At 39.7% G+C, this 60,948-nt stretch overlaps 1 protein-coding gene and 2 pseudogenes across 1 annotated transcript; 2 read left to right on the forward strand and 1 right to left on the reverse strand.

Annotated features, from left to right (window-relative positions):
* Window positions 1-25,262: 25,262 nt before the first annotated feature.
* LOC146916977 (uncharacterized) lies at window positions 25,263-28,226 on the forward strand. The gene is made up of 4 exons (XM_085721786.1): window positions 25,263-25,605; window positions 25,684-26,317; window positions 26,393-26,491; window positions 26,576-28,226. Exons 1-4 carry the CDS (start codon window positions 25,263-25,265, stop codon window positions 28,224-28,226), a joined length of 2,727 nt encoding a protein of 908 aa, XP_085577912.1.
* Window positions 28,227-34,224: 5,998 nt separating this feature from the next.
* Window positions 34,225-53,723, reverse strand: LOC146916978 (uncharacterized; annotated as a pseudogene).
* A 778-nt stretch (window positions 53,724-54,501) lies between these two features.
* On the forward strand, window positions 54,502-59,171 carry LOC146916979 (uncharacterized; annotated as a pseudogene).
* The last annotated feature ends 1,777 nt before the right edge of the window (window positions 59,172-60,948 follow it).

Raw genomic sequence — 60,948 nt, forward strand, 5'->3', positions numbered from 1 at the left:
GCTCCCGTGAGCGCATGGAGCAATATTTTACACATCAAGAAGAGTATGGGCTGCGCATGAGGAGGGAAATTACTGATGATTTCAATGCCACCGAGCAAGATCAAGGGGATGGCATCTTTGAAGGATTAAGGACACCGGGGGCTGGACACTCGGATGATGATGTGAACATGGGCTGATCTACTGATGGATTAGCATTTTCTGCTTTGTATTTTACTTTCAGTCATTTTTCTTTTGATGTATTTTCTTTATTTTCTTTTTAATGTCGAAGTCCATTGAACTTATTTCCCTATTGTAATTGCTCCTGCACTTGTTTTATTAATGAATTTGTTTTGTTTCATGTGACCCATTCCAGTTTAGTAACAGTTGTTTGATGAAACGGTATTCCAAAAGTTCTAAAGGAGGGGTGACTTGATTCAAAGGCGAAGTGTACGGCGTTGCTAGGTAGTCACATACTCCCAGAAATCTCAGCCATAAGGTTCATTGCCAAATTTGTTTTTCAATTTACTTATATTTAGATTAGTTTTCCATGCAACTACATTTCTAGAACTTGCATTGTTTCTCTATTATTGATTGGTCTTTGTCAATTACACACTGAGGCAAAAGTGCTTGGTCCTGTGAGCCTTTTTGAAGCCTACCCTGTTTTAATTTGTTGAATTTATCCTTTCTTAAACAATTGTGAGCCGGTAGGATTAGAACTTTTTGTTCGGTGACAAACTACATTACAAGCCTAGAGACTTTTAGGACTTGTCCCTTAATGTATTTTCTGAGTTAAGGCATTGTAGAATGTTGCTAAAGATTAAGTTTGGGGTTGCTATTGGAATTTGCAACCAACTAAGTTTGGGGTGGGGGTACTAGAGAATTAGAGAACAAAAATGAAAGAATTATGAAATTGTCATGCAAAATATACACATAAAAATGGTGTATCAAAAAAAAAAAAAAAAGAAATTCAATGATGAAAAAGGGACAAAACATTGAAAATCCGAGTAACTTCAAACTCGATTGTCCCTAAATGTTAAAAATATTCTCTAGTACCTTTGTATTGATTGTATTTCCACAAGGTGAATGATCGAAGGATTGAATTTTGTGCTTTAATTTCCGTAGGAATGCCTAACTCAAATTTTGTGTAGCCTACTTATCCAAATATATCCCACCTTTCACCTAAGCCCCGTTATAACCCTAAAGACCTCAAAAGTGTGTAATGATATTGACTTTGATTGATGTTTAGAAACTTTTCAAGCGTATGGTAATATGTAGACCTGCATGTCGACTGGTAGAACCCTGTTTCAATTTGATGCGAGGAGTTGTGAATTGGTGGATGCGAACAAGTCAAACTAGCTCATCTTTAGCTAGAAGGAGAATGAACTTTTGGGTACTATCGTTTTGTCAGGTAACTGTTATTTTGCTGTCGTTTGTCACTGTTGCAAGCAAATTCCTTGAGGACAAGGAATGGTTCAAGTTTGGGGTTGTGATGACATCCTGTTATTACGTAATATTAGGGACTTATTGTGACATTTTGATAGAGTTCTGATGCAATTTAAGCTGTTTTGGAGTGCAAAATGATGAAAAACTGGTGTAATGCCAAGAAGAATCGCGCTGCTCCAATTTACAGCCTTGCTGCGATTTTTGTTGAAAAATTCACTATGTTCTGTAAAGGCAAAATCGTGGCGCGGCTAAAAAGTGGCGCGTCGCGATTTTGTGCTGGCAGTTTGTTATTTGCCTATAAATACTGCACTCAAGTTGAAGAACAAGGGTTACGATTTTGGAGAACGAAAGTGCGATTTTAACACCCAGAAGGCTGCAGCGGAGAGGATTTCATCATCTCTAACCCAGTTTATGTATGTTTTAATTCTTTCATTGATTATGCTATTTGTAAACTCAATTATGAGTAGCTAAATCTCTTAGAGATTAGATCCGAGATGAATCTTTGTAACCCTAATTGACACATGTTGCTGTGAAACTCTATTTTGTTTATGAATTCAATTCTAGTTTATTCAATTCAATTGTTCTTAATGCTTTTTATATCTTGATCACATATAACTTGATTTCGTGAGAATGAATGACCACTGACCATGGCTTTCAACTTAGACCTAATTGAATTGTTCTAATAAACAGGGTTAGTCTAGGAATAGATAATCGTTTGTTAGTGATAATAGGTTAACGTTCGGTAAAACCTTCAAGAATTATTAGACCACCTAAGGAATTAGGGGATGTAGTTTAAGAAGAGGGTCCTAACTCAAGGGATTGATTAGGGCTATTTTGTTAATCATCGTAAATTAGAAAAGGATTCATAACAAATAGGTGCAGTAGACCAATTAGGGGAACTTAGAGGATTCGACGGATCTGATCTCATCTTTCTCTCATATTTTCGTAATCAAATCTTTATTTTCTGTTACTTGATTTAATTAAAATCAAACCAAATCTACTGCCTAGTGGCAAAACAAAATAAACTTTTATACATCCTATTTTTATAACGCGATTGAATTATTGAAGTTAAAAACAGTCCTCGTGGGATCGATATTTTTACTACTTCGATAGTATTTGGTGCACTTGCCAAACGTCTATCAAGTTTTTGGCGCCGTTGCCGGGGACTGTTGAATTATTTCAACAAGGCAATTACGTTATTATTTAGGATTTCTGTCTTTTATATTTTTGTATATATATTTATAAAAAAAATAAAAAAATATTATGCTCTTTGTTTTCTTCTCATTGTACTGTGCTACTGAAAAGTTTATCCAAGTTTTGCAGTTATGATAGACAGGGTACTCCTCTACGACACAGAAGAGATTGCTAAGTTGCAGTATGAAAAATATATGCTATCTTTTAAGATCAAAATTTTGGACAACAAAATCTCGAGTTGTGGTCATTATGAGGCGAATCAACCAGGTAGTGATGGTGAAGGGAAGAAAGAGGTGATCAACATCTATTACAATACTCAACTTCAGAATATTTTAGATGACTTCTTGGTGTCAAATCTAGTTTCATTTGAGAAGTTTGATGTTCAGTGTGGTGATCTTGTTGAGAAAGCACATGAGTCTCAGAGGAAGCTGGTTCAGATGAAGAGTGAGTGTCACAAGGTTGAGGTGGAAGAAAAACCCAAAGTGAGGAGTGTTGATATTTTCCCGAAGTCTGAACCAACGGAGGTTGAGGAAATCACTCGTGTGCAGATGGATGCACGTCCTTCTCTATGGTGGGAGAGCTTAAACTCTAAAGGTTTAACAGTGAGAGCATCGGAGCATCTACTTCTTTGCTACAAATTCATGGAATTCCTACCAAACAAGAGGAAGAAGAAGAATGATATATTCTTTCTGACATATTTGCCACCCTAACAGTGGTTGAAGCGTCAAGCTCAATGACGTAAAAGAAAGCGCTGGGTGGGAGGCAACCCACTGTTTAATTTTCAGGTATGATTTTATTGCTTTCAAAAACAAAAACACACAAATATTTTTCTTTTCTTTTAATACAAGGCAGGAAAGTCTAAAAATTTGTTCAAGTATACCTCCTGCCAAGAAAATCATGCAAGGTACTGATGTCTTGCATGATTCTCTCCTCAAAAGTTTTTCAGAAATTAAAGGAACTCAGGCATTTTTCAAGAAAACAAAATTTTTGGCCTGAGGAAGCAAAACATGCTCCCTGTTTGACCAATATCGCGCCGCGCCTGTATATGGCCGCAGCGCGATTTTCACAAGCAAAGAACCAAACTCCCTGTTTTGAGGAAATCGCGGCACGCCTGATATTAGTCGCGGCGCGATTTTCCTCCTCAGCCTATAAAAACCTCACTGTTCATCATCATTTTCATTCCATTCTTCGTACTTTTCTTTACCAAACTTTCCCTAGACTTCCCATTCACGAATCTCTTCCATCTTCATCTACTTTATCACTTCCTAAACATCATCAAACCACAATCCAACCACAAATTCATCAATCCAAACCATTATCATTCACAGTCCTTCACAATTTTCCCAAACTTCACAAAACTTTCCTTTCACCATCTTCCTTAACCACAAATGGCCTCCAACCCACGAAACACCCGCTCAAAGAAACCCACCAACCCCAAGCTATCCACAAGCAAAGCCAAACGCCCTCGTGCCGCATCCGAACCACCCGAAAACGCCATTCATTTCATCAATGACCAAGCCCAAGAGTTCCACCAATCAATGAAAAGTTTTGAAGTTGTGGGGGAGAGAAAGTTTGACTTCACAAGGCTTGTTAAGTATCCATTCTTTGAGGCTGAATTACGAAGGAGAGGGTGGACGAAGTTGAATGAGATGATCGGTGAAGCGAACAACAAAACCGTGATCGTCGAATTCTTTGCAAATGCACGGGTTTCTGATACACCCTTTCAATCTTTTGTTTGGGGAAAGATAATTGATTTTAGCCCTGAAGCCCTTAATGAATGGCTGAATGTTCAACCGCTGGAGGAGTGTTGGGTTGAGAAACTGAGGAGGGAGAGATTTGGTATGACAGAGACTTCGGACCAGCTGTGGGTGAACCGTCCTAGGTTCTCAGCTGCGTTTGCTGCGGAGGCTCAATTGAATATGGGTCCGATTAGTGGGTCCTATGAGAGGTTTGGAGGCTCCCGTGAGCGCATGGAGCAATATTTTACACATCAAGAAGAGTATGAGCTGCGCATGAGGAGGGAAATTACTGATGATTTCAATGCCACCGAGCAAGATCAAGGGGATGGCATCTTTGAAGGATTAAGGACACCGGGGGCTGGACACTCGGATGATGATGTGAACATGGGCTGATCTACTGATGGATTAGCATTTTCTGCTTTGTATTTTACTTTCAGTCATTTTTCTTTTGATGTATTTTCTTTATTTTCTTTTTAATGTCGAAGTCCATTGAACTTATTTCCCTATTGTAATTGCTCCTGCACTTGTTTTATTAATGAATTTGTTTTGTTTCATGTGACCCATTCCAGTTTAGTAACAGTTGTTTGATGAAACGGTATTCCAAAAGTTCTAAAGGAGGGGTGACTTGATTCAAAGGCGAAGTGTACGGCGTTGCTAGGTAGTCACATACTCCCAGAAATCTCAGCCATAAGGTTCATTGCCAAATTTGTTTTTCAATTTACTTATATTTAGATTAGTTTTCCATGCAACTACATTTCTAGAACTTGCATTGTTTCTCTATTATTGATTGGTCTTTGTCAATTACACACTGAGGCAAAAGTGCTTGGTCCTGTGAGCCTTTTTGAAGCCTACCCTGTTTTAATTTGTTGAATTTATCCTTTCTTAAACAATTGTGAGCCGGTAGGATTAGAACTTTTTGTTCGGTGACAAACTACATTACAAGCCTAGAGACTTTTAGGACTTGTCCCTTAATGTATTTTCTGAGTTAAGGCATTGTAGAATGTTGCTAAAGATTAAGTTTGGGGTTGCTATTGGAATTTGCAACCAACTAAGTTTGGGGTGGGGGTACTAGAGAATTAGAGAACAAAAATGAAAGAATTATGAAATTGTCATGCAAAATATACACATAAAAATGGTGTATCAAAAAAAAAAAAAAAAAGAAATTCAATGATGAAAAAGGGACAAAACATTGAAAATCCGAGTAACTTCAAACTCGATTGTCCCTAAATGTTAAAAATATTCTCTAGTACCTTTGTATTGATTGTATTTCCACAAGGTGAATGATCGAAGGATTGAATTTTGTGCTTTAATTTCCGTAGGAATGCCTAACTCAAATTTTGTGTAGCCTACTTATCCAAATATATCCCACCTTTCACCTAAGCCCCGTTATAACCCTAAAGACCTCAAAAGTGTGTAATGATATTGACTTTGATTGATGTTTAGAAACTTTTCAAGCGTATGGTAATATGTAGACCTGCATGTCGACTGGTAGAACCCTGTTTCAATTTGATGCGAGGAGTTGTGAATTGGTGGATGCGAACAAGTCAAACTAGCTCATATTTAGCTAGAAGGAGAATGAACTTTTGGGTACTATCGTTTTGTCAGGTAACTGTTATTTTGCTGTCGTTTGTCACTGTTGCAAGCAAATTCCTTGAGGACAAGGAATGGTTCAAGTTTGGGGTTGTGATGACATCCTGTTATTACGTAATATTAGGGACTTATTGTGACATTTTGATAGAGTTCTGATGCAATTTAAGCTGTTTTGGAGTGCAAAATGATGAAAAACTGGTGTAATGCCAAGAAGAATCGCGCTGCTCCAATTTACAGCCTTGCTGCTATTTTTGTTGAAAAATTCACTATGTTCTGTAAAGGCAAAATCGTGGCGCGGCTAAAAAGTGGCGCGTCGCGATTTTGTGCTGGCAGTTTGTTATTTGCCTATAAATACTGCACTCAAGTTGAAGAACAAGGGTTACGATTTTGGAGAACGAAAGTGCGATTTTAACACCCAGAAGGCTGCAGCGGAGAGGATTTCATCATCTCTAACCCAGTTTATGTATGTTTTAATTCTTTCATTGATTATGCTATTTGTAAACTCAATTATGAGTAGCTAAATCTCTTAGAGATTAGATCCGAGATGAATCTTTGTAACCCTAATTGACACATGTTGCTGTGAAACTCTATTTTGTTTATGAATTCAATTCTAGTTTATTCAATTCAATTGTTCTTAATGCTTTTTATATCTTGATCACATATAACTTGATTTCGTGAGAATGAATGACCACTGACCATGGCTTTCAACTTAGACCTAATTGAATTGTTCTAATAAACAGGGTTAGTCTAGGAATAGATAATCGTTTGTTAGTGATAATAGGTTAACGTTCGGTAAAACCTTCAAGAATTATTAGACCACCTAAGGAATTAGGGGCTGTAGTTTAAGAAGAGGGTCCTAACTCAAGGGATTGATTAGGGCTATTTTGTTAATCATCGTAAATTAGAAAAGGATTCATAACAAATAGGTGCAGTAGACCAATTAGGGGAACTTAGAGGATTCGACGGATCTGATCTCATCTTTCTCTCATATTTTCGTAATCAAATCTTTATTTTCTGTTACTTGATTTAATTAAAATCAAACCAAATCTACTGCCTAGTGGCAAAACAAAATAAACTTTTATACATCCTATTTTTATAACGCGATTGAATTATTGAAGTTAAAAACAGTCCTCGTGGGATCGATATTTTTACTACTTCGATAGTATTTGGTGCACTTGCCAAACGTCTATCAAGTTTTTGGCGCCGTTGCCGGGGACTGTTGAATTATTTCAACAAGGCAATTACGTTATTATTTAGGATTTCTGTCTTTTATATTTTTGTATATATATTTATAAAAAAAATAAAAAAATATTATGCTCTTTGTTTTCTTCTCATTGTACTGTGCTACTGAAAAGTTTATCCAAGTTTTGCAGTTATGATAGACAGGGTACTCCTCTACGACACAGAAGAGATTGCTAAGTTGCAGTATGAAAAATATATGCTATCTTTTAAGATCAAAATTTTGGACAACAAAATCTCGAGTTGTGGTCATTATGAGGCGAATCAACCAGGTAGTGATGGTGAAGGGAAGAAAGAGGTGATCAACATCTATTACAATACTCAACTTCAGAATATTTTAGATGACTTCTTGGTGTCAAATCTAGTTTTATTTGAGAAGTTTGATGTTCAGTGTGGTGATCTTGTTGAGAAAGCACATGAGTCTCAGAGGAAGCTGGTTCAGATGAAGAGTGAGTGTCACAAGGTTGAGGTGGAAGAAAAACCCAAAGTGAGGAGTGTTGATATTTTCCCGAAGTCTGAACCAACGGAGGTTGAGGAAATCACTCGTGTGCAGATGGATGCACGTCCTTCTCTATGGTGGGAGAGCTTAAACTCTAAAGGTTTAACAGTGAGAGCATGGGAGCATCTACTTCTTTGCTACAAATTCATGGAATTCCTACCAAACAAGAGGAAGAAGAAGAATGATATATTCTTTCTGACATATTTGCCACCCTAACAGTGGTTGAAGCGTCAAGCTCAATGACGTAAAAGAAAGCGCTGGGTGGGAGGCAACCCACTGTTTAATTTTCAGGTATGATTTTATTGCTTTCAAAAACAAAAACACACAAATATTTTTCTTTTCTTTTAATACAAGGCAGGAAAGTCTAAAAATTTGTTCAAGTATACCTCCTGCCAAGAAAATCATGCAAGGTACTGATGTCTTGCATGATTCTCTCCTCAAAAGTTTTTCAGAAATTAAAGGAACTCAGGCATTTTTCAAGAAAACAAAATTTTTGGCCTGAGGAAGCAAAACATGCTCCCTGTTTGACCAATATCGCGCCGCGCCTGTATATGGCCGCAGCGCGATTTTCACAAGCAAAGAACCAAACTCCCTGTTTTGAGGAAATCGCGGCACGCCTGATATTAGTCGCGGCGTGATTTTCCTCCTCAGCCTATAAAAACCTCACTGTTCATCATCATTTTCATTCCATTCTTCGTACTTTTCTTTACCAAACTTTCCCTAGACTTCCCATTCACGAATCTCTTCCTTCTTCATCTACTTTATCACTTCCTAAACATCATCAAACCACAATCCAACCACAAATTCATCAATCCAAACCATTATCATTCACAGTCCTTCACAATTTTCCCAAACTTCACAAAACTTTCCTTTCACCATCTTCCTTAACCACAAATGGCCTCCAACCCACGAAACACCCGCTCAAAGAAAGCCACCAACCCCAAGCCATCCACAAGCAAAGCCAAACGCCCTCGTGCCGCATCCAAACCACCCGAAAACGCCATTCATTTCATCAATGACTCCTCGTTTTATTGGACCTTTTGAGATTGTTGAGAAGGTTGGGGTTGTAGCGTATCGGATTGCGTTACCGCCATCTTTATCGAATCTTCATGATGTGTCTCATGTATCTCAGTTGCGGAAATATGTGTATGATGCGTCTCATGTGATTCAAGTGGATGATTTGGAAGTTAGAGATAATTTGACTGTTGAGACTTGACCAGTTAGGATTGAGGATCGTGAAGTGAAGCGTCTGCGTGGCAAGGAGATCATTTTGGTTAAAGTGATTTGGGTTGGACAGACGGGTGAGAGTACCACTTGGGAATCAGAGAGTAGGATGAGGGTTGCGTATCCAGAGATGTTTTCTTCAGGTAATTTTCGAGGGCGAAAATTCTTTTTAGTGGGGGAGAGTTGTAACAGCCCGATTTTCGCTAGTTTTATTTTATTATTTATTTATGTGTGTTATATGTGCTCTTATGTGATTAGTTGCCTCTGTGTGTATTTTTGGTTGGGATTCGTAGAATTCGGTGTAGAAGGGTATTTTAGTCATTTTGGACTTAGGGGCATTTTGGTCATTTTGAGGGCAGTGGCAATTTTGTAATTTTGCAGAAAGTTATTTTTTTTAGTGTTTAGTGGAAGTTGTTATTTTACCAGGTTACTAGAGAGGGTGTAGTAATTATTTTAATTACCGTTAAGTGACCGTTAGTGTTGTATTTTACCGGTAAGTGAGTAGTAACATTTTTGAGGTTGAATTAGAAATGGGTTAGGCCCATTAAGGTTTGTGAGATAAGCCCATTAAGTGAGCCTTTATAAACTAATGTTAGTGAGAAGAGATAGGGTTACAACATTTTCATTTCATTTCATTGGAGAAGAGAAGAGATAGAAACTAGAGGGAAGAGCAAGAACAAGGGTTAGAGGCAAGAGGGAGATTCACCATCTAGGAGCTAAATTGAAGCTTGATTTAAGGATTCTTGGTGTTAGAGGTAAGGGGGTTAGTCTTTACTCATAATCACTTAGTTGTAGCTTCTACCCTAATTCTTTACTTGAGTGCTTATTTGAATAATTGATTATGGTGGAATTAATTGGTAAATTCGTGCTTAAGTTGTGATGCAATGTTTGAGTATGTAAATTGAATGTTAATTGAGTTGTTGATGATGAAATTGCAAGCTTAAACCATGTACATATGTATGCTTTGTGTTTTGCCCAAAAATTGATGACATGAGATGTTGTTGTTGATGAATTGTGATGAACCCATGATTGATTGTTGTTGTTGTTGTTGAGAGATGTTGTTGTTGATGAATTATTGATGAATTTATGATTGGTTGTGTTGTTGAATGATGGTGAGATCATGATTATATGATGTAGTTGTTGTTGTGCTACGATGTTCTCATCAATTTATGCTTTGGGTGTTGGTGAAAGTATTGTTGTGATTGAATTGTAGTGATTTTACAACTTTTGTAAAAATGGGTTGATAATGAAGGAGTTTGATTTTGATGATGTTGAATGAATTAAGAAGATTGTTAGAATGGTTAGAATGGTATGATTTTCTGTTTTAATCACTTGGTTTTGGAGAGAAATCATTTTGGGAAGAAAATGAGTTTTTGAGTAAAAGTCATTTTAAGAGCTTTTACAAAATAAGTCATTTTGGGATGAGTTGATTAAGTTGTTTTAATGTTGAAATGTCAAGTTTCCAAGTGTGGTTTGTATGGTTTAAGTGTTAGGAATGCATTGGCAAAAACGGAACTAAAATCGGATTCGAAAACAAGATTTTATGCCCGAAAACGTAAAATTGCATTTTTGCTGTACTGGTGGAATGACACGACCGTGTGTCTGGAGTACACGACCGTGTCAGAGTCCCCTGTAAGGGACCACACGACCGTGTGTCCTGACCACGCGACCGTGTCAGTTCTGCAGAATCCCAAAACCTTGTTTTTTTGTATTTTTGCGTACTTTTAAGCATACCAATGGATTCCAAACACCTAACCTTACTCAATCAGTTTATAATTAAGCTTCTAAGAGTATCATAGCTTGGGTCTAACTTGGTTTTGTTTTGGGAATTGAATTGGTTTTGCAAAATGATGCCAAGAGACGAACTTCGTGATTTTTGGGAATTCTTCATGTGTGGCCGATGAAATGCTTTTGTAACCTCTACTGCACACATAAGTGACTTATGAGAATACATGGCATAGGCAATTGAGCTTGTAGAATTGGTTTTGGTTCATAACTTCTATTATTTTTAAATGGTGACTTTTGGAGACGAACTTAGTAGAAATGAACCTTGATGAACTAAAGTCTTATGAATCTTTTGTGAATGGTCACATATGACTAGATAATTGTGTTTGAATGATTGTGGAAGGTTGAGAATGATGTTTATCATAAATTGTTGTGTTATTCCATTTTACTTGATTTATGTGATGTAAATGGAAATGAATTGTAAAAGGATGTTGATGAATGTTGATGAATTTTATGTGAGATGTGATTGTTGAATGTATGGGCATGATTCTTGATAATGCAATGTTGTTGAGTTGTTGAAATGTAAAAGGAGGTGTACTTTTACATTGTTTTGATAGTTGTTATGTTGGAGTTGTGCATTATCGAGTCATTGCTATATGCCCATGCATCATACCATGTTATTGTTGTTGTTGAAATGTAAAAGGAGGTGTACTTTTACATAGTAAGAGGAGGTGTACTCTTACTTAGATGTTCAGTTGGCATCTATTGTTGTTGATCTGGTACCACATGCATATATGTGTCAAGTCTAGGCGCATTGCATAACTTTAATTGTCAAATGGTTACGTTTGTGATTGTTAATGATGGGTGGTAAGTGTGAACTTGTATTGCTTATATGATTGAAAGTTGATGTTGGACATGTATGTAAATATCTATGAACTCTTTTATATTTGTACATCTGTCCATTATGATTTGATTATGATTAATGTAATACTTACCCCCAGTGGTTTCGACCGCCTACCTGTCTGTATGGATGGGTAGACGTTGTGCAGGACTAGACGCTTGGTGAGTTTGCTTGTTGGATGTTTGGACGACGGGAGCTTTCTCCGTTGTCGTGTCAGTGTCGTAGTATCTAGGCTCTGATTAGGCTTATGTTATTGCTATTGTCCACTTGTCAGATTTGAAGTATTGTCATATGAGGATATATTTGACCATGGCATGTATATGTTGAAGTTTATGATTTGAATTCCGCTGTGACCGTTGAAATATTATATATATGCATGACATTAGTTGGTTTGTTTGTGAGACGTAGCATCTATTTCTAGAATATTTCTGATGTATTCGCGCGTTTTACCGCTTAATAGAAATAGGATGTTACGGGTGTTAGAGGTAAGAGGGTTAGAATTCAACCATAATTCATAACTTTTCATTTCTACCCATTTTATGAAATTGATGAATTGAATCTAATTGTTGTAAATTCGTGCATGCTTATTGTTGTTATGTTTGAGAACATGATTTGTATGATAATTGCATGTTAGTATGTGAATTAACATGTCCAAATGCATAGTTGTTGGTACTTTGTGTTCTTGAGCCAATTTGATGAAAAATGAAGTTGTAGTGATGATTTGTGCATGAATTTGTGTTCATTAGTTGTTGTTGATGATTGTTGAACTGTTGGAACCAAATTATTATGACTGGAATTGTTGTTTATGGACTTGGGAAGAGATTTGTGGTTGTGTTGGTGTTTTGAGAAAATTTCATGATGTTGGTGAAATGAGTCAAATTGTTGTTTCTAATGCATGATTCGTGTTTGTTTAAGTGTATTGAACCTATTTTGACCCATAAACATTTTCTGGTACGTGTTTTGGGAGTCGGGGATTTGAAAAATGGGATTTTGGGTGAAAAAGGTGTGAAAATCCGTAACTGCTGAAGAAATTCGCCAGAATTTCGCTAATAGCGAAACTGTCTGGAGTTTTTTCGTTAATAGCGAAAATTGAGCTAATAGCGCAGTGAGTTAATAGCAAAAATTGAGCTAATAGCGCAGATTTCGCTAATAGCGAAATTGCCCAGAAACAACTTTTCTGTTTTGTTCGTTTTGAGCTTTTGGGGACCAATCCAATACTTCTAAAATGTTTCTTTGGACTTAATTAACCTCTGTTTACACCTTTAATCCTTCTGGAACATGATTTGATTTGGTTTGGACTCGAACTTGTGAAATTGTCTAACTTTGGTAAAAACGGTCCAAACGTCGATCTTTCCGTAAACTCGTTTTCTCTCGGAGATTGAAGTAGGATTAGAGTTGTATAAAGTTTATATGATTTCTAAAAATGGTTATGATTGGTTCCATCAAGTTTGAACTTGTTTTGCTTTGACAATGAGAGTTTTTGTGAAAAGTGATAAGGTGAGACGAAATTTGAGTTTTTCATGAATTCATCGTATTTGGCCGATGAAATGCTTATGTAACCTCTACTGCATATATATGTGACTTGTGAGAATACGTGGCATAGACAATTGAGCTTGTCTACTTGGTTTTGACTTAAATGCTCAATTACTTGAATTATTTTGACTTCGAGAGACGAATTGATTAAAAATGATCTTTGAGAGCCTTTTCCATATAAACCTTTTTATGAATGGATTAATATGATTATGAGAGGATGTATGAATGGTTTTGAGTAAGGAATATGATGTTTGTGATCATATGTTGTATTTGTTCCTTTATTTGATTTGTGAGGGATTATGTGGAAATGTGGCAACTATATGTTGATTTATGTGAAGGTGATTGTTGGTGTATTTATGTGACAACTACATGTTGCTTGTGAATGTGTTGGTGATAGTATATATGTTATGTGGTGGATTGTTGTTGATTGCATATATACAAGTATTATTGATGTTGAGGTGAATTGTTTGTGTGAACATATGCATTGTAGTTGAGTCACATGTTCATGCATACATGACTGATGGTTGTGGATTTTATATCCAATTGAGGTGATTACGATGTTTTTGTTGCATCGAAGGTGACGACCTGGAGGTGTTTTGGTACCACATGCATCTAGATGAGTCTAGAGTCATTGCATAAATTGTTGGTGAATTGAATTGTATTGAGATGTGCTTGATGGTTGCATTTCTAATTGTAATGGTGAATTGAATTGTTAATTGTTAATTGTCAAGGTGAATTTGTAATATGTGTATGATATACTTATTAATATGAACTTGGAATGATGGTAATGAATGATATGAATGTTGTGAATACTTGTGAGTATGTGTATAATTTGTTAATCTTCATACTTGAATGTATCTTTCATTTACAATGTTCTTATTATTTCTTTTTGGGTTATGATGATGTAATGCTAACCCTTAGTGGTTTACCATCTACCTTTCTGTATGGACGGGTAGATGGAGTGCAGGATGCTTAGTTTGTTTGCTTGATGATGCCGAGGAGCAGAGTTCCTCTTTATATGCAAGTGTCTAGATTAGAGCTCTGATCTAGGGTAGTTCTTGCATGTTGGTTTTTATTTTTGGACTATGTATTTTGGAGTTGAGTTGGTACTTGTTATTTGAGATTTGGAGAATACATTGTATTATGTTGAGATTTGATGATGTTTAAGAATTATATGTATGTTCCGCTGCTATGTTATGTAACATGATCTTTATGCATGTATGTTTGAATTCGAAGACGTAGCATCTATTTCTAGAATATGTTTGTATATTCGCGCGTTTTACTGCTATTAGAAATAGGGTGTTACAAGTTGGTATCAGAGCCTGGTTAGTCTTGTCCAGACTAGTAGACTAGTGTTTGTTGATACTCCCTGTTAGTATACGAATGGTAATGAGTTACCTTCGGTACTTGTTCTTATGTTGTTCTACTGTCGTTCTTATCTGTTGGTTGGTTTTGTGTAGAAGTGAGATGGCCGGTGGTAGAGATGATGGAGCAATTGCTCAGGCTTTGACTTCGATGGCTCAGGTTTTGGCTCAGGTTAATGAGCAGGCGGCGGTTGGTCATCGTGATCCTGGTGAGGCGGAGGAGCGGAGGTTGGATCGTTTCTTGCGAAACAGTCCGCCAATGTTCAAGGGTAGGTATGACCCGGATGGAGCTCAGAGTTGGATACAAGCCATGGAGAGGATCTTTCGTGCTATGGTGACTAGTGAGGATCAGAAGGTCAGGTTGGCTACTCATATGCTTGCTGAGGAGGCCGAGTATTGGTGGACTAATGCTAAGGGAAGGCTTGAGACTGGTGGAGCTGTGACTTGGGCTAGGTTCAAGACTGAGTTTTTGAGGAAGTACTTTCCCGAGGATTTGAGGACCAAGAAGGAAGTGGAATTCTTGAACTTGAAGCAAGATAACCGTTCAATGGCTGAGTATGCGGCAAAGTTTGAGGAGCTTTCGAGGTTTTGTCCGTACATCAATGCGGAGGATGCTATGGTTTCCAAGTGTGTGAAGTTTGAAAGCGGTTTGAGGCCCGACATCTACCAGTATATGTGTATTCAGGAGATCCGAGACTTTGATACTTTGGTGCATAAGTGTCGTATGTTTGATGATGCTGGAAGGGCTAAGGTTAATCACTACAAGGCTCAGAATGAGAAGAAAGGAAAGGGGCATGGATTTGGGAAGCCGTACAACAAGGACAAAGGCAAGAAGAGAGAATCTGGTGGAGGCTCTAAGGTGAACGTTGCTGAGGTGAGGTGCTACAAGTGTGGCACATTGGGTCATTTTGCTAATGATTGCAAGAGTGGTGAGAAATGCTACAAGTGTGGAGAAGCAGGTCACAAGGCTTTTGAGTGCAAGAAGGAAATCACTTGCTACAATTGTGGTGAGAAGGGGCATATCAGTACTAAGTGTACCAAGCCGAAGAAGGCGGCAGGGAAGGTGTTTGCATTGAATGCGGAGGAAGTGGAGCATCAGGATAATCTCATCTGAGGTATGTGTTTTATCAATAGTACTCATTTGATTGCAATTATTGATACTGGTGCTACTCATTCTTTTATCGCGGTTAGTTGTGTTGAGCGTTTGGGTTTGGTTGTGACTCCGTTGTCTCGAGGGATGGTTATCGATACCCCGGCTAGTGGTTCTGTGACTACTTCCTTTGTGTGTGCTAAGTGTCCTGTTAGTTTTGGCAATGTAGATTTTGAGTTGGATCTTGTGTGTCTTCCGTTGAAGCATATGGACGTGATTTTTGGTATGGATTGGATGTTGACTTTTGGTGTTAACATTAATTGTTTGACCAAGAGTATAACGTTTTCTAAGCCGGTAGCTGAAGAAGGTGGAAGGTTCCTAACCGCGGAGCAAGTGAAGAAGTCTTTGGATGGTGAAGCTAGTGTGTTCATGATGTTTGCTTCCTTGAAGGAGAGTAGTGAGAAAGGAGTTGGTGATTTGCCGGTAGTGCAAGAGTTTCCAGAAGTTTTTCCGGACGACATTACCGAGTTACTGCCAGAGCGAGAAGTTGAGTTTGCAATCGATTTGGTGCCAGGAACGAGTCCTATTTTGATTGCGCCGTATCGGATGTCTGCATTAGAGTTGGGAGAATTGAAGAAGCAGTTAGAAGAGTTGCTTGAGAAGCAGTTCATCAAGCCGAGTGTTTCTCCGTGGGGTGCTCCAGTATTGTTAGTTAAGAAGAAGGATGGAAGCATGAGGTTGTGTGTGGATTATCGGCAGTTGAACAAGGTGACAATCAAGAATCGGTATCCGCTTCCGAGGATTGATGATTTGATGGATCAGTTGGTTGGTGCATAAGTGTTCAGCAAGATTGATTTGAGATCAGGATATCATCAAATTAGAGTAAAGGCGGAAGATATATCCAAAACTGCGTTCAGAACGAGGTATGGACACTATGAGTATTCTGTGATGCCATTTGGAGTATCTAATGCGCCAGGTGTTTTCATGGAGTACATGAATATAATATTTCATCCTTTTCTGGACCGTTTTGTGGTGGTGTTCATAGATGATATTTTGGTGTATTCGAAGTCTGAAGAAGAGCATGCCGAGCATTTAAGGATTGTGTTGGGAGTGTTGAAAGAGAAGAAGTTGTTTGCTAAGTTGTCGAAGTGTTAGTTTTGGTTGCGGGAAGTGAGTTTCCTTGGTCATGTAATTTCTAAAGGTGGCATTGCGGTGGACCCGTCGAAAGTTGATGCGGTTTTGCAGTGGGAATAGCCTAAGTCTGTTTTTGAAGTTAGAAGCTTTCTTGGTTTGGCCGGTTATTATCGGAGGTTCATAGAGGGATTCTCTAAATTGGCGTTGCCATTGACGCAGTTGACTCGGAAAGGACAAGCTTATGTTTGTGATGCTAAGTGCGAGAAGAGTTTCGAAGAGTTGAAGAAGAGGTTGACGTCAGCTCCAGTGTTGATTTTTCCGAACCCGAAGGAATCGTTTGTTGTGTATTGTGATGCTTCTAAGATGGGTCTTGGTGGTGTGCTCATGCAGAATCGTCAGGTTGTGGCTTATGCTTCAAGGCAGTTGAAAGTGCATGAGAAGAATTATCCGACTCATGACTTGGAATTAGCAGCCGTTGTGTATGTGTTGAAGATTTGGAGGCATTATCTGTATGGTTCTAAGTTTGAAGTGTTCAGTGATCATAAGAGTTTGAAGTATCTGTTTGACCAGAAGGAGTTTAATATGAGACAGAGGAGATGGTTGGAATATCTTAAGGATTTTGACTTTCAATTGAGTTATCACCTTGGGAAGGCGAATGTTGTTGCTGATGCTTTGAGCAGGAAGTTGTTGCATATGTCTGCTTTGATGGTGAAAGAGTTGGAGTTGGTTGAGCAGTTCCGAGATTTGAGTTTGGTTAGTGAGTTAACACCGGAGGGTGTGAGATTGGGAATGTTGAAGCTGACAAGTAATATATTGGAAGAGATTAAGAATGGCCAGAAGGAAGATTTGGAGTTGGTTGATCGTGTGGTGTTGGTTAACCAAGGTAAGGGAGGAGACTTCAGATTGGGTGAGAACGGTGTTTTGATGTTTCGTGATCGTGATTGTGAGAAGGTCATAGAAGTAGTTTGAGTATTCATCCAGGAGCGACTAAGATGTATCAGGATTTGAAGAGGTTGTTTTGGTGGCCTGAAATGAAGAAGGATATTGTAGAGTTTGTGTATGCTTGTTTGGTTTGTGAGAAGTCTAAGATTGAACATCAGAGACCGTCAGGTTTGATGCAACCGTTGTTTGAGCCAGAGTGGAAGTGAGATTGTATATCAATGGACTTTGTGGGAGCGTTGCCGAAGACTGCTAAAGGTTTTGATTCGATTTGGGTGATTGTTGATCGGTTGACGAAGTCGGCGCATTTTGTTCCTATCAAGACCGGTATGTCTGTGGCGAAGTTGGCTGAGATCTACATTAAGCAGATTGTTAGATTGCATGGTATTCCTTCTAGTATTGTGTCAGATCAGGATCCGAGGTTTACTTCTAAGTTTTGGGAGAGTTTGCAAGTTGCTTTGGGGACTAAGTTGAGGTTGAGTTCTGCTTATCATCCCCAGACTGATGGTCAGACAGAGTGGACTATTCAAAGTTTGGAAGATTTGTTGAGGGCTTGTGTGTTGGAGCAAGGTGTCAGTTGGGTCGAATGTTTACCATTGATTGAGTTTACTTACAACAACAGTTTTCATTCTAGTATCGGAATGGCGCCGTTTGAAGCTTTGTATGGTCGAAGGTGTAGGACTCCGTTATGTTGATATGAGTCAGGTGAAAGTGCTTTGTTAGGACCGAAAGTTGTGCAAGAGACGATCGAGAAGGTTAAGATGATCCAAGAGAAGATGAGAGCGTCTCAGAGTAGGCAGAAGAGTTATTATGATAAGAGGAGGAAAGACCTTGAGTTTCAGGTTGGTGATCATGTGTTTTTGAGAGTGAATCCTGTAACTGGCGTTGGTCGTGCTTTGAAGTGTCGGAAGTTGACTCCTCGTTTTGTTGGACCCTTTGAGATTGTTGAGAAGGTTGGGGTTGTAGTGTATCGGATTGCGTTACCACCATCTTTGTTGAATCTTCATGATGTGTTTCATGTGTCTCAGCTGCGGAAGTATGTGTATGATGCGTCTCATGTGATCCAAGTGGATGAGTTGGAAGTGAGGGATAATTTGACCGTTGAGACTTGACCAGTTAGGATTGAGGATCGTGAAGTGAAACGTTTGCGTGGCAAGGAGGTCGTTTTGGTTAAAGTGATTTGGGTTGGACCGACTGGTGAGAGTGCCACTTGGGAATCAGAGAGTAGGATGAGGGTTTCGTATCCAGAGTTGTTTCCTTCAGGTAATTTTCGAGGGCGAAAATTCGTTTTAGTGGGGGAGAGTTGTAACAGCCCGATTTTCGCTAGTTTTATTTTATTATTTATTTGTGTGTGTTATATGTGTTTATATGTGATTATTTGCTTTTGTGTGTATTTTGGTTGGGATTCGTAGAATTCGGTGTTAGAAGGGTGTTTTAGTCATTTTGGACTTGGGGGCATTTTGGTCATTTTGAGAGTAGGGGTAATCTTGTAATTTAGTTGAGGATTATTTGTAGTACTTAGTGAGAGTTATTATTTCACCAAGTTACTAGAGAGTGTAGTAATTATTTTATTTACCGATAAGTTACCGTTAGTGAAGTAAGTCACAGTTAGTGATATATTATACCGTTAAGTGAGTAGTAACATTTCTTGAGGTTAGAATAGAAATGGGATAGGCCCATTAAGGTTTGTGAGATAAACCAAATTAGATAGAGCATATATAAACTCTAGTTGTTGGTAAAGATGAGGTTTTACAAACATTTATCATTTCATTTCATTTGAGAAGTGAAGAGATAGAGGCTAGAGAGAAGAACAAGAACAAGGGTTAGAGGCAAGAGGGGATTCATCATCTAGGAGCTAAATTGAGGCTTGGGTTAGAGAATCTTGGTGTTAGAGGTAAGAGGGTTAGAATTCAACCATAATTCATAACTTTTCATCTCTACCCATTTTATGATATTGATGAATTGAATCTAATTGTTGTAAATTCGTGCATGATTATTGTTGTTATGTTTGAGAACATGATTTGTATGATAATTGCATGTTAGTATGTGAATTAACATGTCCAAATGCATAGTTGTTGGTGCTTTGTGTTCTTGAGCCAATTTGATGAAAAATGAAGTTGTAGTGATGATTTGTGCATGAATTTGTGTTCATTAGTTGTTGTTGATGATTGTTGTACTGTTGGAACCAAATTATTATGACTGGAATTGTTGTTTATGGACTTGGGAAGAGATTTGTGGTTGTGTTGGTGTTTTGAGAAAATTTCATGATTTTGGTGAAATGAGTCAAATTGTTGTTTCTAATGCATGATTCATGTTTGTTTAAGTGTATTGAACCTATTTTGACCCATAAACATTTTCTGGAACGTGTTTTGGGAGTTGGGGATTTGAAAAATGGAATTTTGGGTGAAAAAGGTGTGAAAATCCGTAACTGCTGAAGAAATTCGCCAGAATTTCGCTAATAGCGCAGTGAGTTAATAGCGAAAATTGAGCTAATAGCAAAATTTCGCTAATAGCGCAGATTTCGCTAATAGCGAAATTGCCCAGAAACAACTTTTCTGTTTTGTTCGTTTTGAGCTTTTGGGGACCAATCCAATACTTCTAAAATGTTTCTTTGGACTTAATTAACCTCTGTTTACACCTTTAATCCTACTGAAACATGATTTGATTTGGTTTGGACTCGAATTTGTGAAATTGTCTAACTTTGGTAAAAACGGTCCAAACGTCGATCTTTCCGTAAACTCGTTTTCTCTCGGAGATTGAAGTAGGATTAGAGTTGTATAATGTTTATATGATTTCTAAAAATGGTTACGATTGGTTCCATCAAGTTTGAACTTGTTTTGCTTTGACAATGAGAGTTTTTTTGAAAAGTGATAAGGTGTGACGAAATTTGAGTTTTTCATGAATTCATCGTATTTGGCCGATGAAATGCTTAGGCTTAATTGCATGTTTGGTCCCTTATGTTTATTTTAGTTTTCAAGTTGGTCCCTTATGTTTTGAAAGTTTCAAGTTGGTCCCTTACGTTTTAAAAGTTTTCAAGTTGGTCCCTTACATTTTGAAAGTTTCAAGTTAGTCCCTTATGTTTATTTTAGTTTTCAAGTCGGTCCAAAGCATAAGGGACCAACTTGAAAACTAAAATAAACATAAGGGACCAACTTGAAAACTAAAATAAACATAAGGGACTAACTTATTCCAACATGAGCAACGTTTTGGACCAACTTGAAACTTTTAAAACGTAAGGGACCAACTTGAAACTTTCAAAACGTAAGGGACCAACTTGAAAACTAAAATAAACATAAGGGACCAAACATGCAATTTATGTAACCTCTACTGCATATATATGTGACTTGTGAGAATACGTGGCATAGACAATTGAGCTTGTCTACTTGGTTTTGACTTAAATGCTCAATTACTTGAATTATTTTGACTTCGAGAGACGAATTGATTAAAAATGATTTTTGAGAGCCTTTTCCTTATCAACCTTTTTATGAATGGATTAATATGATTATGAAAGGATGTATGAATGGTTTTGAGTAAGGAATATGATGTTTGTGACCATATGTTGTATTTGTTCCTTTATTTGATTTGTGAGGGATTATGTGGAAATGTGGCAACTATATGTTGATTTATGTGAAGGTGATTGTTGGTGTATTTATGTGACAACTACATGTTGCTTGTGAATGTGTTGGTGATAGTATATATGTTATGTGGTGGATTGTTGTTGATTGCATATATACAAGTATTATTGATGTTGAGGTGAATTGTTTGTGTGAACATATGCATTGTAGTTGAGTCATATGTTCATGCATACATGACTGATGGTTGTGGATTTTATATCCAATTGAGGTGATTACGATGTTTTTGTTGCATCGAAGGTGACGACCTGGAGGTGTTTTGGTACCACATGCATCTAGATGAGTCTAGAGCCATTGCATAAATTGTTGGTGAATTGAATTGTATTGAGATGTGCTTGATGGTTGCATTTCTAATTGTAATGGTGAATTGAATTGTTAATTGTTAATTGTCAAGGTGAATTTGTAATATGTGTATGATACACTTATTAATATGAACTTGGAATGATGGTAATGAATGATATGAATGTTGTGAATACTTGTGAGTATGTGTATAATTTGTAAATCTTCATACTTGAATGTATCTTTCATTTCCAATGTTCTTATTATTTCTTTTTGGATTATGATGATGTAATGCTAACCCTTAGTGGTTTACCACCTACCTTTCTGTATGGACGGGTAGATGGAGTGCAGGATGCTTAGTTTGTTTGCTTGATGATGCCGAGGAGCGGAGTTCCTCTTTATATGCAAGCGTCTAGATTAGGGCTCTGATCTAGGGTAGTTCTTGCATGTTGGTTTTTATTTTTGGACTATGTATTTTGGAGTTGAGTTGGTACTTGTTATTTGAGATTTGGAGAATGCATTGTATTATGTTGAGATTTGATGATGTTTAAGAATTATATGTATGTTCCGCTGCTATGTTATGTAACATGATCTTTATGCATGTATGTTTGAATTCGAAGACGCAGCATCTATTTCTAGAATATGTTTGTATATTCGCGCATTTTACCGCTATTAGAAATACGGTGTTACAGTTCCTCTCCAGCAAAGACCTCTGCAGGGTCCCATGCGCCCTACAGAGACACCTGAAGATGCTACACCATTCGGTGTACTCATTGGCAACCTGATCTGCACGGTTCAACGGCAGACGTCGTTAATCGAGGAACAGAACCGACGCCTAATAGATCTGGAGCAAACGCGCCCATCAGTTCGAGCCAAGGAGGAGGGAGCCCCCGTACGTAGCAGAGGAGGGAGCCCTCGTCGATCACGCTCCAGATCCCCACGACACTCGGTGAGCATCAGATCTCCAAGTTACACCGAAATATCAACCAAAAGGAGATCCCCCCGGCGATCTCCACCCAGGCGATCCCATCCCAGGCGGACTCCACCTAAGAGATCTCCGCCACGCCAAACTCCCCCAGGAAGATCATCGCCCAGACGCAAGGGGTGCTCTTGGTCATCCTCCAGTTCAGAGGACTCTCGGGATACCCGAACCGATCATAACGCTTACGGTCCGTTCACACGGCGTATCCGGGAAGCTCTTATTCCCCGTGGACTGGAGAAGCCTCCACAAATGGACTCGTACGACGGGACAACCGACCCGGACGAGCATATCGAGAACATAGAGGCGGTTCTCACCTACCGGTCGATGCAAGGCGCCGTCAAATGCAAGCTTTTCGTCACTACCCTGAGGCGAGGAGCTGTTACGTGGTTTAAGAACTTGCGGAGAAACTCCATCAACTCATGGAGCGACCTCTGTCACAAGTCCACAACCCATTTCACCGCGTCTAGGACGCAACCAAAAATGGTGGCTACCCTCGAAGCCATCATCCAAGGAAGAAACAAACCCCTCAGATACTACATCGAGAGGTTCAACAAAGAAGCCGTTCAAGTACGGGGTGAAGGGACTTAAAGAGGGGTTTTTGAAAATTTTAATCCTCTTTGCGGAAGAAATCCCATTGAAACGGATCTTGATTAGATCATTAATCACAAATCAAACAGAAACTTAAAATTCATGTGTTTACCTCTTGAAGAGCAGAACCTTTGTAGCAGAAATCTTTCTCATCACGTGCAAAGCAAAGCAGCGATGCCTCTACTCAGTCCACACGAACAGAACTTCTCTGATGACCGGTGCTAGCCAATTCCAACGGAGATTCAGAGAGAATAGGTTTATATAGTGGCGGCTAGGGTTTCTAACTTTTAGAAATATGTTAAGTGTTTCAACAAAAAAAGTTCTCTAATGCTTCAACACAAGGGTTCTATTTATAGAACCACTTGTGTGGTCAGCAAGTCAAGCACTCAAGTACACTGTACCTTACGGTGCACCGTATCTCACTTAAACACACCGTACCTTACGGTGGACCGCGTTTCTCTATTTTTCGTAAATTAAATAATAAAGTCATATTTAATTATTTAATTACTAATAAGTCTTACTTATTATTTTATAAATAAGTCTCACTTATTTATTTTATAAATAAGTCTTACTTATTTATTTCTCTCATCTATCTGTCCTTTGTGTGTGACCCTATAGGTTCTCATAACGTTGGCAATAATATTAAATCACATATTTAATATTATAAACAGTGAGCGGTATCTAGCAACACATCACTGCTACCCAAGTGACGAGAATGTCATGTGATCTGACGAAACCTTTCTGTGATAATGATCATGTATATAATTACCCTTTTGCCCTCATGTCTATATTGAACACAAGGCATAGACCGTGTCATCCTTGTCTAGTTCAATATTGGGCCCGTAGACATTTCTCCTGTTATGTAGGAGGGGCAAATTCCATCTAGGTCACTCATGTCCCTCAGCATGATTCATGGAGTACCCATCAACCAACTTTATAGTCATCCTGTTACGGACAACGTTTGAATGGTGACAAAGCACTCGACTCCAACATCTAGGGTACATAGTGGTTTCAGGTCGAAGGGTGGAATACACCACTATCACTATGAGAATATCTTATGACACTTTTCATAACTTTTACTATGTAGTATTCTCATGGCGGGTCAATCCAATATAAATATTACTCCTAATATTTATATCTATGTGAAGACTTGATAACTTTTTATCCATGATTTGTGAGATGTGATCATCAGTCTACCCACATAATAGTCTCTATGCTTTAATGATATCCCACTTCTCAATAAAGCTTGACTACATATTCTTTAAGAATAGTTTCCTTATGTTTAACGGGGTCTCACAATTAAGTTATACTTAATGTTCCATTAAACGGACTAACTATTCTAGGGACTTTATTATTTCGAAACAAGACAAAATCAATAAAGAAATGCCTTATTATTTATATATTCACAATATATATTTATATCAACATCATGATACAAAGCCAAACCCAATCAATATAGATTGGCTATTAGGGCTTATTCCAACACGGGGTGCCGATGAAACAATGAAGCAGTACTTCATCACCAAAGGTCTGCGCGAAGGCACAAACGTGAATAAAGCTATCCGCCTTGATCACCCAAGGACTCTCAACGAGTTCCTAGTGATCGCCAAGATCTACATCGCCTACGAGGAAGAGCTGTACGCGGACAACCTTAACAAATCCAGGAAGGAGGAACTTGCCGCTGAAGCCTCCAAAAAGCATTCCACAAGAAAAAGAAGGAAGGTAAAGCTGCTCAGGAAAGCAAGAGGCCCAACAGTCACTTCACCGAGTACACTCCCTTGGCCATGTCAAGAGAGAAAATCCTTGCCGAGATCGCCATCGCCGATCTTAATGAAGCTGGCATCAAGCCACCAAAGGCTCCGTCACAGGAGAGGAAGGCGGTCGACAAGACAAAGTACTGTCGATTCCACAAATGCCACGACCACACCACCGATGACTGCATCCATCTGAAGGATGCCATTGAGCTCCTCATCCAGAGAGGTCGGCTCAAACAGTTCGTCAAGAACCCGGAGGCGGAAAGAAAGACCGTCGAGCTCATCGGTGACGGGTCTGAAGCTGGCAAAACCATCGCCATGTCTGTGGAACATCTCGGTGATTTCCCTTACAACGTGGAAATCACTCCTACTCATGCACATGGGAACAGTTCCCCACTGCCAACGTCATCACGGGAGGAACGTTGAACGTCTCCATGGGGAGCATGAAGAGGAAATTTATGGAACTCATGAGCGTCAACTTGCTGGCCCCCTCCAATCACGGAGGAAGGCCACCTTTGGCGTTCTACGATTCAGAACTTCCTGGTGGAGCCTCAAATTCCGCCATCCCTTTACTCGTACGAGCATCAATGGCCAATGCGGATGTCCGACGAGTCCTGACTGACACAGGGGCCTCATGCGACATCATGTACACCAGTCTGTTCAAAACTCTCCAACTAACGGAGAAAAACCTTTCTCCCCACGTTGGAAACAAACTCTACGGCTTCAAAGGCTCATCTACTCAGCCATGGGGATACGTGGAGCTGTTGGTCACCTTCGGTGAAAAGTAGGCCAAGAAAACTATCAAGATCCCATTCTTGGTAATCGATTGCCCTTCTCTCTATAACTGCATCATAGGGAGAACCGGACTCGCCCAACCTGGGGCTGCATGTTCAACCGCTCATCTGAAGTTGAAGTACCATGCAAAGGACGGCATCATCGCCTCCCTCAACGGAGACATCGAAGCTGCAAGAAGATGTTTCCTCCAAGCGAACAAGTCCCAGAACTCGGTTTCCCAGTCCAGCAAACCTGCTGAGGAAAAGGGGAAAGCTGCTGCGAGCACTCTGGACACCAACTTGGTCGAACTTGATCCCAGGTTCACCAAGGAAGACCTCAAGGAACAAGAACGGGAAAAGAAGGATCCGCTCAATGCGAAACTTCTTAGACCTGTTCCCGACGGTGAGTTCGAGCTGGTCCCCTTCGGAGAGAACCCCTCGAAGAACTTCAAAATCGGCAAGGATCTTCCCGAACTTCTTAGAGCACAGCTGATCGCCTGCCTCAGGGAGAACTCTGACCTATTCGCATGGAGCGCAGACGACATGCCTGGAATCGACCCCAGCGTTGCTTGTCACCAGCTGACAGTAGATCCCGGAGTTAGCGCTGTAGCCCAGCGGCGTAGAAAGCAGTCTCCTGAAAAATCAGAGGCTGCAGAAAAAGCTGTAAAAGATCTCCTAGAGGAAAATCTTATTTCTGAGGCAAAATACACTACCTGGCTCTCCAATGTTGTACTTGTCAAGAAATCTAATGGAAAATGGCGTATGTGTGTTGACTATACCGATCTTAATAGGGCCTTCCCTAAAGAAGCATATCCTCTTCCTAACATCGATAAACTTGTGGATAATTCCTCCGGCTATAAACTTTTATCCTTCATGGACGCCTATTCTGGGTATAACCAAATACCCATGGTTGAAGAAGATAAAATGAAAACAACCTTCATGACCGAATCAGGGAACTATTACTACAATGTAAGGCCTTTTGGTCTGCGAAATGCGGCGGCAACTTATCAGCGAATGATGAACAGAGTCTATGACAAGACACTTCTGGGCGATATCCTTGAAGTCTACATGGACGACATGATCGTAAAATCCCAGCTGGAGGTGGATCATGCCGCTCCCCTCAGAAGAGTTTTTGAACAAACTCCGAAGTACAACATGCGACTCAACCCAGAGAAATGCACCTTCGGAGTCCAAGCGGGTAAATTCCTTGGTTTCTACCTAATAGAAAGAGGAATAGAGGCGAACCCGGATAAATACTGTGCATTTACCGAGCTCCCAACGCCCCACTCTAAGAAATGTATCCAAACACTCAACGAAATGCTAACTACCCTCTCCAGATTCGTTGCAAAATCCGTTCAACATGCCCTTCCTGTCTTCAAGCTCTTGAGGAAAGAAACGAAGTTCGATTGGAAAGTGGAATGCGGGAACGCTCTGAAGCACCTCAAAGAGACCCTCTCGGCACCGCCCGTACTCTCGCGACCCGATCAAGGCGAAACACTGTACTTGTACCTATTCATCTCTTCTGACGCGGTAAGCGCCATGCTCATAAGAGAAACGACGGAGGGACAAAAACCAGTCTACTTCACCAGCAAAGCACTGTTGGGGCTTGAGACAAGGTACCAGAGGATCGAAAAGGTAGCTCTCGCGCTCCTCACAGCAGCCCGAAGACTAAGGCAGTACTTTCTAGCTCACACGGTGGTGGTCCGGACAGACCAACCCATCAGACAGATCCTGGGTCGCCCAGATGTAGCCGGTCGGATGATGAAGTGGTCACTCAAACTATCTGAGTTCGACATACATTATGAATCCAGAAAGGCACTGAAGGCACAGGTGTTCACCGACTTTCTCGCTGAGATGACTTTCCCAGCTGAGGATAACTCAGAGGAGTGGGCCGTCTTCGTGGATAGGTCATCCAACTCCAAGGGGAGCGGGGCCGGAATAATTGTGGAAAATAACAAAGGTATCGTTGTCGAAATCTCCCTCACTTTATCTTTCTCTGTTACAAATAACACTGCAGAATACGAGGCCTTCCTGTCTGGTTTACGAACCGCCCAAGACATGGGGGCCAGAAAGGTGAAAATCTTCACCGACTCACAACTCGTGGCTTCCCAAGTCACAGAAGAGTTCCAAGTAAAAGAAGACCATCTCCAAAAGTACGTTCAGTTAGTACTAGAGAAGATGAAAGAATTCGAAACTGTCAAAATAACTCACGTTCCCCGCGAACAGAATACTCGAGCAGACATTCTTTCAAAACACGCAAGTACACGAATTGCGAACAGAAATAAGACCGTAATGCATGAGGTTCTCGACAAACCGAGCATCCAAGAAAAAGAAGCTCAACCGCGAGACATCAACTCGATCATCGGAATGGAAGATTGGAGGGGCCCTATATCTCGATACATAGAGAGTGGGGAACTTCCCTTTGACCCGAACGAAAAGACCAGGCTGAAACAAAGGGCTTGCTCATTCACTTTCGTGGAAGGGACCCTATACAAAAGGGGTCTCATAAAACCACTTATCAAGTGTCTGGGACCTAACGAGACCCAAGAAGTCCTCGCCGACATCCACGAAGGGATCTGCGGACAACACCTTGGTGCGAAAGCTCTCACGAAAAAGGTCCTATGAGCCGGATATTACTGGCCTACCATGTTAAAAGACGCCCAAGATTACGTGAACCTATGCGACAAATGTCAGCGACACGGGGACATGCACCTAGCACCTCCCGCTGAACTAACGTCCTTAGTTTCCCCTTGGCCTTTTGTGTAACGCCCCACTTTATTTTAAAATTTATTATTATTATATTGAGTGTAGTGAGTAAGTGAATGGATTAATATTATTGTTGTTGCCTTGTTGTTATGTTGTGAGTCGTGGTGAGAAATGATTAGAAAACTCAAAACAAAGAAAACTCAAAACTCAAAACAAAGAAAAAATATAGATAAAAGGTGACAGGTGTGCAAAAAGTAAGATTTAAATAAGTGGGGGAGGGGAAGAGCAAAAGAATAGTAACTAGCACTAGAAGAGTTTAAGAAGATGGTTGGCCCGAATATATATAGTACATTAGGAAAATAGATTGGTCGGTTTCTTTTTAGCTGAACGTGAAAGGAGAAAAGAGAGAAGCAGAGAAGAAATCAGAACCCTAGTTGCAAACAAGCCAAATCGGAGGTTTCAACCAACGAATTCGAGGTAAGGGGGAGAATCTATTCATCTTTAGGGTTTAATATTTTGTTGTGGGGCTGAAAAGGGGTTATAGTAGGAGTGTTGTTATGATGGTGATGAAGACGTTGTTGGGGTTAATTAGTTCTTGAGTTATGATTATTGTTATGAGGAAGAGTCCCACCGAGAACTATGATGAATGAATCTAAAAAATTGTTGTTGAAAGGGTGATATTAGGGGAACTTAGTTTTGAGATAAGGGTTAAGAACATGACTCTGAACGAGTGTAAAATTGGATAAGTTAATAGTGAATTAATGCACAAACAGTAGAGTAAACCAAGAGTGTTAGTCAGGGACAATTGGGGTGTGTTGGGATTGAGTTAAGAGGGTTAGAAGTGATTAATAGGAAGAAAATGCATTTTTGGATCGATTTTGGTCGAGTTTTTTTCAGCCAAAATTGGGCCCCGATTTGGGAAATCGGCCACCGTCTCTGGCTCAAAATTTTGAGTGTTTTGACTCTGTAAAAATCGGGCCCCGATTTTAAAAATCGGCCCCCGATTTTGTCAGCCCAACTTAACAAATAAAAACTGTATTTCTTAACCATTTTTCGTTTTGAACTGGGTTTTGGTGTAAACATGAAAGTTGTAGGTATGGACGTTAACTTTCCAATGGTTTAGGTCTCACCTCAAGAGGACATCCAAAACGTGAATTATGATCAAAATACTACACAGGGGTCAGCACGGTCATGTGATCTGTCTAGGTTTAGGAAAACCAATCTTTCCACCATTCTCTGTACCGAATTGGATTTAGGTCTCTTCATGAAAGATGTAGATAAAGGTGTTAGATTTAATTTAACATCGGATGGAATCCATTAGTCCCTCTAAGACTTGAGTTATGATTTAAGCACCGCACCTGGGTCATGATGCGTTGTTAAGGAAATTTTAGTACGATCCTTTTAGTGGACTCTTCAACATTTATAAAAGTAGTAGTGATTTTAAGAAATCCATTAGGGTGTAAAGTAAATGTAAGTACCCCTAAATTACATATATAGATGAGGGAGTGAGTTCGAGCATAAGTAAAAGTGATTGCCTCAAGATAATAACAAGCTTACTTATGAACCGAAGATAATAGTCTATGAGAAATTAAGAATGTCAAGATGACTTGGAAATAGGAAGTGAAAGATAATATGGATGACTCTACGAGGAATATTGGTAGATGGGTAAACGCTTAAATTAGGATAGAGAATGGTGTATATTATTAGGATGAAAGTTGTAGTGAAAGAGAGAACGAATGAAGAGGGTAGATTCCAAATGTAGTAATGAATAACAAAGGAATGTGATGTGTACATATGCTTGTGTAAGATGTTGTTTAAAGATGAGAGGTTACTGTCGTAGGATGAAGATCTATGTTGATATGATAATTGTTGAATGGTGATGATGAATGATGTAATAAATGATGTTTGTGAATGACGAGTAATGCTGATGACGCATCTTGTTTAGGGTGACGAGTAAATGATGAAGTGGGTTATGTTGTTAGTAGGACTAAAAACATTGGGTAACGTCGGTGGTGATAATAACAGTGAGAAAAGATATCCAGTTAACTAAGGTTTATAGGACGATAATTTAATAGAGCAAATAGTGTGGATACATGGTGAGTCTAAAAACACACTATTTAGTAAAAAGGGGTATAAGACGATGATAAAATGGGATATGAAGTAGGTGCTCGTCCGAGTAACTGATGAGGTTATACATAATCTCCTTAAACCAATAATGAGTTTAGGAATACCGTTAAGTGAAAGAGTAAAAGAGCGAAGGTATTTAAAGAACTTAAGATGAATGTTGGATAGTAACATATAAGATGTAAAAATTAATAGAGAATATAGAAGTCTAATTTAGATGATTGTAAACGATGAGCGGGTCGTTAAGCCGAAATGTAAGGGAAGATTAGGAGTTGTATATTAAGTAATGAAATATAATAGGAATGATGATATTGATGAATAAGACGGTGATCGATTAGAAAGGAGCAAGATGAATATGAAAGATGATAAGAGTTAATAGTTATAATGGTTGACGATAATAATAACAACTAGTATCGGGAGAATGAAACCTTGGATTATAATATAGTCTTAGTGAGGGAAGTTGCTGAAGTCGAAATTCATGTTAAGGTGAGATAATAACTTTGAATTAGAATGGAGTTAAGAATTAGGGGAATGGGTGATGCATAGATGACTACGAACACGAGAACAAAGTAATAAGATATAAAGTTGTTTTATTGAGAAGAATAAGTATGAAGGAGTTAATGACGATGGTGAGGTACGACCTAGTTGTAAAGAGAGGAGACGTTATATGTAATGGTAATGAACAAGTAATATCTTTAGACTATGAAAGAGGAATAGAGTATGATATCAGGATAAAGTATATAGATGGCCTAGAATAGATGAGAGAATAGAGCACGTCTGTGAGATGAATAATACAATAAAATAAAGGGATGTTGACGTAGAATGAGTCACACGTAAGGTGTAGATTAATGAAAAGATAGGGTGGGGATATAAACGGATGATAGAGAGTAATGATGAGGAGTCCTACAACTGTGATAGAGATTGATGACGATTAATATTATATATAGTTAAAAAAATTACTATGATGGGAAATGATTTTTTTATAATAGAATAATGATGAGAATGACGGTGTCTATGTTGTTGTGATGATGATATTGTTGATGTTTATTTATGATGATGATGAGAGTGGTGATGATGTTTTGTGTGCTTGCATTAGAGTCGTGCATTTTAGTGGGAGTCTTGCATTAATATGTGGGCTATGTGATTGAGTGTATACTTGTAATACTTGTTGATTTTAATTCTACGCGTCAATTTAGAGTCTAGAGCATGATGTGTTGCATTGTTATGTAGTGAAGTCCAGTAACATACGTCTGGCAAATTATGCAGTGAAAGTCCAGTAACATACCTCTGACAAATTATGTAGTGAAAGTTCAGTAACATACCTCAGGCAAAATATGCAGTGAAAGTCCAGTAACATAACTCTGGCAAAATGACGAGTAGGTGTGGTACCACATTCATATAGGTCGATAGGAGAGTCCATACGCATATATATGATGATGTTTTGTGCTTGGTGGTTGTAAGTGTGTAAATGATGTGTGTAGTGAATTGTGAAAAGAAGAGATTATACATAATAACTGTTGAGAGTGAAGATATGGTGGAGATTATATTATTCTGATATTTCTTTGATATGTGTGTTTTTCCCTATTATTTTGTTATGGCAGGATTTCTCACCCCTTATTTTGTTGTGTTGTTTTGTGTATGGTGGCTGTACCTTGAGTACAGATACTCAGGTTGACAAGGAGTAGCTATGGGACATTTTAGAAGGTGGAGATGATGGGATGCCCTCTGTTTAGTTCTGTAATTTAATAGGTGAATAAGCATGTAGTCGCTATGAGCTCTGATATTGTAACACTAGGGTTGGGGATGACGATTTAATTTTTAATTACATTTCGAGTTGAATCTTGGAAACCTTGTTATGTTCCTATTTATGATTATTGAACGACAAGTATGAATTTATTAATGTGATCGGTGAATAATTTTCTTCTTCTCTAGTGGATTTATTTTAAAAGAAAACAATTTATTGTTATTTTGTGATATAATGTCGAGTTTTGTAACATCCTCACTATTAAATATATTCTATTTATTTAATAATTATCGTTGGGAAATAGGGTGTTACATTTTGCATGGTGGGGCATCGACCTTCTGGGACCATTCCCTAAAGCCACCGGACAGCTGAAATACCTAGTGGTCGCCATCGACTACTCAACAAAGTGGATCGAAGCCGAACCACCAGCTAAGATCACAGCTAAAAACGTACTCCGTTTCTTCAAAAGAAACATCCTAACGAGGTTTCGAGTACCAGCTCTAGTCGTATCCGACAATGGTACACAGTTCACGGACCAAAGGTTCCAGGACTACCTAAGGAACATCGGCATAAAACAAAGCTTCACCTCCGTAGAACACCCTCAAGCCAACGGCCTGGCCGAGGCCGTAAACAGGGTCATTCTAAGAGGGATACGAAGAAGGCTAGACACGGCCAAAACACAGTGGGCTAAAGAGTTACACGCGGTCCTCTGGGACTATAGAACTACTCCCAACTCCACCACTGGCAAGTCACCTTTTCAGCTCACTTACGAGATGGAAGCAGTCATACCAATTGAGTTGACACAACTCACTTGGCGAACTGACGCCAACATCGACTTCCTGACCAACACAGCCAATCTGCGCAAAGAGCTCGAATTCGTCGACGAAGTCAGAATAAACACTACCTTGCGGGAGGCAGCACTAAAGGCAAAAATCGCTGCTCGCCACAGCAAGAGAGTCAGAAAAAGGGAATTCGAAGTGGGCGATCTCGTTCTTCGGCGAAACCAAAAGGATACCGAAGAAGGGAAATTAGCCGCCAACTGGGACGGGCCCTTCAGGATCCGAATGAAGACCAGAACGGGAGCTTACGGACTCAAAGACCTCCATCAAAACGCAATTCCAAGGACTTGGAATGCAGAAAAACTCAAAAAGTATTACACTTAGATGACAGACAACGCGAATTTACTCTAACGTACATACTCAGTTCTACGCAACGAACTTCACACTCTCCAACGAGCAAATAAACGGAAGAGGAAAGTTTTGCCACTCCGAATCCAAAAAGAAAAAGGATGAGAGAATTTCTCTCACTCCTCAGTATGTACGCTTACCGCTGCGACATCACTGCTCGGCATGTTAGGTAGAACCCCAGCTCGTGATGGGCGATTCACGCCTCAGTGCGTTGAACTTAGAACGATTTATTCGTTCATCCGCTGTTACACGTCCGAAACACAACTTTGGACATACATTCAGATAAATGATCTCTTGGATGTGCAATACTTCTAACTAATTCCCCGCGTAAACAATTGGAAACCTCCTGCCCAAACTCTTCCTTGCAAAACAACGCAAAGGTAAAACTTTCCAAACAAAATTACCTGGGAAGAAAAGGGCAAAACTTTGCTTTCATCAAGTCAAAGTGACAAGAAGCCAGGCGGGCATGCTAAACTCTCCAGTCATTAAATCACTTCGTCGAAATAATGATTGCGGGGGTAGTCCATCCCACCACAGCAAAAAGCACTCCGGCTTAAAAACCTCGCACTTCAAAAGCGAGTAACAATACAAAACGAACAACTAAGAGCATACGAATTATTGCAGTCTGTGAAACACACAAGATAGATAGTTCACTCTCAACAAATACTTCAAACAGTATTAAAAAGCCTCACAAGACGAGCAATCAAATTCAAAATATTATACTTGAAAGCAAATCATACATTTCAGACAAGTGTAATTGAGAATAATGCAACTATATTATAAAAAGTGCTAAAAACCACTAAGGGCGCACAATGTCATTACAAACTTGGTTGTTGAAGAAAAATTAATTACAAAGGCCTCATCAGGCAAGGGCGTCATCAACATGCCCATCATTTTCTTCCAGGTCGGGGGGCGGAGTAATCACCTCGTCTTTCACCTCACTGAGGGGATGAATTCCTTCGACGTTCGGCTCGATACCCAGGTTCACCACCCTCAGCTGAGCCACGGCCCGATCGAAGCCAAGCCAGACGGCGTCCACCAAGCTTCCTTCCAGCTCACCAATACTATCCATAAGGCCGGCACGCCGTAGGACCGCAAGGTCTTCCGCCTCATCCTCTCCAGGGAGGTCCGCCTTCTTCAGAGCTTCCTCCAACGACGCCTTCTCCTCAGCCAGCTTCCGTGAGGAATCGGTTGCTTGCTCAAGAGCAGTATGAGCCTATGACGGTTGCTCCTTCAGGACAACCAGTTGACGGTCACGCTCTTCCGCGACAGACCTCTTGCTTCATTGATCCTCCTCAAGAGCAGAAACCTTAGCGGTCAGAGCATCCCTCTCCCGCACCAAAGCATCGACCCGAACCTCACCCTCAAGCGAAGCATTGTTCAGGGCAGCAGCGACCTCCAAGGCCTTCATAGTGGCAATAACCCCGTCGGTTATTTGCCTTAATCCGGCCAGCAGGGCCCAGATCCTGGATAATCTTCAGCTCGGGGTCATCCAAGAAAAGGGTCGACTGGGGACCGCACAGCTCCGGTTCAGACAATACCTTTGGAAGCTGGAGGAAGTCTCCTTTCTCAGAGCGGACAGGAACAGCCTTGATCGGCGTGATTGGGTCCTCGGAAGACACTCTCACCCTCTGCCTCTTCGCAGAATCCTGCACCAGCTCCTCAGAAGGCTTATCACCTTCCAAGTCCACCACAGGACCAGAGGTTGAGTCGGGGCCAGAACCAGCTACAAGGTGGTCCAGAGATTGAACGTTCTTGCGCTTCTTCTTGGCCGAGATTTTCTTACTCGCCGCAATCACTAGAGCCCCCAAATCTTTCATTTTTACTGCAACACAAAGATAAGGAAATTTTATCAGTTAGGGGAAACAAAGCAAGAATGTGGCAAGAAAGCAAGCAGTCGAAAAACAAAAAGAAATTAAACTACCAAGGCAGGCTTCAAAATCCTCAGAAGTCAACAACTTATAAGTATTGATGAGGCAGGGCTCTGTTACTGGGGTCCCATCCGCACTCATCACAGGGTTCCCCCGTTTATCAGTCTTAACCCTCCGTGGGAGAGACTGAACGAAGGCCCAAAGTTGTTGACGCAGGAGTCTGTTATACCCTAATTTTGGACCTAAAATTACTACCTTCATTCTTTTCTTGCATTTCAAGTCATTTGAACTGTCTCTGATCAATTACATCTTTCTCTGCATTTTATTTCAATGTTATTTGCAAAATTCATGAAAAAGGGCATTTTAGTCATTTCCTATGTTAAAATTTCTTTCAATCTTTGAAAAATTGTTTGAGTCTTTTCAACTGGATTGAATAAGTCCTTATTTCAATTCTATGTCAAAATCCATTTCAAGAAATTGCATTTGAAGTCATTTTGAGTCAGTTTAGCCCCTAGGGGCATTTTAGTCTTTTCACGTGTTAAAACTCTGTTTAGTTCCTAAAAGTTGTCTCTGAGTCTTTTCAATATACTTGTATAAACTTTTGCTTAATTTCCTGTTAAAAATCCATTTTAAAATTGCATCTGAGTCATTTTTTAGTTGTTTTAGTCCCCAGGGGCATTTTGGTCATTTCACACGAAATTTCGGTAGAGAGAGGTTACTTTAAAGTACCTCATTTTGGTAATTGGTTCATTTTAGTCCGTTTTGTCAATTTTAATCGTTTCACTTTACGTTATTTTCCATTTTGTCAATTTTAATTCAATTTTATTTTAATTTCATTTTAATCCTAAAAAATTCTAAAATTGCATTTTAGCCCCTTTGTGTCATTTTATTTTAGGTCCTTTTAATTTTAGGTCAAACTTTTAGGTCAATTGCAGTCCAGTCCTTTATCATTTTAAAATTCGTTTTCCAGTCCTTTTTCTAAAAATTGCAGGTTGGTCCCAAACTTTCCAGAAATTGCAAAGAGGCCCCTAAGTCTAAATTGGTCCAAGTTCGAATTAAACAAAGTCCAGAACAGGTGTCACAAGCTCATTGGTCCAGAATGTCACGCCTGGCCTATAAATAGAGGCCAACTCATCAATGCAACAGAAGAATCACCATTCTGAAGGTGAGAAAAACACAAGAAGGGGGGTTGAATTGTGTTTTAGAAAAATTCTTCGTTTCTCCTAAAAACTGAACACACTGATCAGAAGCTAAGCGAGACAGCTTCTGAAGTGATAATCAGAATCTAAATGCAGCGGAATAAAACAGAGAGAGAGAAGAAGAACGACACAAAGCAATTATACTGGTTCCTTCCACAATCCGGAAGTAGTCCAGTCCCCCTTGCACTTCCAAGGAGATTTCACTATGAGTAATATCTGATTACAAATGCTCAAGCACACAAGCAAGAGACTTCCAATGCTCAAGCACACAAGCAAGAGACTTCCTTTGCTCAAGAACACAATCAAGAGACTTCCTGCTCAAGCACAACTGCAAGAGACTTCCTAACTAAACAAAATTACACAGAAAATTGTTTAAGGTTGAACACTTGATATACAATCAGAGGTGCTCACAATACAAATCAGATACAGACTCAATGGACTTAAGAATTTCTAAGATATGACTTTGAGACACAGAAATTCTAAGTGAATGCAGAACAATTTCAGCAGAGGTTTGGTACTTGTGAAAATCTTGTGAGTCTTTCGTTCAGCGTTCTTGCATTACCAATTCTCTAGGTCTTCACTCCTTTATATAGAGGTGTGAGAGAGACGTTGTGAAATTGCCAGCACACCAAAGAGTCGTTGTTGAAGCTTGATCTTTCACCAATAATCTTTTGCCTGATTTGGCTGTTGTCCTATGAAGAACAAATTTGAAATCCATTCCTTATCCAAAGGAACATCTATGCAGGCGAAACCGTATTCTGGAGCTGTTTTCTTGTCCTGTAGCGCGGACACAAAACAGAGTAGTGGAGAACGTGGTTGTACAATTCGTACAAAGTACAATGTCAACGCTTTCGTCCAAATTGCAAACACACGCCTTCAAACACCTTTGAAATGACCGTTGCAAACTCCACTAATCCTTTGTTTGTGTTTTCGAATCCAATAGACAGCTTTTGCATTGATAATTCTTCAATTCTTGATTCTTTGCAAATCCAGTTGATATTCAGCTTCTGGTGAAATGGCTTCTGATGATGCAGCTTCTGATGATGCAGCTTCTGATGATATGACTTCTGCAGCTTCTGATGACGCGGCTTCTGATGATGTGGCTTCTGGACCTCTTGTCTTCAGAAGCACTATTCTTCAGGAGCAGCCTACTTCAGGAGCGCTATTTCTTCAGGAGCAGCTTGACTTCAGGAGCACTTTTTCTCTTCAGTAGCAAGTTGCCTTCAGGAGCGTCCAAGCTTCAAATTTTTGTTGTTTCCATAGCTCTTTATTTGCTCATTCAGAACCAATGATGATGTAACTTTATAATTATGGTCCTGTACACTTGAACAAATATTAGCTAGTCCAATTTACAATTTTTAATACCATGTTATCATCAAAACCCTTTAAGGTTCATTGTTAAACACATTTTGTTCCAACAATCTCCCCCTTTTTGATGATGACAAACAAAAGTATTTAAAATTGATCAATTGTTGTTAATCTAATTAACAAGTTGACTTTGGGGTTCTGAGGTTTGTAAGCTCAGAATCTGAGGTTTGTAAGCTCAAACTCCCCCTGAGTCTGATAGTCTTTAAGGTGAGGTTTGTAAGCTCCCCCTAAGTTCTATCCAGGTTAATTAAATTCATTTTTCGCGCAATAATATTATCAGAGCTTAAAAACAAAATTGAATCATTGAAAGAATTAACTTATAGATAAGAAGAATGGTTCAATTAATTTTACTTGAATTTTGATACTCCTTCGTTCGTTCATAGCTTATACCAATAAGGTAAAAAAAATGATAGAAGGTTTTCAAAAATTTCAAATGCCATTAATGGGGCTCAGAGCCTTTAAATACTTGTCACATATACTCCCCCTTTTGTCATTATCAAAAAAAAAAAAATTTAAGCATAAAAGACAAAAAGATATGAGAAAAACTCAAACAGGAGAGAGTATAAAAGAAAGTGAACTAAATAAGTCAGAGCAAAATATATGAACATGTATATCAATTGTCAGAAGCAGCTAAACAGTCAGAATCAGTAAGCATTCAGAAGCAAGAGAAATAAGACAAGATGGTTTCAGAAGCAAGGACTAAGAAATTTTAAAACACACAACAAACAAAGAAAAACACAAGGGTGTGCAACTAAGGGTTAGTTTGTTGTTGTTTCTTCATCTCTTCCATTTCTTCAATCTTCTTCTTCAACAGTTCTTCAAGTTGTTGTTGCCTCTGAAGAAGAGCTTGTTCCCTTTCTCTAGCTTCTTGCTGCTGCTGTGCCATCTGTTTCTTCAGAAGCTTACACAACCTTGCTTCTCTGGTCAAGTAATCCGTTTCAAAGAAGAAAGGCTGGTTTGCCAGAAGCAGTGTAGAACTTCTTACTCTAAGACTCTGATTCACTTGCTCCATTAGCCTTCTGACTGAAGCTTGCTTGACTCTGATGCATTTGGCCTTGATTTCTTCAATAACCGCAGCTGCCCGGTTTTGAAGAGATGCCCAGGAGTCTTCATATGCACCTGTGAGATCAATTGTCCTTCTTTGATCCACCAGATTATGCATCTGACTCAAGATTGTGAGAAGCTCAGAATTAATATATCCAGATTCCAGGATATTTGTGGGTGGATGATCAAGGGTTTCAAGATCAGAATCACTGATTTCTAAATCTTGAATGGGGTTAGGAATTGGAAAGGTAAGGTGTGTTTGTGTGTTTGAAGATGAAGGCTGGTCAGAATCAATGTGTGTGGTGGAGGTTGAGTCTTGAACATTGACTAGAGAGATGTCAACATCCATGGGAGTTGGTTCTGGAGAGTGTTCAGGTAAAGGTTGAAATTCAGTTTCAGTTGGTGGTTGTTGTAGTGAAGTTGTTGTTTGATTGTTGAGTTGGGGGTCAATGATGGCTATTGGTGATTGTGGGGGTGTTGTGGGTTTTTGTGGTTCAGGTGTTTGTTGATGGGGGTTTTCTGAAACAACATTTTCAGAAGCAGCTGCTTCTGGAGTTGTTTCAGAGGCCTTTTCTGAAGTTTTGTCTATGGGTAATTCACCTGAGTAGTGGAGAGCAAGACTGTCTAAGACAGAAGTGTCTTCTTCTTGCTCAGTTGCTTGTGGTGAAAGGGGTGAAATGGGGGTAGAGGTGACTGGAATCTGACATACCTTGACTGAAGAGCCAGCTACAGAAGTGGTAGCACTAGGTGCTTTCAGAACCGCTTCTGAAGCTTTAACAGCCACTTCCTTGACTTCTTCAGACTTCTTCTTGAGAAATTTATCACAATTCTCCAGTCCTGATGCCTTGAGCCTTTGATCCCTTTCCTGATTGTGCTGAGCTTCTTTCCTCTTTATCTCAGCTAGCATCTGAACAGCTTGCTCATCATCTTCTTTCTTCATATCAGAAGTCACTCTTTTCTCAGGAATAGAAGCAGCCCTTATTCTCTTCTTCTCCTGTAACTCTGATAACTTAAAAGCAGCAAATTCCTTAGCTTCATCCAAAGCTTCATCCAGTTTTTCCTTGTGATAAACTGTTTCAGCTTTCCCCCTCTTTCTTTTGACATCCTTCTTTTGCTTGCCCTTATCAGTAATTGCTTCTGATGCAGTGGCACTCTTTACCTTCTTTACTTTAGCAGGAACAGCTTCCTCCTGAGTGCTTGCATCTTCTTCCAGGACATACTCAGCTACTGATTGAACTAGGAAATCAGAGTCACTTTCCTTAAAGATGGGAGGAAAGTCCCTGATTATCTCAGTTTCAGCAGTTGTCATCTCTAACCACTTTTCATCTTTAGGGGCTTCTTTGATGAACTTCATAGAGCATAAGCTCCTGCTACTGATAGTCCTTTCAGCAGTAGAGACTTCGAAACATCTATCAGAAGCACTCCTTGTCCTTTTTAAGAACTCCAGCACCCTTCCTTGATGAAAGATTTCAGAAAGCAATCTTCCATAGGGTACTTGTTTTCTTCCTCTTGTAGTGCTTTCGTTTATGGCCCAGCAGAGATGATCCATTACATATCTGGGGAAGTTTATCTTTTCAAGATTTGTCATGAAATAAATTGCTAGCTTCTGTTGGTTGTTGGGTTGGTCAGACCCTCCTGCTCTTTGAAAGAAGCAATCATTACTGAATTTCACCAACATTCTGTTGTGAATCTCCATCTCTGAAGGCTTGGCATCTTTCTTCCCACCCAGAAGAGAGTTGTAGTAACCTTTTAGCAGGACATCTTCCTTCCTGACTATTTCTTGGAATCTTCCCTCTGCATGCATCCTACAAGCTTTAGCTATAACGTCCTCAGTGATGGTTATAGGAATGCCCATCACTTCAGACCTTATTTCTAAGCTATCAAATGATGTAGGATTCATATCCATGACCATTTTCCCTTTCTTTGACCCAGCTTGTTTGCTTACGACTTTTGCAGGCTTTTCATTGTACACTTCAGCTTTTAACCAAAAGTCCTTGACCAAGTTCACATATGTTGGCCCATTTAGCATCTTGAAATACTCAGACAGCATCTGAGTCTCTATCAATCCTTCCATGTTTACTTCATACTTCTTGAGTGAAGCAAAATCCACCGGTGACTCTACTTGAACTATTAAGGATTCCCATGGAATATCCATAGTCTTCTCTTTGTAGATGGACCCAGATTCTGATACGCTTTGCTTGTTTGATGTAGATTCTGAAACTTTTGAGCTTGATGATGCCATTTGATGATTTACGAAGATTTGAAGAAGATGAAGATTTTAGGGTTCTAAGGTTGAGAGAATGCGCTTACTTCGCAAGAGGTTTGAGAGCAAATGTGTTTGTTGTGAGTGAGTAGTGTGTGAATTGACAAAGTGTTAGAAGTAAAACGATTGCAATTCAAAAGAGACAAACAAACATAACATTAATGACAAAATTGGGGGCGCGTGAAAAGTACTTTCAAAGCTATTAAATCATCATTGCCCTTTTAGTTATACACCAACACATACAGGCCACGTAAGAAGTTCACAGAGTAACTACCAAGTTAGTGGGCCAGAAGTTACTTTTTAAAAGGTAACTTCCAACGTTTCCACTAATTCAACTATTCAGAAGCAACAAATCCAGCTTCTGGACTTCAGATGCTGACGTCATCATCAGAAGCGAGTTTTCCTCAGAACCTCAATAAAGAGCTTCTGATGGACTACCGCTTCTGAACTAACTTCAGAACCTAAAATCCTATTCAGGAGCAAGCAAGCATTTAATCAGATACAAAGTGCATGTTCAAATTTTTCTTTATAAAATCAAATCTTTCAACAGTTAAAGGCTTAGTAAATATATCAGCCCATTGATTTTCAGTATCAATGAATTGTATATCTAAAATTCCTTTTTGAACATAATCTCTGATAAAATGGTGTTTGATTTCAATGTGCTTCGCTCTTGAATGCAAAATTGGATTTTTAGACAAACAAATAGCAGCAGTATTATCACAATAAATGGGAATACTGTTAGCAGTTATCTGATAATCTTCCAACTGATGTTTCATCCAAAGTAGTTGTGTACAACAACTTGCAGCTGAAATGTATTCTGCTTCTGCTGTAGACATAGCAATAGTTGTTTGTCTTTTGCTAGCCCAGGATATAAGATTATCACCCAGAAATTGACAATTGCCACTGGTTGACTTTCTTTCAATCCTATCACCAGCATAATCAGCATCACAGAATCCAATTAGCTTATAATCTAAGGATTTCCTATAAAGGAGTCCAAGATTGGTCGTTCCTTTCAAATACCTGAAGATTCTCTTGACAGCAGTCATATGAGATTCTCTAGGATCTGATTGGAATCTTGCACACAAGCATACACTGAATAAAATATCTGGCCTAGATGCAGTGAGGTATAACAAAGAACCAATCATACCTCTATACAGCTTCTGATCTACTTTAGCTCCTTCATCTTCTTTGCTTAAGGTGCACGTAGGGTGCATTGGAGTGTCCATCACTTTACAATCTTCAAGTTTGAACTTCTTCAGAAGCTCCTTTGTGTACTTTGATTGATGAACATAGACTCCATCTTTGCATTGATTGATTTGAATGCCCAGGAAGAACTTCAGCTCTCCCATCATGCTCATTTCAAATTCATCCTGCATTAACTCAGAAAATTCCTTGCAAAGAGATGCATTAGTAGAACCAAATATTATATCATCAACATATATTTGCACAACAAGAATATCTTTCCCAAGGGTCCTTCTGAAGAGTGTAGTGTCAACCTGTCCTCTCTTAAAGTTATTTTTGATTAAGAAATTACTTAGTCTATCATACCAAGCTCTGGGAGCTTGTTTCAAGCCATATAGTGATTTCTTCAATTTAAAAACATGGTCAGGATATTTAATATCCTCAAATCCAGGAGGTTGCTTAACATACACTTCTTCTTCTATGACACCATTGAGAAATGCACTCTTGACATCCATCTGATATAATATTATGCCATGATTAACTGCATAGGAAAGAAGTAACCTGATTGCTTCCAATCTTGCAACTGGAGCAAACGTTTCAGTGTAATCAATGCCTTCTTGTTGACTATACCCTTGTGCAACAAGTCTGGCTTTGTTTCTTGTTACTTCACCTTGCTCATTCAGCTTGTTTCTGAATACCCATTTTGTTCCAATAATGTTCTTGTGCTGAGGTTTGGGTACCAGATCCCACACATCATTTCTTTGAAATTGATTCAACTCTTCTTGCATAGCTAGGATCCATCCATCATCTGAAAGTGCTTCATCAACTGTTGTAGGTTCAATCATTGAGATTAGTCCAATCATTGACTCTTCTTGTCTGAAATGTGATCTTGTTCTTCTTGGACTATCTTTGTTTCCAATGATTAGCTCTTCAGGATGTGAAGATTTGTGTTTGAATGTGTTTCTGGGAGGATCTTCTTGATGTGAGTCATCTTGTGCTTCATCAGAAGCAGCTTCATCTTGCGCTTCTGATGTGGGTTCAGCTTCTGGACTATCTTCAGACTCAGCTATCTGATCAGGTTCTGGAGTAGCTTCAGGAACCTGTATCTCTGCAGAACTTTCACCTTGCTTTGAAGTTTTATCTTCAAGCTCCTTGTCATCAAATTTAACGTGCATAGATTCTTCAACACAGAGTGTTTCTGAATTATACACTCTGTATGCCTTTGACCTTTCAGAGTAACCCAAAAAGATTCCTCTTTGGGCCTTGGCATCAAATTTCTTTAGGTAGAGCTTGTTGTTCAGAATGTAACATGTACATCCAAATTGATGAAAGTAAGAGATATTGGGTTTTCTTCCTTTAAAGAGTTCATATGCTGTTTTCTCCAAAATAGGTCTAATATAGATCCTGTTTTGAACATAGCATGCTGTATTCACTGCTTCTGCCCAAAAATGTTTTGGTAAATTGTTTTCATGAATCATGGTTCTGGCCATTTCTTGTAAAGTTCTATTCTTTCTCTCTACAACCCCATTTTGTTGTGGTGTTCTAGGAGAAGAGAATTCATGGAAAATTCCATGTTTTTCACAAAAAGCTTCAAATGGCTCATTTTCAAATTCTCCACCATGATCACTTCTGATTTTCAAAATTTTTGATTCTTTTTCAGATTGAATTTGAGTGCAGAAGCTACTGAATACATCACACGCAACATCTTTACTCTTTATGAATTTCACCCAAGTCCATCTGCTGTAATCATCAACAATGACTAATCCATATCTACTTCCATATAAGGATGCAGTACTCACTGGTCCAAATAAATCAATATGGAGTAATTCTAAAGGTCTTGAGGTTGAAACAATGTCTTTGGTTTTAAAAGATGATTTCACAATTTTCCCTCTCTGACATGCACCACAGAGTGCATCTGAATGATAGTCAATGTCTGGTAGCCCTTTCACAAGTTGTAACTTACTAAGCTTAGAGATTAACCTCCAGTTAGCATGTCCCAACCTTCTGTGCCACATCCATTTCTTATCATTCACTGATAGTAGGCAAATCACCTTCTGATCAGCCAGTTCAGAAAAATTGATTTTATAGACATTGTCAACTCTCTTTCCCTTGAACACAATGGATTTGTCTTCCTTGTTGATTACTGTACAGTTGGGTTTTTCAAAAAGCACATCATAACCATTATCACAAAATTGACTAATGCTCAAAAGGTTATGTTCAAGACCATCTACCAACCATACATTATTAATTGAGGTAGAGGAATTACCAATAGTTCCTGTACCTATGATCTTGCCTGACTGGTTGCCTCCAAATTTCACATTTCCTCCCTCTTTCATTGTTAGGCTGAGGAACATGGACTTGTCTCCTGTCATGTGTCTTGAGCAACCGCTGTCTAGGTACCATGATCTTTGCTTTGGCACTGCTCTTAGACATACCTGCATCATTGACATTTTTAGATTTAGGTACCCATTGTTCTATGGGTCCTGGAAGGTTAGTACTTAAGGCTTTACTCTTCACTTCTTGTACCTTGTGCTGTGAGTTGGGTTGCTTCTGATTAACCATCACCTTAGGTTTTGGTACTTCAGAAGCAGTAACTGTCTTCTTCTGAAACTTAGACTTCAGAACCCCAGATTTTGGTTTCACCAGACTCTGAGGAATAGGTTCTGATCTTTTCAGGATCCTAACCTTTGAAGTCTTGGAATCAGATTTGATCATAGCCTTTGACTTAGAGTTCTTTGGCTTTGAAGTAATCTTAGCCTTAGAACTAGAAGCTTCAGGTTCTGATTGAACAACAGTTTCCAATTCAGCCCCTTCTGGTACAAAGAATGTTTTCAGACCTTCCTTGATGCATTCACAACAAGACTTTAGATTGGTTTTATCAAGTTTCACTTCTGGAAAACCAATTCCTCTGCCATTGTTCTTGTAAATGCTATAAATCATAGAAGCTACTCTGCTTCTGTCAATGCCAGATATAATGAAATCTTCAAGAGCAATTTCATGATTACTTAAAGGTTTTTCATTACACTTTTCTTGTAGCTTCTGACATAAGAACCTGAGCTGATCTTCATATGTTTTACACATGAAATCAAAGCCCCTAAGTCCTTGTTCAGAAGCTTTCAGATCCAATAGAGTTGATTTTTGCTGTTGTACCAAATCAGCATATTTTTCTTTTAAATCCTTCAACTCATTGGTTCTTACTTCAAAATGTGTAAGAAGTTCTTTAAGTGACTCAACAAGTTCATCTCTGGGAATTTTTTAATATACCTCGTTTTCATCTTCTGAGTCTGAATCTGATCCAGCTTCTGAAGTTGCTGTTGCTGCCAACCCAACAGCTACCTTTGCATCTTCATCAGCTTCCTCTTTATCAGATCCAGATTCACTACCCAAATCATCCCAGGTTGCCATTAAACTCTGCTTAATCTGCTTCTTGAGTTTGCTTGGTTTGAATGTAGACCTCTTTGACTTGTCCTTTGACTTTTCTCTTTGAAGATCAGGGCATTCAGCAATGAAGTGTCCAGGCTTCTTACAGTTGAAGCATCCCTTCTGATCTTCTTTCTTTGAGCTTCTGGAGTTACCCCTTCTGGAGAGAAACTTTCTGTTCTTCTTGGCCAGATATTGAAGTATGTTTGAGAGCATGGCCATTTCAGCAGCATCTGGTTCAGAATCTGAACTTGACTGTTCTTCCTCTTCAGATTCAACCACTTTGAGAGCTTTTAATGACGTGCCTTTGGATGGAAGAGCTATTGATTTACTCTTCTTAGTAGACTCATGTTCATTAAGACTTAACTCATGAACTTTGAGAGAACTAACAAGATCTTCGACACTTAAAGTGTTTAAATCTTTAGCTTCCTCAATGGCAGTCACCTTTGGTCTCCATCTAGCAGGTAAGCTTCTGAGTATCTTGCTTACATGATCAGAAGCAACATAGCTCTTCTTTAGAATCTGTAGCCCAGAAACTAAAGTTTGAAACCTTGAGTACATCTCCTCAATAGTTTCATCATCCTTCATCTTGAATAACTCATACTGATGTACAAGCAGGAGAGCCTTTGCTTTTTTGACCTTCTTGCTCCCTTCATAATTTGAACAGAGAGAAGCAAACATAGCTTTAGCAGTGGATTTGTCACTCATCTTCATGTATTCTGCTTTGGGTATGGCCGTGACAAGAGCTCCTCTGATAATATGATGCTTCTTGTAGAGTTTCCTCAGTTCTGGAGTATGTTTCTTTCTATCCACAGCAGCTCCTTCTTCATCAAGGACTAAACCACCAACGCCGTCTTCCAGAATATCCCACAATTCTTCATCTAGGCTCATGATGTAACTGTAAAAATTGGTCTTCCACCAAGAGAACTCTTCAGCATCTCCATTGAACTTTGGAACTTTTCCAACACTGGTTTTCTTACTATCACTATAATCATGTGAGACATTTTTATAGCTAGTATCACCATCAGGAGGAGGAGTAGTCATGTTTTTCTCAGATCTTTGACTGTTGCACGGTTAAGTGATACACAACAGACCAAGGCTCTAGATACCAATTGAAGGTGAGAAAAACACAAGAAGGGGGGTTGAATTGTGTTTTAGAAAAATTCTTCGTTTCTCCTAAAAACTGAACACACTGATCAGAAGCTAAGCGAGACAGCTTCTGAAGTGATAATCAGAATCTAAATGCAGCGGAATAAAACAGAGAGAGAGAGAAGAAGAACGACACAAAGCAATTATACTGGTTCCTTCCACAATCCGGAAGTAGTCCAGTCCCCCTTGCACTTCCAAGGAGATTTCACTATGAGTAATATCTGATTACAAATGCTCAAGCACACAAGCAAGAGACTTCCAATGCTCAAGCACACAAGCAAGAGACTTCCTTTGCTCAAGAACACAATCAAGAGACTTCCTGCTCAAGCACAACTGCAAGAGACTTCCTAACTAAACAAAATTACACAGAAAATTGTTTAAGGTTGAACACTTGATATACAATCAGAGGTGCTCACAATACAAATCAGATACAGACTCAATGGACTTAAGAATTTCTAAGATATGACTTTGAGACACAGAAATTCTAAGTGAATGCAGAACAATTTCAGCAGAGGTTTGGTACTTGTGAAAATCTTGTGAGTCTTTCGTTCAGCGTTCTTGCATTACCAATTCTCTAGGTCTTCACTCCTTTATATAGAGGTGTGAGAGAGACGTTGTGAAATTGCCAGCACACCAAAGAGTCGTTGTTGAAGCTTGATCTTTCACCAATAATCTTTTGCCTGATTTGGCTGTTGTCCTATGAAGAACAAATTTGAAATCCATTCCTTATCCAAAGGAACATCTATGCAGGCGAAACCGTATTCTGGAGCTGTTTTCTTGTCCTGTAGCGCGGACACAAAACAGAGTAGTGGAGAACGTGGTTGTACAATTCGTACAAAGTACAATGTCAACGCTTTCGTCCAAATTGCAAACACACGCCTTCAAACACCTTTGAAATGACCGTTGCAAACTCCACTAATCCTTTGTTTGTGTTTTCGAATCCAATAGACAGCTTTTGCATTGATAATTCTTCAATTCTTGATTCTTTGCAAATCCAGTTGATATTCAGCTTCTGGTGAAATGGCTTCTGATGATGCAGCTTCTGATGATATGACTTCTGCAGCTTCTGATGACGCGGCTTCTGATGATGTGGCTTCTGGACCTCTTGTCTTCAGAAGCACTATTCTTCAGGAGCAGCCTACTTCAGGAGCGCTATTTCTTCAGGAGCAGCTTGACTTCAGGAGCGCTTTTTCTCTTCAGTAGCAAGTTGCCTTCAGGAGCGTCCAAGCTTCAAATTTTTGTTGTTTCCATAGCTCTTTATTTGCTCATTCAGAACCAATGATGATGTAACTTTATAATTATGGTCCTGTACACTTGAACAAATATTAGCTAGTCCAATTTACAATTTTTAATACCTTGTTATCATCAAAACCCTTTAAGGTTCATTGTTAAACACATTTTGTTCCAACACATTCAAGAAACGACACATCATCAAAAAAGCCCTAACAAACTTTCTCTCTCTCAACCACCACAGAAACCACCGTAACAAACTCTCAACCATCACAGAAACCACCGTAACAAAATCAGAAGCAATTTTAACCACCACAATTCATCACACATTCATATCAATTTCACCACAAAGACTCAATTCAACAATTGCTACACAAGATTGATTCGGATTCATAGAAGATTCTCAAAAAAGTGTTCATCACTGAATCTTCACCTTCGCAATTCGAGCAAAGTTTCGTCGAAGACGAATTTACGATCACGAAGGGTTTGGAAGAAGTGAGAAGAAGAGAACTGAAGCAAATCCTGAACTAGTGAAGAGGAAAAGAACGAAGAACACCGATTTATTTTCGGTTCATCTTACCAGAAGCTTTCGCAGGATCTGTTCGTTCGAATCTCCAAACAAATTCAGGTAAACACGTGAAAAACCTTCTCATTTTTACTTTAAATCTTCATCGAAGGTTCATAGGCCAAAATAAATGGTGAAACAACGTGGATTAACAAGTTCGAAACTTGTTCGTACGAAAAAGATCGAAAAGAATTGAAAAAGTTCGATACGAAACCCTAAAGATGTAAATCCTCAAAGATTCACCGTTTATTTTCCAAATCAGAGTTCAAATCCATAATCAGCATAGAAAATAGGTTAGATTAGGGTTTAGTTTCAAGAAGATTAGAAAAAGTTTGAAACCCTAGAAACCGAAAGTTCAAGTTCCGATCTACGTTGTTTCAGCTACAATTTCTTAAAAATAACCTTGGATCTGTAAACTGGAGAGGAAGACGAACGTTTCTGGGTGTTCAATTTAAAAAGTTAGCATCGGTTCGTCGGAGAAGATGAAGATTCCGATGAATCTTTATCTTCCACCGCCGTCCTCCGCCGTCCTCTCCAGTTTCAGGCGAAGTTAGGGTTTAGAGAGAGAAGAGAGAAGAACGAGTGAAGAGAGAGAATGAGAAGTGAGAAATGAATTAGACCGGTCACTAGGCATTTATATAAGCCCTTGGACCGGTCTGGTTCATTTGGGTCGCTTCCTTTCGTTTCCTGGCCGTTGGATCTAGGGTTGATCCATCTGGATCAATCCAACGGCCCCTGAATTCCCTGAGAATCCAAGATCCATGCAGGTTTGGGTTGGGCTTAACTCCTTCATTCGTTTTGGATTTCCTGCTATGTGCACCACTGGACCTTGCTTTTTACACCTCCTGCATGTCAAATTTTTGTGCAAAAATTCCAAATAAATTTCCATGAGTTCTTGATATTTTTATTGATGTTTTTATAATATTTTTGCATAATAAAATTTGATAAAAATATGTGTATTAATTCTTGTTACTTGTTTACTTTTCTTGTTAATTTTTGAGGAACTTTGCTATGATTTTGATCATGATACATTGATGCATGATATGGGTACTTAATATGTGATTTTAAGATGTGTTTGCCACTGTTTTGTTATGTTCACTCCACTGTTGTATGATTGATTTGCTAGTTTCTTGTTTTGCAAGTCTTGTGAAAACAAAGTGTCAAATGTGTAAAAAAATGTATCATACCTTTTGACTTGAGTATATTCCTATAATTCCCATGTTATGGCTACAATAAAACTCTTTGAATACTACCATAATAAGGAAATTATAGGTCATGTACTTATTGAGAGGTTATGGTGAATTTTTTACTACATTTTGACACTTTTATTCTTGTCATTTTTACTATTCTTTGTTTAGTATATCCTTGTCTATCTTTCTATCATTTTGTGCCTTAAATTCACTAACCATTCTACTTCATATTTCATACATCATGAGCATTCCATACTTCATCTCCTCCTTCACTTTATTTCTTGTACATTTAAATTTTTACCAAGACTTAGAATGTAACATTTAGGAATTCGTGTACTTTACTTTCATGCAATTTAAATTCTTGCAAGACCATAGAATGTATCTAGGCCAATGATGTAAAGGACAATGGACTCTAATGATGTACACCGACACAAGCACCGACACATGCACACACATCACTTTAGGTATATGGCTAGGATATGCATGTTTAGATGTATGTTTAGGATTGTATGTTTAGATGAATGCTTAGGCTTTACACTTAGAAAAACCTCTTTTCAAAAAAATATGAACAACATCACTCAAATTCTTTTTTCATAATAAACCTTGGGATCCAAAATCCCATTGTATTCTCTTTTATTTTCTTAATCAAATTTTAATGAATTTTAATCATACTTTGACTTTCATTTTGCAAAATAACTAATTCCACCTCACTATTTTCCAATCTTATGCCCTTGAGGCCTCTTTTCCTCATTCTTTAAAAATCCAATTTTCAAACTTAAAATCAATCAATAAAAACAAAAATATTTTTGAGAGAGAACTACAGTGGATTTGATCCCTTAAACGGGTACGTAGGCAAGGAAACAATATTCCTTCAATTCAACTAAAATAAAAATTCAAACACATTCTTCTCCCTCCAAATTCTTCACTTAGTAAACTCTTAGGTGTAAATGTCATTTTCAAATAGCACTTAAAAATAAAGCGCGCGCGTAGAAAAATAAAGACGGTTCCTATAGGATACTATAGTCGTTATGGGTGCCTAACACCTTCCCGTAGCGAAAACAACTCCCGGACCTCGATTCTCAAGGGTTTTGCTTACTTTTTCCCTTCCAAGAAAAAATAAGATATCACCGGTTAAAAAGGTTCAAACGTAATCAATGTTTGACACCCGAAAACCAAGATAAAACAGCTGGCGACTTCACTGGGGAGATTCGAGAGTTACGCCTAGTCTTTATTTCCACGCTTGCGCTCTTTTTTACTTGCTTCTTTTACTTGCTTCCTTATGTGAATAAATGTTTAATTTCTTACAAACGTGTGGGGTGAGAATATCAAAAGTCCTGCACCCGGGCTGAGTGAACTTAGGATTTAGGGGGGATATAATCGACAATTCATTCCGGGGGTTGCCTCGTGTTTTGGATTATGCGATCAATCCCGCATAGCTGAGGCATTTTGGGGGTGATGTTGTCAGCGCGTGTTGTCGTGTTTAGGCACTTTACTCCTAATTGTTCTATGACGCTATGAATCGTAGATAACCAAACCCATCCATGGCCATTTTCTAGGACGTAGTGCGGAGGCTAAACCGAGTGTTGTCTCGAGTTTTAGTCGTCACGCTATGCTACACTCAAGTTAGACCTTCTTACCCATAATCATGGAGCGAGTGTTGTCTCGTGACACCGTGATCTACGTTGGAGAGGTTGCAACTTGGGAACCTTTTTTAGAACCCGGTTACTATTATCCTAAAGCCCTAGTGTCACCGGACATCGTGTCCACCCGTGACTCCTTGACTTTGAACTTCAACCCACCATGTTTTCTCCGAACTTGAACATAATCATGTATTCATGCATACATGCATACATGCATAAACTTTTTCCATGCATTGTTATCAAGACTAAGTCCTACAAGTTCAAGGAAGTGGATTTGGCTAGTTTGAGAGATTTGGCACTCAAGGTTGAGGATCCGACTGGTTTCCGACATCGTTACAGGGCTTTACTTACTATTCTCCAGACTAATGTGGATGAGAAGCTCGTGCACACTCTAGTGCAATTCTATGATCGGGAGTATCAGTGCTTTACTTTTCTCGACTTTCAGTTAGTGCCTACTCTAGAAGCTTATTCTTACTTGATGGGTCTATCTATTGCTAAGGGGGTGCCCTTCACGGGACTTGAGAATCCTCCTACTCCATTGGTTATTGCTAAAGATCTCTATCTCAAGACCACTGATGTCTCCAAGAATCTTGTCACTAAGGCTCGTATCCGAGGGTTCACTTCGAAGTATCTACTTGAGAAAGCTAACCTCAAGACCACTTGTCAGGACACTCTTGAGGCTATTCTTGCACTCCTCACCTATGGGCTTATTCTCTTTCCAAATCTTGATGACTTCGTGGACATGAATTCTATTATGATCTTCCATTCCAAGAATCCGGTTCCTACTTTGCTAGCTGACACATATCATGCTATTCACGATCGATCCGGTAAGGGTCGCGGATACATTCTTTGTTGTGTGCCTCTCCTCTATAGGTGGTTTATCTCGCATCTTCCGGAGTCTTTCCACGACAATCCGGAGAATTGGTCCATTTCACAGAGGATTATGGCTCTCACTCCTAATGAAGTAGTTTGGCTCACTCCCGCTTCTAGAGTCAAGGAAATCATCTTTGGTGGTGGGAAGTTTCTTAATGTACATCTTCTTGGTACCCGAGGTGGAATCAACTATAACTCGGAGCTCGCCTTGTGACAATTTGGTTTCCCGATGAAAGAAAAGCCCATCAATCTTGCCACATCTCCCTACTTCTTCCACTACTCCAATGCTCCCACGGGAATAAGAGAAGATTTCATGGAAGCTTGGTATAAACTTCAAAAGAAAGAGGTGAAGCATATGGGTGTAAGGTCCGGTGTTGCTCATGAGGCCTATACACAGTGGGTGATAAACCAAGCTGAGGAGATTGGCATGCCTTACCCCTCCATGAGATATGTGTCTGCATCTATTCCTACCATGCCTTTGCCTCTACTCCCACCTACCCAGGAGATGTATCAGGAGCGTCTAGCTATGGAGAGTCGGGAGAAGCATCAGTGGAAGACTAGATACTATGAGGCTGAGAACTTGATCATGACTTTGGATGGAAAGGATGAGCAGAAGACTCATGAGGTGATGACACTGAAGAAAGAGTTAGCTAAGGCTAAGAGAGAGATTGAAGAGAAAGATAGGTTGCTTATGAGAGACTCCAAGAGGGCTAGGGGTGCCCGTAATTTCTATGCACGATACTGCAGCTATGAGTCTGAGTCTGAGGATGATGCTTCCACTTCCTATGCCTGAGGATCTCCATTTCCTGTTGTTATTCCCAGTTGTTATTGTTGCTTTAAACTTCAAAGTCTATCCCTTGGCTTAGCATTTCAAAAGGAATCGTCTTGTAAAAATATATGTTGGTTGTTTGTTTCCCGTTTATGTTAATTGTTGTTTAGTAATGTTTGCAAATTTCTAATTTGTCTAAAACCCTTCGATAACATAAAAAGAGTCTTTTTGCATATGCATTTACACACTTCATGCATCATATGCATTCATTGTTCACAAAAAGCTTCTCTCGTGCTCATTGCCTCCTGGTTTTGTCCGCCGCAGTCTGAAAAGTGGCTCGTGCTCGCAAAGTTTACCAACCAGATAGAGTTCATCAAACAAGATTTTAAAAGAGAAGAATCATGGCTAACTTTGAAGAAGAAAATGCTCAGCTCCGTGCCGAATTGGCTGCTATGAAAGAAGACTTGGCTAAGGCCCATGACGCTATGTCCACTATGATGGCTGCACAAGAACAACCAGCCACATCTGTCCCAGCTTCTACTAAAGCGATTCCCTCCATCCCACTGTCCACCGTGGTATCTGATGCTCGATTTGTCATGCCTAATGGGCGTCCTTATGGGCTCTCAGCTTTCTATTCTCCTAATACTGTCGCTGGTGTCTCTGGTTTTGCTAGTCAAGGACAGATCCCCGTATCCACCTCTATGCCCCAAGTGACTACTGTTGTTACCGATCCTGTTGACCACACTGTGCAACAGGTAATTAATGTTGATACTCCGCGCAGACAAGACCCTGTAATGGAGGCTATGAAACAACATTTAAGGGAATTGGCTGGAGAACTCCGTGAGGTCAAAGCTAGCCGTGGGAATGGTGTTTCTGCTAAGGCTCGTGATCTATGCTTGGTATCCCAGTTTGAGGTTCCTAAGAAGTTTAAGGTGCCAGATTTTGACAAATACAATGGATCTTCTTGTCCACATAGCCATGTCATTCGGTACGTCCGGAAGATTGCCAATTATGCAGATAATGATGCACTGATGATACACTGCTTCGAAGGCAGCCTAGCAGAAGATGCGGCAGATTGGTACACTGGTTTGAGCAAAGACAATATCCATACTTTCGAGGATCTTGCTGCTGCTTTTGAAAGTCATTATGAGTTCAATACCCGTCTGAAGTCAAATAGAGACTCTCTTAAGTCCTTGTCTCAGAAATCAGATGAAACATTCCGAGAGTATGCCCAGAGATGGAGAGGGGCAGCTGCCCGTGTTTCTCCTCGACTCGATGAGGAAGAATTAACACAGACATTCCTGAAAACTCTGAAGAAGGAATATAAGGAAAGAATGATAGTCTCTGCTCCAAACAATTTCTCTGACATGGTTACCATGGGAACTCGTCTAGAAGAGGTTGTTCGAGAGGGTATCATTGTTCTTGAAAAGGGCGAATCTTCAGCCAGTGCACCAAAGAAGTACGGTAATGGCCACCATAAGAGGAAAGAATCCGAAGTGAGGATGGTGTCTGGTAATCAGTCTACACCTGTTAATGCTACTCAATTACCTTTGCCTTACCAATACATGCAGTACTCTCAACATCCTTTCTTCCCGCCATCCTATCAGCAATATCCTCTGCCACCGGGTCAACCACCAATGCCCGTTAATGCCATTGCTCAGCAAGTACAACCCCAGTTTCCTGCTCAACAACAGCAGCAACAACAGGGTCCTCGGCCCAAGACTTATTTTCCACCAATACCAATGCGATATGCTGAGTTGCTCCCAACTTTACTTGCTAAGGGACATTGTGTCACTAGACCAGGCAAGCCTCCGCCTAATCCTTTGCCTCCTAGGTTCCGACAGGATCTTACATGTGAATTCCATCAGGGCGCTCAAGGCCACGATGTTGAAGGTTGCTCTGCTCTGAAATATATTGTAAAGGACCTGATAGAAAAAGGACGATTGACTTTTGAAAATAGTGTTCCTCATGTTCTTGACAATCCACTTCCAAACTATGCTGCTGTTAACATGATCGAGGCTTTCGAAAGAACCCCCGTTCCTCAAGAGGATCCCATGTTGGATGTCTGCAATGTTATTACTCCCATGGTACCATTACATGTCAAACTTTGCCGAGCTTCTTTGTTCAATCACGACCACGCTTCTTGTTCAGAATGTCTTCAAAATCCTATGGGTTGTTGTGTGGTACAAGATGATATACAAAGCCTGATGGATGACAAACACTTGATTGTCAGTGATGTATGTGTGATTGTGCCAGTGTTTCATGATTCTCCGATTGAAGGTGTATCCCAGACAAGGAATGTTGAACCCTTAGTGATCAGGTTACCTGGTCCAGTATCTTACGCCTCTACAAAAGCAATCCCTTACAAGTACAATGCAACCATGATTGAGAATGGAGTGGAAGTGCCTCTGGTATCCCCAGCTACAGTTGATAATGTTGCAGGTGAAATTACGACTCTGAGAAGCGGAAAAGTCCGTCCACCTTTGTTCCAAAAGAAGGTGGTTACACCTATTGCCACAATAACTCCACCAGTTGCTCCTCCTATTGACAAAAGCCCCGGCCCATCAGGCCAATCTATTGAAGAGTCTAATCTGGACGAAATTCTGAGGCTTATTAAAAAGAGCGATTATAAAATTGTTGACCAGCTGCTGCAAACTCCATCAAAGATATCCATCTTGTCTCTGCTCTTGAGCTCAGAAGCTCACAGGAAAGTGTTGATGAAAGTACTGAAACAGGCCTATGTTGATCATGAAGTCTCTGTGGATCAGTTTGATGGAATAGTGGATAACATTACTGCTTGTAACAACTTGGGGTTTGGTGACGATGAACTCCCCGAGGCAGGGAAACACCACAACTTGGCTCTACATATCTCAGTACACTGCAAGTCTGACATGATATCCAATGTGTTGGTGGACACTGGATCATCCTTAAATGTAATGCCTGAGTCTACACTGAGACAATTGAGCCATCATGGATATTCTCTGAGGGAAGTAGCTATTTGGTTAAGGCTTTCGACGGATCTCGCAAAGATGTTCTTGGGGAAGTAGACTTGCCAATTACCATTGGTCCTGAGACATTTCAGATCACTTTCCAGGTCATGGACATCAATGCCTCTTACAGTTGTCTCCTCGGAAGACCGTGGATTCACGACGCTGGGGCAGTAACTTCTACTTTGCATCAGAAACTCAAGTTTGTGAAGAATGGTAAGCTTGTCACTGTGCATGGTGAAGAAGCATATCTAGTTAGCCAAGTGTCATCTTTCTCTTGTGTTGAAGCAGGGTCCGCTGAAGGGACGTCATTTCAAGGCCTGACTGTTGAGGGTGCAGAACCCCGGAGGTCTAGTGCTAGCATGGCTTCACTGAAAGACGCCCAGAAGGCTGTTCAAGAAGGGCAGGCTGCCGGCTGGGGCAAAGTGATACAGATTTTGGAGAACAAGCGTAAAGAGGGCCTTGGATTCTCCCCGACCTCAAGCGTTTCAACAGGAACCCTCTACAGTGCTGGGTTTATCAATGCTATTGCTGAAGATGTTGCTGAAAGTAGTTATGTGCCTACATTTGTTGTACCAAGAGGCACTGTGAGAAATTGGGAGGCCATTGATGTTCCTTTAGTCATGCATGCTTCCATGTAATGTGTCGTGTTGCTCATATTTTCTTTGTTTTCAAAATAACAATCCTTTCGCTCTGCCCAAGGCAAAAGTGATATCATTGTAAGGGCATGTTTGTTTCGACATTGCCGTTATCAATAAAAGTTGTCGTCTTTCTCACGACTCTTTATTTTTTACTTTTTAGTGCCTTTTTCTTGGAAATAATGGTAATGCCAGAAAAAACCAAAACATTTGTATTTTCTTATTAATTTCAAAAATCTGCATGAAAAACAATTTTCTAAAATCATCCCAATCATATTATGCAGATTGAACCACAATAAACCCGTTGAACACAGTGACCCTATGGTTCCTCCAAATTTTGAATTCCCTGTATATGAAGCTGAAGATGAGGAAGATGATGAAGAGATACCGTATGAGATCACTTGACTTCTTGAACAAGAAAGAAGAGCCATTCAGCCTCACCAGGAAGAGATTGAGCTTATCAACCTAGGTACTAAAGAAAACAAGCGAGAGATCAAAATCGGTGCTGCACTCGAGCCAGAAGTGAAAAGGAAGATTACTCAGCTTCTCCATGATTATCCAGATGTCTTTGCATGGTCCTATGAAGATATGCCGGGTCTAGATCCCAAGATTGTGGAACATCGGATACCGACAAGACCTGAATGTCCTCCTGTCAAACAGAAATTGAGAAGGTCTCGTCCAGACATGGCCCTTAAGATCAAGGCTGAAGTGCAAAAGCAAATTGACGCAGGTTTCCTCATGACAGCTGAATATCCTGAGTGGATTGCCAACATTGTACCAGTACCAAAGAAAGATGGGAAAGTTCAAATGTGTGTTGATTATAGAGATTTGAATAAAGCCAGTCCAAAGGATAACTTCCCATTACCTCATATTGATGTGCTTGTTGACAGTACTGCTCAGTCTAAAGTGTTCTCTTTTATGGATGGATTCTCTGGCTATAATCAGATACGAATGTCTCCTGAAGATAGAGAAAAGACGTCCTTCATCACTCCGTGGGGAACGTTTTTTTATAAAGTGATGCCGTTTGGCTTGATAAATGCTGGTGCTACCTATCAAAGGGGTATGACCACTCTGTTTCATGATATGATTCACAAAGAGATTGAAGTATACGTTGATGACATGATTGTGAAGTCAAGTGATGAAGAGCAGCATGTTGTGTATTTGAAAAAGACGTTTGAAAGATTAAGAAAGTACAAGCTGCGGTTGAACCCCAATAAGTGCACATTTGGTGTAAGATCTGGAAAGTTGCTAGGCTTCATTGTCAGCCAAAGAGGCATTGAAGTTGATCCTGACAAAGTCCGAGCCATCAGAGAGATGCCGGCCCCTCAAACTGAAAAGCAAGTCAGAGGTTTCCTCGGACGTCTGAATTATATTTCAAGATTTATATCTCACATGACTACTACCTGCGGACCAATTTTCAAATTGCTCAGAAAGAATCAGCCGGTTGTATGGAACGATGAATGCCAGGAAGCTTTTGATAGCATTAAAGAATACCTGTTAGAGCCACCTATCCTTGTCCCGCCAGTGGAAGGAAGGCCTTTGATTATGTATCTGTCAGTGTTAGATGATTCAGTGGGTTGTGTTCTCGGTCAACAAGATGAGACTGGTAAGAAAGAGCATGCTATCTACTATCTAAGCAAGAAGTTCACCGACTGTGAGACTCGGTATACAATGCTTGAAAAGACTTGTTGTGCTTTAGCTTGGGCTGCCAAATGCCTGCGTCATTATATGGTAAATCATACAACTTGGTTGATATCCCAAATGGATCCAATCAAGTATATCTTTGAAAAGCCTGCTGTCACTGGAAAGATCGCACGTTGGCAAATGTTGTTGTCTGAATATGATATTGTGTAAAAAGCTCATAAAGCAATCAAACGAAGTGTCCTTGCTGAGCATCTTGCTTGTCAACCTCTTGATGATTACCAGCCAATTAAGTTTGATTTCCCTGATGAAGAGATTATGTATCTGAAAGCAAAAGACTATGAAGAACGACTGATCAATGAAGGGCCGGACCCCAATAGCAAATGGGGATTGGTGTTTGATGGTGCTGTTAATGCTTATGGTAAAGGAATTGGAGCCATCATTGTAACTCCGCAGGGGCACCACATTCCTTTCACTGCTCGAATAACTTTTGAATGCACAAACAACATAGCTGAATATGAAGCATGCAACTTGGGCATTGAAGAAGCCATTGACCTGAGAATTAAACACTTTGACATCTATGGAGATTCTGCACTTGTCATTAATCAAATAAAGGGTGAATGGGAGATTCATCATGAGAAGCTGATCCCTTACCGTGACTATGCCAGACGTCTGTTGACATACTTTACCAAGGTTGAGCTGCACCATATCCCTCGGGATGAAAATCAAATGGTTGATGCTCTTGCTACTTTGTCTTCCATGTTTCGTGTTAATCACTAGAATGTTGTGCCCGTGATCAAAGTGCAGCGTCTTGATAGACCCGCTCATGTGTTTACTATTGAAAATGTACTAGATCGGGCTGATGAAGATGTGAATGATAAAAAGCCTTGGTATTACAACATCAAACAATTCTTGCAGAATCATGAATATCCACCTGGTGCTTCCAACAGGGATAAAAAGACTTTGAGACGATGGGCTAGCAAATTCCTTCTGGACGGAGAAATCCTATACAAGAGGAACTATGACATGGTCTTGTTGAGATGCGTTGACAAACAAGAAGCTGAGAAATTGATGCATGATGTACATGATGGTACTTTTGGAACCCACGCTTCGGGCCACACCATGTCAAGAAAACTGTTAAGAGCCGGCTAATACTGGATAACTATGGAGCGTGATTGCCACAAACATGCTAAGAGATGCCACAAATGTCAAATTTATGCTGACAAGATTCATGTGCCTCCACATGCCCTCAATGTTATATCTTCCCCATGGCCTTTCTCTATGTGGGGCATTGATATGATCGGAAGAATTGAACCAAAAGCTTCCAACGGACATCGCTTCATTCTAGTGGCATTTGACTACTTCACCAAGTGGGTTGAAGCTGCTTCCTATGCTAATGTGACCAAGCAAGTGGTTGTCAAATTTATCAAGAATAACATCATCTATCGATATGGTGTTCCCAACAAGATCATCACTGACAATGGTTCCAATCTGAACAATAGCATGATGCAAACTTTATGTGAAGAATTCAAAATTGAACATCACGACTCTTCTCCTTATAGACCTCAGATGAATGGTGCAGTTGAAGCCGCTAACAAGAACATCAAGAAGATTGTTCAGAAGATGGTCGCTACTTACAAAGACTGGCATGAGATGTTACCATCTCTTCGAGTGATCATGGAATCAAAGTTAACCGAGGCTGAATGGTGTCAAAGTCGGTATGATCAATTGAATCTGATTGAAGAAAAACGTATGGATGCTATGGCTCATGGACAGTTGTATCAAGTGCGAATGAAGAATGCTTTTGACAAGAAAGTCTGACCTCGAGAATTCAAGGAAGGCGAACTTGTATTGAAAAGAAGGATAAGTCAACAACCCGACCCAAGGGGCAAGTGGACACCTAACTATGAAGGTCCTTATGTTGTCAAGAAGGCTTTCTCTGGTGGTGCTTTGATTCTCACACACATGGATGGTGTTGAACTCCCAAATCCTGTTAATGCCGATATAGTCAAGAAATACTTTGTCTAAAAAGAAAAGAACAGCGTGGTAGGTCGAAAACCCGAAAGGGCGGCCTAGGCAAAAATGCGCTTCCCGGTGGATCGAAAACCCGAAAGGGCGATCCAGGCAAAAGTTAGGGACAAAAAAATGAATATGGAAAAAAGCTCGCTAAGATTGTACGCAACTCAGGCAAGAATGAGCGCCTCGATGAGCCGAAAACCCGAGAGGGCGGTTCATGCAAAAATGAGGTTGATAAAAGACAAGTAACTATATCTGGCAAACCACCATCAGCCCTTGGAGCATCTGCAACTGTCAATGATCATCTTCATCAGAAGTTTCTATACTTATGAATTCAAAATTTCTATGAAATGTAGCGGTCATCGTGTTCAATGTATCACCAACCAATAAAATTACCATTTTCCAAGCTTTGTAAATCCGTGGAGTTATGCCTTTGGCTAATTTTCACTCTTCTACATCAATTTGAGCCTGTGCTATTATTTGAAACTCCATTTTTCTTTCTATTTTTCGATGCTATGTACAAAATATTTCCTTTCTATTT

Source organism: Medicago sativa, chromosome 6, assembly GCF_051527215.1.
Source record: "Medicago sativa cultivar Bolivia chromosome 6, Bolivia_mono, whole genome shotgun sequence".
NCBI lineage: Eukaryota > Viridiplantae > Streptophyta > Magnoliopsida > Fabales > Fabaceae > Medicago > Medicago sativa.

What these genes read in the sequence shown, in the direction of transcription:
- LOC146916977 (XM_085721786.1), top strand. Translation starts at nt 25,263, where the DNA reads ATGGGGAGCATGAAGAGGAAATTTATGGAACTCATGAGCGTCAACTTG. An exon ending in GGAGCTGTTGGTCACCTTCG is followed by an intron (nt 25,606 to 25,683) that starts GTGAAAAGTAGG and finishes ACTGCATCATAG; the next exon opens with GGAGAACCGGACTCGCCCAA. An exon ending in GAGGCAAAATACACTACCTG is followed by an intron (nt 26,318 to 26,392) that starts GCTCTCCAATGT and finishes CGATCTTAATAG; the next exon opens with GGCCTTCCCTAAAGAAGCAT.